Raw genomic sequence first — 72,089 nt, 5'->3', positions numbered from 1 at the left:
GAGTCCTGGGGTGGTCAGCACTGCCCTGGGTCCAAGCAGGCACTCCAGCACCTTGGGGAAGGAAGTTTGCTTTCTGCCACCCGCCTTTCCTGCAGATCCCCCGCCCTTTTGAGTCTGTGTGTGTGCAAAAGTTGCACCTCCTTAACTTACACGACACTGCAATACATCATCCTAACCATTTAAAAATCGCCATGTTTCTGGTTTCTTTTTTCCGTAGTCTGAATTTGGAAGCTCATAGAAGTAGAAGTGCCCGTGCCCTCAAAGAAACGCAGAGCGCCCCCTCCTGGCACCTTTCCCTGGAGGCACCCGCTGCTGCCTGCCCTGCATGGGTGGCTGCAGAGTGTGGCTTCCACACAGCCCAGGACCAGTGCTGCAAATCTCCCAACTGAGAAGAGAGTCATGCATAGAGTGCCCCATTCTGTGGAGAAGGCTGGGCAAGAGCATGAAGAACAATTGGCCTCATCTCTGAACCTCCAGACACTTCATAACTCTTTACCAACTTGTGTCCACATAACCTACACCCTAAAACTGCCAAGAGCTTAAGGGGCCCATAATTTGGTGGTATTCATGACAAAGGAACCCCACACACGTGAAAATCCTTATGACCTGCTTTCGTGAAGGTTCCTTCAGCATACAAAGCCCTGATGAGAACCTGAGGAAGCCAGACAGGTCCCCGAATGTCAGTCAGCTTCCTGTTACTGCAACAAATGCAGGAGACAATCCATATCAACTTCTTTGTAAGTATGGTAAAGAGACCCACGCTGGCGGCGAGTTGGATGCAATCATGGGCCTTCCATGACTCATCATCTCATCTCATCATCATCTCATCTCAGCAGATCGTCCTTTTCGTCCAGTACCCATTTGTTTTGTGAAAACCCTTTCTTAATAAAATGTAAGCCACAAGAGAACTGAGCTCAGCCCCGGTGGAGTCACCAGGGATTCCATCCAGTGAAGTCTGAATTACTTGTGCATAAACTGCTCTGTCATCAGGATGTGCTCTGTCCCCAGCTCTAGGGACCAGAACTGGATGCTGGAGACCCAAGTCCAGTGAACTGGGCCAGAAAAGGATCAGAAGGAGGCAAATGCTGAGGAGAGGGGACCTCAGGATGGGCAGGAGAGCTGGACATCTATTCTGCACTGAGGGAGTGACCCTGCAAACAGGTCATGCTACAGATCCCAGGCAGCAAGAGTAACCAATGTCTCCTCTCGAGGACCACCCCAGGAGATATGAGACCGGTAGCCTGGGAAGATGAATGGCACCTCCAGGCAGGCAGCTTTGTTCTACTGGCCTCCCTGTCCTCCCCAGAACCCCAGCCACCTCTCCAGGTGAGCCCCTCCCACCTGGGCTGGGCCTCCTGCCAGTGACCCCAACCCTCCCACCATACCAGAGACCTCTGGGCCTTGACTTCCACACTGAAAGTACCATGTCTGGGAGCCCCTGAGATCCAGGGGAACCAGGAGAGGTGGCCAGCTCCCCGCCTCCCCCATTCCATAACCCTTCCTCTGTAAGCCCAGGAGTCTGCCCAGGAGAACTTTCACTCTGTGCTTTTCCAGAATCCCCACTGTGAACACGTACTTGTTTTCTATGCCATTTTTTCAAGATGTCCTTAAAGCTAGTTAAAAATATGCTTCACAAGCTCAATTACCAACAAGGCAGGGGAGTCATGTAAGTGGTAGTGTCACTGAGGCCGACTGCAAAAGCTTTTCAAACTGTGCAGTTTCAACGTTCTCTGCTTGCATGGTGACTCCTGTGATCACCCCTCCCTCCCACGAGTTGACTTCATTTTATCTTCAGTGTGATGCATAGTGTGTGTTCAGCAACAGGGATGGACGCTGGGCTCAGTGCTGGGGAGAGACAGAGAGCAGGGTTCCCCTCCGCTGCTGGGAGAACACTGATCCTGCGGGGCAGGTGCCTGGAATGCCACACCTGCCTTCATTGCTGTAGAAATGTAGGTCTGGGGTGACCGGTTTCCTGATTCTTTGCAATAAGCTGAAATTTGGAAATGTTATATGAAGTCTGCTTGAAATGATAACGTGCAACTGAACATTTTTTAAAAACACAGCCTGGCCCAGCTCCATGGAGTAAAAACCAATATATGTCCATGGATCACATTTGACCCCCAGGCTACCAGTTTGAGCCACGTGGATTGAATTCTGCAATAGCTGCATTTTTCTTCTCTCTCTAATCCCTTAATTGTGGCATTGGCGTCAAGACATATTAAGTCCTGCAGACACCTGCTGGTTTTTAGAATGAGCCTCCGTCAGCCTTCAAGAAGCAAAGTTGCTGCCCTCAGCTATCTTGGGCTCTCCTGGCCACACTCCTGTCCCCAGGCAGTGCCCACAACCCTGAGACCACCTGCACCCCATCCTTCATCCCATCCAAAGCCACGAAGGAAGAGGAGGAGAAAGGAGCTAAGCGTCTGCAGGCCTGGGAGTCCCTCCCAGCCACATCCACACCCTAGCGCTCTCAGGAGCCCTGCCACAGTATGGGGTCACCACCCCTCCTGGGAGTGGCACCTCCAGAGGAACAAGAAGCCCTTGTTTCCAGGGCGATGGGCCAGGGGGAGGGTCTCGGCAAGCTGGAGCCACACCCTGCAGAGAAGGGATGGAGGTGCTACTCTTAATGTGGGGGGTGGGCGGCAGTCTTGCCTGCATGATATTTAATAATACTGGCTGAAAGCAGAAGTGGAGGGCACATAGAGAAGACCGTGCATGAACAGTCAACAGAATTTCCTGCTGGCATGGTCTCTGTCTGTGAAGGTTGCCCTGTCCTCTCTATCCCGTGGGAGTGTGCAGCAACAGTGATCCCCGTCTTCAGTTGCCCTGTGATAGCTGAACACCCGCAGATGTAAGAATAGCCATTCCAAACTCATGTCACCAGTGGCATCGTCAGAAAGGACTGGCTCAGCACGCGTGTTAGCTGGGATCTGTCTCAGGAGCAGCAGCCAGCGGGGGCATGGTAATAGCTGGCAAGTCAGCCACCTGGGGTCCAGAAAGCAGGGTCCCTCCCCTGGGGCATGAACCCCTGCCAGCAGAGACCACCCCCTTTAGCCAATGGGAGCTAGTTGATCCAGAGAAGATGGCACTGTCCTGTGACCAGCCTAGTGAAGGAGAGCCCTTCCTTCCTGTGGGGCTCCAGCCATGTGGGCAGCGTGGGGGCCATTGGGTCACGGCAGGCCTGCAGAAAGCCCTCTGGGAGGCAGGCCTCCCACTGCCAGGACTGCCTGGATGGATGCTGGTGGCCACCTTAGACTTTCCCTTACATTTAGGTTTCCTTCTTTGATCCCTGTTAATCACCAGCTTCTCTCTGTAGCAATTATTCCCTGAAATTCATTCCTGACAAATGAGCCCCTCTCCTGTGCTTTTAACATGTGATACAATCCCTGCCTGGGAACCAGCTCAGGCCTGCAGTACCTGCGGTGGGTGCGAAAGTCAGGACCTACTGAGAGCAGCCAATGTTTCCGCACCGAGAGGCTTCATTTTATGCCACAATGGCTGGAAAATTGAGTGGCGGATAAATTAAACATCAGACAAACAGCAGCATCCAGGTCGAGTGACCTCAATTCTACTCTCTGTTGTCTGCACTGAAACAGTTTTAGAGGAGTTAGGAAGGCCGTAGGATTTGCTTTAGTCAGGAGTAGGTCCCCAAACTGAGTTAGGCTGTATGTTGGATTATCTCTGGTCTGGCTGCAGGCTCCTGTGCACACACAGGCACCATGGCACACAGACAGAACACAGGGGCAGGCTGGCTGGAGAACAGCAGGGGCAGAGGGACTGGGTGGTGGGGGCTGCACCTTGCATCCTGGGGCCTGTGTGGGCAAAGAGGACAGAGCTGTGGGCTCGGCCCTCGGTGCACACAGGCTCCAGCTGCAGGGCTCAATTTCACACAGGTTCCTGGTGCACTTTCCGTTGTTGTGTTCGGGTCTGGGGGTGCCCAGGAACGTTCATTTTTACTAGTATTATACCACACGATTCCAATGAAGGCGGCTTAAGAAACACTAAAGAACAGAGAGTTCAGAATGCGAGTCCTGAAAGGGATCTTGGGAAGCTGATTTTAATTCTAAATATAGTTTTAAACCTTAGCAAGAAAGGGCAGAACGCTTGGAAACAAACACTGTATTATTGAAAGACTCAAACAAGAGCCACAGTGAGCTGGGTGGTCTGTGCTGTGTCAGATCATCTTCTCTGAAAGCACTGGGCTAGAGCAGAGAGCAGTCATGTCCAGGGCCACTGTGAGTGCTGGCTCTCAAGGCTGTGAGCACCAGGAGCCTCTGCTTCCATGTCCTTATCTGCAGGTAGGAATGCAGCTGGATTGTGAAGAGGAGACACCAGGCCTTCGAGCACTTTCCATACATGGGGTCTTCCTAGCACTCTGCCTTAAAGGCACATCCCCACAGCCACTGCTTCCTTGGGAAATCAAAGGGGAAGATGGAGTGGCTCTGTCCCACCCCAGTCTCTGCCTCCCTGGTACCTGCTGCTGTCCTGGTGGGAGCAGACCCTGCACCTTGGCCTTATCCCTGTGTGAGAAAGGCATGGGCCTTTCTTTGGACCCCAAGGCCTTAAGGGCAGTGGTCATGTGATCACAAAACCAGACCTGGTTGTGAAATGGAATCACAAAAGCACTGTGGTAAGAAACCAGTGCTGGGAAGGGTCAGTCCCGCTCCCCTCCCCCAGCCTCTCTCCAGGAAGCCTCTTAACCATGGTCCCTACCTTTTGGATTGTCAGTAGCTGCCCAGGAGTCTGACCCCTCCCTCTTGGAATGCACCACTCTGTGCCAGGCTGGAGGCTGGATGTCACAGACGCCTGTGAGAAGAGCCTTCTCTTCCTGTCTGTAAGTAAGCAAAGCTTCATGTCAGAGGCCCTGCACAGGCCTTCACTGGATAGATTAGGAATTTTTTTTAAATAGGAAAATGTCCCAGTGACAGGATGGGTCTGAGATGATGCCAGATACCATATAAAGGTGAGACCTGTGGTTCAGAGTTTGCAGTCTGTCCTCTGGGCCTGCTGGTGTAACTAGCCTGTGGAGTTCTCCTCCTCTCCAAGTGCTGTCACCACCGCTCGACCTGTTTCCCAGGACAGTCAGACACCATCTGCACTTGCACCAAACCATTTCCAGTTCAGATAGGGTCATTGCATGTATTCTTCATCATTACACAAGTAAAGCCTGTGTCTGAGGGAAAACATTTAGACATAAAGCCCAACTATAGGTAAAGCACCTAGAGAGCACTACTGTGTACATGTGTGTGTGTGTGTGTGTATGTGTGGTGCTGGGGATCAAACACACAGCCTGGCACAGGCTGGAAAAGTGCTCTACCATTGCTCAGCCCCAGAGAAGCCCTCTCCATGTTTAGGTAAGTACCTCTGAGATGCATAGATACAGAGGTGTCTAGGTGTACAATGATATTTGCAGCAGGTAAAAATAGATAAACAAGCACAGAGTAAATGACTACATAGCAATGTTTAACAAGGATGTAGTAGGTAAATCTAAATAGGTATATAGTAGAAAGTGCATTTTATTGAAAATAAAATTATGTATCTAGCAGGTGTATAATGTCTGCAGTAGTAGGGTATGAAGTGGTAATAATTCGGTACACATGCTTATTTTAAAATACTGCACAAAGGCAGTGAAAGTCTGGGAAGTGCAACCTTGGGGATCCAGGCTGCTTGCCCTCCTCCAGGACCAGATCTGCGTGATGACTTCCAATGGGGAAATGGCCAAAGGATCATTCAGGGCCCAGGATTCTCCATCCCCAGCATGGAAGGTTAACCTGTAGTGAGCTTTGAGCTGCTGACTCTGCAACAGGAAGTAGGAACCTGAGTGTTCTGGGTCCACTTTTTGTGCCTACAGTGAAAGGCCAGGCAGATGACTGACAGGTAAGACAGCCTGGCTCGCAGGACCCCTCAGGCTCACTGCCAGATGAGCCCACACACCTGCCCACTCAGGGTCCTGTTCTTGTAACCAACAAGATGGCATAAGAGCGTGCATCCTGCCAGGCGAGCACTTCATGTACTTGACCTGGTTGGCAGCTGGAGACCAGAATCCTTTGCATGGGTTTTGTTGTTGTTTTCTTCTGTTTTTTTTTTTTTTTTTTTTTTTTTTTTTTTTTTTTTTTGTTGTTGTTTTGTTTTGTTTTGTTTTGTTTTATTTTGGTTTTCTTGGTACTGGGAATTGAACCCAGGGACACTCAACCACTGAGCCACATCCCCAGCCCTTTTATGTATTTTTTTTTAAGAGACAAGGTCTTTTTAAATTGCTTAAGACCTTGCTAAGTTGCTAAGGCTGACTTTCAAGGCTGACGTTTTTGAGATCCTCCTGTTTCAGCCTCCTGAGTTGCTGGGATCACAGGCATATGCCACCGTGCCTGGTTCAGTGCAGTTTTAAGGCATTACAGGACAAGAAGGTGACCCCAGCCTCGTGTGCAGGTGGAAGGCTGAGCATACCTGCCGGTGGCCACTGGCCGCTGACCACTCAGTGCCCTCCTCGATTGGCTAATACAATGACGGTGCCTGCCCTGAGAGAGCAAGGTGGCTGCTGATATTGCTGGAATTCTTTGTCGGCACTTCAACCATAAAACAACTACGAATAATCTCTAGGTTTGTCTGGGCTGTACACTAGAAAGAGGAAAGGGAGCCCTCAGGGTCTTTGGTCACAGGTAGCCTTTGCCAGCCTGATGGTACCGAGGCCTCTGTGGGCCCAGGCTCAGGCTGTGATTCCAGCACCAGCTTCACCAACTGGGCACTGACGTTCTCCTGAACTACAGGAGCTGTCCTGTTGCTAATGCCCCCGCTGCGGGTGGCTCAGCCCACTCACTCCCTGACCTAGGAGGCACCTGGACCTCAAAGCTCATCTTGCTTTTGGAGAGTTGGTGCTCCTGCCCTGCTAGGACTCTGGGATCTGTTGCGAAGGGCCTTTGTCCACTGCGGTTCCAGGTTTCTTTGTCACCCTTGCTCAAGAAATCCAGCAGTGTCCCAGCTTCAGGCTCTTTCTGGTGCCCTCTTGGGATGGGGCGTGAGCTCCCTGGGTCACCCATCGCAGTCTGTGTCATCGGTGTTCCCTTTGCCTTTCCCACTGCCCCTGTGCCATCCTTGTCTTCCCCACAGGTCATTTCACTTGAAACTCTGTGCCTCCCATGTGGTGGTCCTCCCTTCTTTCCAAAGCTGGCATCAACTGGAGAGGCTGAGGAAGACAGCGCCTGACCCCAGGCAGGGGCTATTTATGCAGGACCTGCAGCCCCAGGTCCTGCTTGCTGCAGATGCTCCCTTGGGGATGCTGGCCTCTGAACTGGCAGAACTGGAGATGCTGCCAAGGGCCTGCCCTCTGGGGTGGAGACTCACAGGTGCACCTGTGGTCCAGGTGTGGGGCAGCCTGCTGACCCACACACTGCAGCCAGGGCACTCACAGTCACCTCCCTCAGCAACACACAAGGGGTTTCCACCACACTGGCAAACCTTGACTCCTTCTCAATAGAACAAAAGTGAAGATTATGAAATTATAATCCCTTGGGGTTTTCAATCATTTCCACTGTGATGGGTACAAGGGTTCATTTTGGGGGAACTGACACTCCATGTCTGCACCTCCCCACTGGAGGCTGAGTTTGCAGGTGCCGTTCACGACATGGAGTGAAATGCCCTGTCCCATGGTCTCTGCTGCATTCTGAACCCAAGGCAGCTGCATTTGGGTGGGATTCCAGAGTGCCATTCCCAGTCCTCTGTGGTACCGCCATCATTATTATCCCCCCTCCCCCTCCCTCCCAGTCTTTTCCCACTATTTTAAAACATTTCCCTTCGGGATGGTCTGCAAGGAAGTCCCTAGACAGGCCTCTCTGCCATATGGCACTCCTGAGCCTTCCTGCTTCCCTTCTTCCTCCCCAGAGGCTGGTTTTCCACTAGAAGGACTGCTGCACCTGTCACCACTGCTTCTTGGAGGCTGAAGGACTGCTGGGCCCTCACCTGCAGCACAATCCTGCTTTTCTTTATCAAATATTGGGAAAATAGTCTCAAAGGAAGGAGCAGAGAAAGAGAGACAGAGGAAGCCATCCCAGCAAAGTGTGGGAATAAATAATACACAGAGAAAATAAAGTCCAGGTCTCAGTAACTTCCTGCATCCCAGTGGTCCTGTGTTTTAGCATTCTCCAGAAACGGATTCACGCTGAGACAGAGGGACCTATGAGCGTCCTGTGGCTAAAGCATTAGAATCTTCATGCATTTCACTAAGGGAAGTAATGGGCCTTCAGACAAATTTGCCCCAGTTCAAGTTCCTACATGCCACACACACTTGCCAAGAGTGTGAATTCACACCAGAAGTGGCCGTGGGATGCGCCTACATCTGCTGGCCAGGGCTCAGCCTGGGGTAGATGTGCAGTGCTTCTGAACGAAGAAAGGACAGAGAGTGCGGCTTGTCACTGTGTCTTCCAAGGGGAACCTAACCCTTCTTGGTCTTGTCTTCCTCTCCTTCTTTTCAAAAAAGGTGATACAAAGAAAGAAGGAGGAGGGGGAAGCAAGGGAGAGAGAGGAGAGAGAGAGAGAGAGAGAGAGAGAGAGAGAGAGAGAGAGAGAGAGAGAGAGAGAGAGAGAGAGAGAGAGAGAGAGAGAGCTCTCTGCATGGAGAGCTGGAGAGCTGGAGAGCTGACCTCACAGTAACAACAACCCACAGAAAAGTCCCTCCAGGAGATGGACCAACTCAGGAACCTTGATGGGGACATGTGGCCCACCTGCAGACCCCTCTGGTGAATCTTGCCTAGGCTGGATTTGGGTCACTATATCACACAAATTGCTCAGCAAAATTCCAGCAGAGCTGGCATGGCCCCAAGGGTCTGCAGCTGCAGAGAGTGTCTTCAAAGAGAGCTCTAATTCACTGCTTTTCCCTGCACCCAAAATTGTAGTAAAGAGAAATGGATTCAGATTATTTCTAGTTTGCTCTGTTGGAGTGAGAATTCAGCTTCTTTTGGACAACTGTCCACGTTACTACTTGAGCAGCTGGAATTCAGGTCTGCAATGAAGATACTAATCACAGTGACAGATCAGAGAGTGAGGACTTTGACCAGGAGTTAGGAGGCACGCTTCACAGCTGAAACTGCAAACTCATTTGTCCCCCAACTAACAGTGCAGACCCTCACCTGAGACTAGTTGATGGTGCCTCAGGCACACCTGGACTTACTTGTGGCACCCGTTCCTTGGAGCTGAGCCTTGGTCTCTGAGCTGTGGACATGCAGCTTCCAGCAAATCATTAGCAGGGGTGAAATCTGACTTTCATTTCTCCACTTTTGAGTCCTTTCTCATCTCATATGTGATCCACTTCAGTCTCTCCAGCAATAGTGCTGAATCACAAGTTAACCAGATGACTCTGGACTACGTCTCTTGGCATTCCAGTCTACCTTCCATCTGGACATCGCTTTCAAAACAACACCCTCCTTGCACACAGCACCCTTGTCCAGGATCTGGTGAATAAGCACACTATTTACAAAGTATGTCATCAGAGAACCCGATTCAACTCATTAACTGTACACATGCTCACTCCTCACTCAGGCAGTTCACTGGCCATGGCCTTTCATTTGGGATCTGCCATTGACACTTCCAATAATAAAACTTAATTGAAATTTCATTTCTCCTCCACCAGATGCCAGCTGAACAGATGGTCTGTAATTATTGGGTCCACATATTTTATGCTGCTGGTTTCACACACAAGATCACATGACTGCTATCCAGCTCATTTAATGAATGCTGCTCATTTAAGACCTCGCTTTCACATTAAGAACCTTACTGTTTCATAGGGCTTTAAATCTGTCATTAAAACTAGTTGGTTAGAATTGAAACAATGATTACAACCCTACAGAAACTCGAATAATTAACAATTAAAATATGAGCTGTGTTCCCGAGGCGAGTGGGATTATTCATACAGAAACATCTAGGTTCATGTGTGTGTGTAGGAACCCAGGTAGGAGGGCAGAATGTGTGGTGCACATCACGTGTCCCTTGGCCGTCCAACCTACCTGAGCCTGCAGCCCTGTCTGCAGGTACATTGGGTTAATTTGTGTTCTGCATCCACATTCAGCACTTCTTTGATGGCACTACAATTCCATCTGTACTCTTCTTTACTCTAACCGTGAGCTTGCTGACATTGTATCCAGCACTCTGCACTCAGAACACCAAGAATTATCCCCATCCTAATACTGGGTGGGGCAGGGTCTGCAGAACAGAAGGGCAGCAGCACTGCACACAGGCAGTCCAGGTCAAGGAGTGTCCTCCCCCAGGCTGCTTGTTTGCAGCAGCCTTGGCACACTCGTCATCAGTTAACTGTGTTGGTGGAATATCTCAGAGCAACACAGCCGGTGGTGTGGTGGGCTCCATGCAGCCCGAGACCCCACTGGCTCCCCATGATCCTGACCTCCTCCACGGCCTCCCCACCTCCTCCCACACAGCCTCCATTATCCACTACTTGCAGGTCTTCTATCTTTTCCACTCAAAATCTCTTCTCAGAAAAGGCTCAGATGAACTCACTTTCATATGAAATGTCTTAAAGACTCAAAACAATTTCCCCGGGGAATTTGCAGAGTCCAAAGCCTTCTTAGACAAGAAGTTGTCCTTACACAGGGCCAGGCACAGGGTCCAGTACTGGAGTCCCTGAGGTCATCCCATCTCCTTGGTGACGCTGTTCCACTTCTGACCCTGCACTTCACCATTCAAAGAGGACCACCGTCGGGCTTTTGTGTGGGATGAGGAAAAACAAAACACTTGGAAAGACGGAGAGTGATGAGACCACAGAGAATTCTTGGAGGAAGCAGACACCAAGTGACCCAAAGGCAGAGGGGACCTGGGGACCTGTTTGAAGAGGCTGTTGGCCTCCCATGACAACTTGCTGCATGCCAGAACATTCCACTGAGGTTAGGGCAGTACTCACCTAGAGCAGGTGTGAGAGCTCTGATGACTCCCTTCTCATCCCTGGAAGCCTGCCACACTCTTCACCCCATCCCCAGGATGCAGCTCAAGCCATGGTGTTTGGTCCTGCTCAGTACACGTGTGCATGTGAAAAAGCCATCAAAGAATTATGACCCCATAAAAGCACCTCAAAAAGAACTGTTTCCCTTCATTAGTGTTTTTGTATCTTTTAGAATGTACTTTGGACCTTTAAAGGGTTTCAATCTCATTATTAAAATGATTATTATTATAATTGCACAGTTCAGAGTTTTGGGACATTGAACTAAATCAACACTAATCCAGTCACAGACCAATACAGTCAACAAATTCTAATAAAAGAAATCACATTTCCAGACTACAGAGCTGATAAAACTTGCACATATAATTGAAAGTTTGCCTGCTATTTCTATGTGACAGAGATACAGAATCTAACCCCAGGCAGAGTCCACTCTGGCTCCAGGAATCTGCTCTTCCAGTGGATTTATAAGCTGCATGGCAGGTGATTGGGACATGGGGTATTCAAACATGTGACCAGGACCAGCTCAGCTGCTTTTCCCCACACTTGTCCTGTGTCCACCCTAGCACTGAGCTTTGGGGCCAAGAGGGAGCAAGAAAAACCTCTGTTTTTAAGAATCTCAAAGCTGAGAAAACTGTGAAAACTCCTAATTTCAGAAGAGAGAGAGAATATCCTCTGTGTTTTTAACTGTGTACTTATAAAACTAGGGACTGGGACAGGATGAAATCCTAGGGTCAGTCCAACTCAGACACAGAAAAGCACATCACTGGGAGTGAGCTAGATGGGAACAGTCAAGCAAGAACAGCTCAAAGCTCTTTCTATCTCAAAGCAAAGAAACAGACCAAAACATGCCAAATATTTGTTCTCGGAAGTCTGCAAATTAATCAAAAACTTTCAATATTCTGAGGAGCATTTGGTCACGAAAAATGGTGGGACGTCTGTGGACCCTATAGCCTGTGAGTTGTAATGTGACCTTTCCTCAAAACCCTCCCCAGCTCCATGTGGTCTTGAAACCCTACAGATGCTCCTCAGGATACACCTGGGGCAATCCTTGATGTCAGCACAGATGGAGGGGTCCATGACACAAGTGGAGAAGTCCATGACACAGGTGAAGGGCTCCATGACACATGAGTGGTCCATGACACAGGTAGAGGGTGCTGCCAGTATTCTGCACCCCCCACACCATTTTACAACCTAGATCATCAGTCTGCAAACATCCTAGCCAGCCTGCAAACATTCTCACCAATCATTGGTCTGTTGTTATTAGCCCACAAAATTTGACTACTTAAGAATAGCTCCACCACCATTATCTCTCTCTCCCTCTCCCTCACTCTCACTCTTGCATGTGTCTCTTGCTCTCTGTCTCACTTTCTCTCTCTCTCTCTTTCTCTCTCTCCTCCTCACTCTTGCTTGCTCTCTTGCTCGCTTTTGCTCTCTCACTTTTTCTTTCTCTTCTCCTCACTCTCTCTCACTCTTGATCACTCTCTCTCTCTCTCTCACTCTGTGCACAGACACTCTGTGCTTAATAAAATCTCTTGCATGAGTTCTGGCATTTGGAGTGGTTTCTGGGTACTTTCAGAGGAGTCCAAACATGGGGAAGGGGTCCATGACATGGATGTGTGGGTTCATGACATAAGTGGAGTGTTCCATGACACAAGTGGATGGTCCATGATACAGGTGGAGGGGTTTATGACAGAGGTGAAGAGTCCATGACATAGGTGGAGGGGTCCATTACACAGGTCGAGGTGTCCATTACACAGGTGGAGGGTCCATGACACAGGTGGAGGGTCCATAACACAGGTGGAAGAGTCCATGACACAGGTGAAGAAGCCATGACATGGGTGGAGGGTCTGTGACATAGCTCATGGGGTCCATGAAAAGGGGGTGGGGCTCAAGACACAGTGGGTGGGGTCCATGAAACAGATGCAGGGTCCATGAAATAGGTGGAGGGTACCATGACACTTGTGGAGGTGTTGATGACACAGATGGAGGGGTCCATGACACAGGTGGCATTGTCTATAACATAGGCAGAGGGTCAATGACACAGGGTGAGGTTTCCATGAAAGAGGTGAATGGGTCCATGGACTAGGTGGATGGTTCCATGGCATAGGTAGCATGTTCCATGACACAGGTGGAGGGGTACATGACAGGGGTGGAGGGATCCATGACAAAAATGGAGAGGTGCATGACACAGGTGAAGGAGTCCATGAAAATGATGGGTAGTCCATGACATGGGAGGAGGAGGTGACAATGACACAGCTGGAAGTGTTTATGACACAGATGGAGGGGTCCATGACACAGATTGAGGGGTCAATGAACAAGTGGAGGAGTCCATGACACAAGTGGAGGAGCTCATGACAGTTGAACAGGTCCATGACACAGGGGGAGGTGTCATTGACAGGGGTAGAGTGTCAATGACACAGTTGGAGGGGTCCATGACATGAGTGGAGGGGTCCATGACACAGATGGAGGGGTGCATGACACAGGTGGAGGCTTCAGTGATACAGGGGAAGGGGTCCAGTGATATAGATTGAGGGGTCCATGACACAGGTGGAGGACCTATGACACAGGTGGAGGTGTCCATGACACAGGCTGAGGGATCCATGACACAGGTGGAGGGGTTCATGACAGGAGTGGAGGGGTCTATGACATGGGTGCAGTGTTCCAAGCAACAGGAGGAGGGTTCCATGACATGGGTTGATGGGTCCATAACACAGTTGGAGGTGTCCATCACATAAGTTGGAGGGGGTGATTTGACACAGGTGGAAGGTCCGTGACACACATGGGGAGTCTATGACACAGGTGGACATGCCCATGACAAGTGTGGAAGAGTTCATGACACAAGTGGTGGGGTGCATGACACAGAGAGTTGATGACACATGAATAGGGGTTCAAGACAGAGTTGGAGGGTATATGACACGGAAGGAGGTATCCATGACACAGGTGGAGATGTCCATGACACAGGGGAAAGGGTCCATGACATGGGTGGAGGGGTCCCTGACACCTGTGGAGGGGTCCATGACACAGGTGGAGTGATCCATGACACAGATGGAGGTGCAATGGCACAAGGAGAGGGTCCATGACACAAGTGAAGAAATCCATGACACAGGTGGAAGAGTCCAACATGGCTAGAGTATCATGAAACAGGTGAGGGTCAATAACACAGGTGGAGGGATCAAGGACACAGGTGGAGGGGTCCTGGACATGGGTGGTGGGGTCCATGACAGTGTGCAGGGATCCATGACACAGGCTGAGGTCCATGACATGGTAGATGGGTCCTTGACACAAATGGAGGGGTCCATAACACTGGTGGACAGGTGCACAACACGAGTGGAATGGTCCTTCATACATTTGGAGGGGTCCATGACACGGGCGGAGGGTCCATAACACTGGTAGAAGGGTCCACAACACAGGTGGAGGGGCCTGACACAGGTGGAGGTGTTCATGACACAGGTGGATGGGTCCATGACATGGGTGAAAGGGTCCATTACACAGGTGCAAGGTTTCTTGACATGGGTTGAGGGGTCCATGACAAAAATGAAGGTGTCCATGACACAAATGGAGGGTCGATGACACATGTGGAGGGGACCATGACACTGGTGGAGGGTCTATGACACAGGTGGAAGGGTCCATGTCACAGCTGGACAGTCCATGACAAGGGTGGATGGGTCCATGACACAGGTAGAGGTGCAATAGCACAGTGGTAGGGCCCATGACATACATTGAAGAGTCCATGACACAAGTGGAGGGGTCCATGACATGAGCAGAGGGTCCATGACACAGTTGGAAGGGTCCATGACACAGGTGGAGAAGTCCATGACACAGTTGGAGGGGTCCATGACACAAGTGGAGGGTCATGAAAAGGGTGAGGGGTCATGACACAGATGGAAGGGTCAATGACACAGGTAGAGGGATTCTTGACACAAGTAGAAGGTCCATGACCCAAATGGAGGGTTCCAAGACACAGGTGGATGGGTGCATGACATGGGTGGAGTGGTCCATTATACAGGTGGAGGGATTCATGACACAGTTGGAGGGTCCATGACACAGGTAGAGGGGTACATGACAGAGATGGAGATGTCCTTGATATGGATGGAGGGCCCAAAACACAGATTGAGGATTCCATGACACAAGTGAAGGGGTCCATGACCCAGGTGGAAGGATTCATGGCATGGGTGACGTGGACCATGCCAGAGATGAGGGGTCCATGACATGGGTAAAGAGATCCATGACATAGGTGGTGGTGTCCATGATATGGGTGGAGGGTCAATAACAGTTTAAGAATTCCATGAAACAAGTGAAGGGAACCATAACCTAGGTGGAGGGGTCCATGACACAAGTGGAGTGGTCTGTGACATGGGGAGAAGGGTCTATGACACAGATGGAGCGGTTGGTGACAAAGGTTGAGGGGTCCATGACACAAATGAAGGTGTCCATGATACAGGTGGAGGGTCCATGACACAGGTGGAGGAGTCCAGTGACACAGGTAGAAGGATCCAAGACATGGGTAGATCCAAGATATGGGTAAAGGGGTCCATGTCACAGGTAGAGGAACAATGACACAGCTGGAGGGATCATGACACAGGAGGAGGGTCCAAAACATAGGTTAAGGGGTCCATGACACAGGTGGAGGGGTCCATGACATAGGTGGAGAGGTTTATGACACAGATACCGGGGTCCATGACACTGTGGAGGGATCCATGACACAGGTGGAGGTTGTCCATGATGCTCATGGAGGGGTCCATGACATGGGTGAATGGGTCTGTGACATGGTTGGAGGGTCCATGATAGGTGGAGTGGCAATGATGTGGGTTAAGGGTCCATGACACAGGTCAAGGTTTCAAAGACACAGGTGAAGGAGTTCATGACCTAAGTAGGGGGTTCTATGGTATGGGTGGTGTGGTTTATGACACAGGGGGAGTGGTCAATGGCACAGGTGGAGGTGTCCAGTTATACAGGTGGAGGGGTCCATGACACCCACAAAAGGCAGGGCCTTTACCTCAATGTCAGCACAGGTGGAGGGGGTCCATGACATGGGTGGAAGGGCCCATGACACAGGTGGAGAGTTCCATGAAATAGGTGGAGGGGTTCATGACACAGTTGGAGGGTCCATGACACAGGTGTATGGTCCAGTGACACAGGTGGAGGGGTCCATCACAAAAGTGGAGGGGTCCATAACAAAGGGGGAGGGGTCCATTACATGTGTGGAGGCATCAATTACAAAGTTGGAGATTCCATGACTCAGATGGAGGGTCCATTACAAGGGTGGAGTGTTCCATGACTTGGGTGGAGCAGCCCATGACATGAGTGGAGAGACCATGACACGGGTGGTGGGTACAAAATGTCTGGAGGGGTATAGAGATAGGTGGAAGTGTCCATGAAATGGGTGGAGGGCCCATGAAACAGGTAGAGAGTCCATGACACAGGTGGAGGGATTCATTACACAGGTGGAGGGGTTTATGACACAGGGGGTGCTGTCCACGACACAGGTGGAGTGTCAACAACATGGGGGGAACGTGTCCATGACATAGGTCAAAAGGTCTAGACACAGGTTGAGGGGTTTATGATACTGGTGGAGGGGTACATGACATGGGTGGAGGGGTCCAAGACACAGGTAGAGGAGTCCAGTAAAGCAGATAGAGGGGTCCATGACATGGGTGGCAGGGTCCATGACACAGGTGGAGGCATGAATGACACAGGTGGAGGGTCCATAACATGAGTGGAGGTTAATGACATAAGAGGGTGGTGCATGACACAGATGGAGGGGTCCCTGACACAAGTGGAGGGTCCATGACTCAGGTGGAGGGTACGTGACATGGGTAGAGGAGTCCATGATGCATGTGGAGGGGTTCATTTCATGGGTGGTGGGGTCCATGACACAGGTTTAGGGCTCATGACACAGGTGGAAGGGTTCATGAGAGAAGTGAATTGATTGATGCCACAGGTTGAGGGATCCATGACACAAATTGAAAGGTCCATGGCATGGGTAGAGGGGTCCATGACATGGATGAAGGCATCCATGACTGGGTGGAGGGGTCCATGATATGAGTGGAGGAATTCATGAAACAGGTGAAGGGTTCATGACCTAGGTAGAGGGGTCCATGACACATGGATGTGTCCATGACACAGGTGGAGATCCCTGACAAAGGTGGAGGGTTCATGACACAGGTGAAGGGATCCATAACATGGGTGGAGTGTCCATGACATGGGTGGAGGGGTCTGGGACACAGGTGTAGAGTCCATGACACAGGTGGAAGGGTCCATGACACAGGTGTAGGAGTCCAGTGACACAGAGGGGTCTGTGATACAGGTGTAGCAGTCCATGACACTGGATTAGGGGAGTGACAGAGATAGAAGGTCCATGACATGGGTGGTGGGGTCCATGACACAGGAGGAGGCATGAATGACATGGGTGGAAGGTCCATGACACACACGGAGGTTCCATGACACAAGTGGGTGAAGCATGACACAGGTGGAGAGGTCCATGACACAGAGGAAGAGTCTGTTGACAGATGTGGAGGGTCCATGACAAGGGTAGAGGGGTCCATGACATGGTAGATGGGTAAAGTGACAATGGTAAATGGGTTCATGACACAGAAGGTCCAGTGATGGAGGTGGAGGGGTTCATGACATGGTGGAGGGGTCCATAATGCACATTTAGGGTTCAAGACAAGGGTCCATAACAGATGTGGATGGGTTGATGACAAAGGTGGAGGGGTCCATGACCTGGGTGGAGAGGTCCATGACCTGGGTAGAGAGGTCCATGACACAAATGGAAGGGTCAATGGCACAGGTGGAGGGGTCCATGACACAGGTGTAGGAGTCAATGACAGGTGGAGTGTCTGTGACACTGGTGGAGGGTCCATTACATGGGTAGTGGGGTCCATGACAGGTGGAGGGGTTCAAGACATGGGTGGAGGAGTCCATGACACAGGTGGAGGATCCAGCGACAGTGGTGGAGGGGGTCCATGTCAGGTGAAGGGGTCCATGATATAAGTGAAGAGGTCAATGACAAAGGTGGAGGGTTCAATGACACAGGTGGAAGGGGTTATGACAGTTTAGAGGTCCATTACATGGGTGTAGGGGTCCTTGAAATGGGTGAAGTGGTCCATGACATGGGTGGAGGGGTCCATGACACATATGAAGGCATCCATGAATTGGTAGAGGGGTCCACGAAATGGGTAGAGGGGTCCAGTGACAAGTGGAGGGGTTCGAGACTTGGGGGGAGGGGTCCATGACATGGATGAAGGCATCCATGACTGGGTGGAGGGGCCCAGACACAAGTGGACTGTCCATGACACAGGTAGAGGTGTCCATGACATGGGTGGAGGGGTCCATGACATGGGTGGAGGGTCTAGTGACACAGGTGAATGGGTCCAATCAGGTGTGGAGGGTTCCATGACACAGGTGGAGAGGATAACGACACTGATGGAGGGATCCATGAACCAGTGGTGGGGTCCTTGACACGGGTAAATGGTCCAGTGACACAGGTTGAGGGGTCCATGACCCAGGTGGTGGGGTCCAAGACATTGATAGATGGGTCCATGGCACAGGTACAAGGGTCCATGACACAGGTGCATGGGTCAGTGACAGAGTTTAGTGTCCATGACATGAATGAAGGTGTTCATGACTGGGTGGAGAGTCAATGACATGAAGGTCCTGTGACACAGGTGGACATGTCCATTTCATGGGTAGAGGGTTCCATGATATAGTTGGAGGGGTCCATAACACAAGTGGAGGGTTCCATGAGAGTAGAGTGTTCAGTAACAAAGGTGGAGGGGTTCTGAACACAGATGGATGGTTTGTGACACAAGTTGAGGTGTCTCTGACACACATGGAAGGGTTCATGACATGGGTAGAGGGGTCCATGACATTGGTGGAGGTGTCCAAACATGGGTGGAAGAGCCACGACACAGGGGAAGGGTCCATGACACGGGTGGAGGGTCCAGTGTTAGCTGGACAGGTCCAAACAGCAGTGGAGGGTTTCATGGACGATCCAAAGGTGGACCGTCCATGAAACATGTGGTAGGGTCCATGACATGGGAAAAGGGTCCAGTGACACAGGTGTAGGGGTCCATGACAGGTGGAGTCTATGACAGAGGTAGAAGAGTCCATGACACAGGTCGAGGGGTCTATGATGGGTGGAGTGGTACAGTGACATGGGTAGAGTGTTCCATGACACAGAGGGGTCTGTGACATGGGTAGAGGGGTCCATGACACCAGTGAAGTATCCACGACAGGTGGAGGGATCCATGTCACATGCAGATGAGTCCATGACACAGGTTGAGTGTTCATGACACAGATAAAAGGGTCCATGACAAGGGAGGAGGTTCCATGACATGGGTGGATAGGTCTGTAACACAGGTGGAGAGTCCATGACACATGTGAATGTGTCCATGATACAGGTGAACCAGTCCATGACAAAGTAGAGGTTCCATGACATGCATGGAGAGGTCCATGCCACACGTGGAGAGTCCAGACAAATGTGAAACTTCCATAACATAGGTGAAGGCATCCATAACACATGAAACAGGTTGAGGGTTCATGACACAGGTGGAGTGGTCCATAACACTGGTGGAAAAGTCAATTGACACAGATAGAGGGTCCATGATACAGGAGGAAGGCCCAGTGACAGGTGAATGGGTCCTTGACATGGGCGAAGTAGTCCATGACACCGGTGGAGTGTCCACAACACAGGTGAAGGGGTCAGTGACAGTAGTGGAGGTGTCCAGACACTGGTGGAGGGTTCATAACAGGGTAGAAGTTTCAGTGAAACAGATGGATGGGTACATGACACAAGTAGACGGGTCCATGAGATGGGTGGAGGGTTCCATGATACAGGTGGAGGGGTCCAAATCACGGGTGTATTGTTTATGACACAGGTGGAGGGGTCCATGACATGGGTGTTGAGATCCATGACATTGGTGTAGGTGTCCAGACACTGGTGGAAAGTCTATGACACAGTTTGAAGGTTCAGTGACACAGGTGGATGGGTCTATGACAGGTAGATGAGTCCATAACATGGGTGGAGGGTTCCATGACACAGGATGAGAGGCCATGACACAGGTGAAAGGGACGCTGACACCGGTGGAGGGTTCCATGATGGGGGAGGGGTCCATGAGACAATTGGAAGGTCCAATGACATGGGTAGAGGAGTCCATGGCATGGATGGTGGGGACCATGACACAGGTGGAGAGGTTCATGACATAGGTGGAGGGGTACATGACATGGTTAGAGGGTCCATGACACAGTTGGAGGGGTCCATGACAAGAATAGAGTGGTCCATGACACAGGTGAAATGTCTGGTGACATAGGTGGAGGTTTCCATGAAACAGGTAGAAGGTGTCATGATACAAGTAGAGAGGTCAATGACACAGGTAGATGGTCCAGTGACACAGGTTAGGGTTCCATGACAGGTGGAGGGATGCATGACACATGTGGAGTGTCCATGACACAGGTGGAGGGATCCATGACATATGTGGAGTGTCCATGACACAGGTGGAGGGCTCCATGACAAAGGTGGATGTGTCCAGACATGAGTGAAGGGTCCTTGACACAGGTGGATGTGTCCAGGCAAGGGTGAAGGGTCTATGACATGGGCAAAAGGTCCAGTAACATGAATCCCAACACCCAGATCAATGACACAAGTGGAGGTGTCCATGAATGGGCGGAGTGTTCCATGACACAGGTGGAAGTGTCCAGACACAGGTGGAGGGTCCATGACAAAAGTGGAGGTGTCCATGACCTGAGTGGAATGGGCCAGGACACAGGTGGAGGGTCCATGACACAGGTGGAGGGGTGCAAGACCTGTGCACCCCTCAGGGATGGAGGGACCATGGCACAGTTGGAGGGTCCAGTGACAGAGATAGAGGGGTCCATGTATAAAAGGAGGGATCCGTGACATAGGTAAAGAGTTTCATGACAAGTTTGGAGGGTCCATAACACAGGTGGAGGAGTCAATGACAAGGGTTGATGGGTCCATGACATGAGTTGAGGGTCCATGGCTTGGGTGGAGGGGTCCATGACATGGGGAGAGAGGTCCATGACATGAGTTCAGCATCAATGACACATGTGGAGGGGCCCATGACACAGATGGAAGGGAACAGGGCACAGGTGAAGAGTCCAAGACACAGTTGAAGATTTCCATGACACAGGTGGAGGGTCCATGACATAGGTGGAGGAGTCCAGTGACAAAGGTGGAGGGGTCCAAAACTTGGGTATAGTGGTCCATGACATGGGTGGAGGGGTCCATGATAAAAATGAAGGCATCCATGATTGGGCGGAGGGGTCCATGATGTGATTGGATGGGTCCATAAAACTGGTAAAGGATTTCATGACACGTGTGGATGGTCGATGACACAGGTTGAGGGGTCCATGATAGGTGGAGGGGTGCATGACACAGGTGGAGGCATTCATGACATGGCTAGAAGGGTCAAAGATACAGGTGGAGGGGTCCATGACAACCACACAGGTAGGGCCCCCACCTCGATGTCAGCACAGGTAAAAGGGTCCATGAAACAGGCTGAGAATTCCATGACACAGGTGGAGGGGTCCATGACACAGGTGGATGGTCCAGTGACACAGGTGGAGGGATTCATGACACAGTGGGAAGGGTCTATGGCACAGTTGGAGGGTTCAGTGTCAGAGGTGGAGAGGTCCATGAAAAAGAAGGAAGGGTACATGACATAGGTAAAGGGTTTCATGACAAGGTTGGAGGGTCCATCACACCAGTGAAGGGGTCAATGACCTGGGTGGAGTGATTCATGACACAGGTGGAGGGTTCAGTGACATATGCAGAGGGGCCCATGACAAAATGGAGGGGTGCATGACATAATTGGAGAAGTCCATGACATGTGTGTAGGGTCCATGACATGGGTGGAGGGTTTGATGAATGGCAGGAGGTGTCCAAGATATGGGTGGAGGGGTCCATGAGACATTTAGAGGGGTCCATGACATGGGTAGAGGCATCCATGACACAGGTGGAGGGATCCATGATACAGGTGGAGAGTTTCATGACACCAGTGGAGGGGTCCATGACACAGGTGAGGGGTTCATGACATGGCTAGAGGGGTCCATGACACAAATTCAATGTCCACAACATGTGTGGAGGGGTCCATGACATGGATGGAGACATTCTTGACACAGGTGGACAGTCCAAGACACAGGTGGAGTTTTCCATGACACGGGTGGAGTTTTCCATGACACAGGTGGAGGGTTCAGTGACATGGGTGTTGTTGTCCATGACATGGCTGGTGGGGTACATGACAAGGGTGGAGGGTCCATACATAGATGGACAGGTCTGTGACACATGTAGAGTGGTCCATGACAGAGGTGGAGGGTTCATGATATATGTGGAGAGACCATGAGAGGTGAAGGGGCCCAAGACAGAGGTGGAGTTGTCCAGCGACACAGATGGAGGGGATAATGACACAGTGGAAGGGGTACATCACAGATGGAGGAGTCCATGACAAGGATGGAGGAATCCATGACACAATTGACACAGATGGAGGGCATAATGACTTGGGTGGAGAAGACCGTGATACAGGTGGAGGGATCCAGGGCATAGATGGAGGTGTTCATGATACAGGTGGATGGATCCAGTGACACAGATGGAGGGTACATGACAAGGGTGGTGGGGTACATGACACAGGTGGAGACATGCATGACAGGGGTGGAGGGTCCATGACATGGGTGGAAGGTTCATGACACAGGTGGAAGTGTCCATAACACGTGTGGAGGGGTCCATGACACAGGTGCAAGGGTCCATAATATGGGTGCAGGGGTCTATGACACAGCTGGAAGATTCCATGATCAAGGTGGATGGCTCCATGACACATGTGGAGGGGTCCTTGAAACAGGTGGAATGGTCCAGTGACACCAGTGGAGGGTCCATTACAGAGCTGATTGGTCCATGACACAGGTGGAGGGTGAATAACATGGGTGGAGGGGTCCATGACATTCATGTTGTGGTCCACTTATACAGGTAGAGGGTCCATGACATGGGGGAAGAGTCCTTGACACAGGTGGAGGTGTCCATGACACAGGTGGAGGGGTCCATGACAAGCATTAGGGATCCATGACACAATTGGAGGATCCAGTGTCAGGTGAAGGAATCCATGACTTCAGTGGAAGGGACCATACATGGTTGGGGACATTCATGACACAAATGGAAGTGTCCATGAAAGGTGGATGGGTCCATTGACACAGATGGAGAGTCCCTAACATGGGTGGTGGGGACCATGACACAGGTGGAGGCATGCTTAACACTCGTGGAGGGTCCATGATTCAAGTGGAGGGTCCATAACACATGTGGAGGGTTCATGACACAGGTGAAGGAGTCCATGACAGGGGTGGAGTGTTCCATGACATGGGTGAAGGGTTCAATGGCACAGCTGGAGTGTCTATGATATAGGTGGAGTGGTCTACAATAGGGGTGGAGGTTTTCATGACATGGGTGGAGGTTTCCAGACAAGGTTAGAGGGTCCATGACAGGGTCTTTGACACAGGTGGAAGGATCCATGACACAAGTGGAGGTATCTATGACATGGGTGGAATGGTCCATGAAAGGGTGGAGGCGTCCATAACAAGGGTTGAGTGTCCAGGACACAGGTGGAGGGGTACAGAACATGGGTGGAAGTGTCCAGACATGGGTGGAGGGTCACTGATACAGGTAGAGTGTCCATGAAACAGGTGGAGGGGTCCATGACACAGGTGGAGTGGTACAGTGACACAAGTAGAGGGGTCCATGACATGGGTAGAGAGGTTCATGACACAGGTGCAGGGTCCATGACATAGGTGAAGCATCAATGACACATATGGATAGGTCCATGACACAGGGGGAGGGTTCATGACATAGGCGGAGAGTCCATGACTCAGGTGGAGGGGTCCATGACACAGGTGGAGGTTCCATGACACAGGTGAAAGGTCCAGTGACAGAGGTGGAGGGGTCTATGATAGAGGGAAATGGTTTCATGACAAGTTTAGAGGGTCCATGACACAGGTGGAGGGGTCAATGACACAGGTGGAGTGTCCACGGCATAGGTGGACGGGTCCATGAAATGAGTGGAAGGGTCCATGATGTGGGTAGATGATCCAGTGACACAGGTGGAGGGGTACCTGACAGAGGTGGAGGGTTCATGGCACAAGTGGAAGCATTTATGACACAGGTGGAGGGGTCCATGACCCAGGTGGAGAGGTCCATGATAAATGTGGATGAGTCCATGACATGTGTGGAAGTGTCCAGACATGGGTGAAGGGTCCATGACACAGATGGAGTGTCCATGACACAAGTGGAGGGCTCAGTGACTTAGGGGGAAGGTTCCATGAAAAAAGTAGGGGGTGCCAGGACACAGGTGGAGAGTTCCATGACACAGGTGGATGGTCCAGTGACATATGTAGAGTTTCCATGACACAGGTGGAGGGAGGGCTCCATGACAAAGGTGATGTCGTCCAGACATTGGTGGAGGGTCCACGACATAGCAAAGCTGTCCAGACATGGGTGGAAGGTCCTGTGACAGAAGTGGACGAGTTGATGACACAGGTGGAAGTGTCCATAAACAGGTGGAATGTTCCATGACAGAGGTGGAGGTGTCCATGACACGAGTGGAGGGGTCCACGACAAATATGGAGGGTCCATGACATGGGTGGAAATGTCCAGACATGAGTAGAGGGTTCATGGTTGGGGTGGAGGGGTTCATGACATGGGTAGAGGGTACAGTGACACAGGTGGAGGGGTACCTGACAGAGATGGAGGGTCCATGACCCAGATGGAGATGTCCATGACACATGTGGAGGATCCATGTCAGGTGGAGGTGTCCATTACACTGACAGAGGGGTTCATAACACTAGTGGAGGTTTTTATGACACGGGTGTAGGGGTCCATTACACATATGGAGTGTCCATGATGCAGGTGGAGAGCTCCATGACAAAGGTGGAGGTGTCCAGACATGGGTGGAGGGTCCATGACAAGAATGGAGGTGTCCAGACACAGGTGAAGGGTCTACGACATGGCTAGAAGTGACATAAGTGAACAGGTTGATAACAAAGGTTTGGGTCCCTGACACAAGTGGAGGGCTACATGACAAAGGTGGAGGGATCCATGACTTGGGTGGAGGGGACCATGACATGGGTAGAGGGATCCAGGGTACAGATGGAGGCGTCCATGATACAGATGAATGGGTCCAGTGACACAGAGGGTACATGACACGGGTGATGGGGTCCATGACACAGGTGTAGGCATGCATGACAGGGGAGGAGGGTCCATGACATGGGTAGAGGCATTCATGACACGGGTGGAGGAGTCCATGACATTGGTGGAGTGGTCCAGTGACACAGGTGGAGGGTCCATGACACAGATAGTTGGTCCATGACAAGGTGGAGGGTTCATGACATGGGTAGAGGAGTCCATGACACAGGTGGAGGGGTCCATGCCTTGGGTGGAGGCATCCAGATATGAGGGGAGGGTCCTTGACACAGGTGGAGGGGTGAATGACATGAGTGGAAGGATGTATGACACAGGTTAAGGGGTCTATGACATGGGTAGAGGGGTCCTTGACAGAAGTGGAGAGTCCATGACATGTGTGAACAGGTCCATTACACAGGTGGAAGGGTCCATGACATGGGTGGAGGTGTCCATACATGGGTGGAGTGTCCATGACACAGGAGTAATCGGTCTATGACACGAGTGAAGTAGTACATGATGAGGAGGGTGGTCCCTGAAATGGGTGGAGGCATCCTTGACACAAGTAGTGGGTTCCATTACACGTGTTAAGGGGTCCATGACAAGGTGAAGTGTCCATGACAAGGGTGGAGGGGCCATGACACAAGTAGAAGACCAGTGACACAGGTGAACGGGTCCATAACGTGGGTGGAGGTGACCACAAGACAGGTGGAGGGGTTGACGACACATGTGCTATGGTCGATGACATGAGGGGATGGGTCAGTGACATGGGTGGAGGGTCCAGTGACACAGGTGGATAGGCCTATGACAAAGGTGAAGTGTCCATGACACAGGTGGAGGGGTTCATGACAAGGGTGGAAGGGTCCATGACACAGATGGAGCATCCATGACACAGGTGGAGGATTCATGTCACAGGCGGTAGTGTCCATTACACTGATGGAGGGGGTCCATGACACTGGTGGTTTTCATGACATGGGTGGAAGGGTACAGTGATATAAGTAGAGGGGTCCATGACACAGTATAGAGGTCCATGACACAGTGGAGGGGTTCATGACAGAGGTGCAGTGTCATGGCCATAGGTGCAGGGTTCATGACACAGGTGAAGGGGTCCATGGCATAGGTGGAGAGTACTTGACAAAGGTGGAAAGGTCCATGACACAGGTGGAGGTATTCAGTGACCAGGTGGAGGGTCCATGACACACATGGAGTGTCCATGACACAGGGTGAGGGGTGCATGATACAGGTGGAGGGTTCCTTGACACAGGTGGAGGGGTGCATGACATAGGTGAATGGTCCAGTGACACAGGTGGAGGGCTCCATGACAAAGGTGGAGGTGTCCAGATATGGGTGGAGGGCTCATGACATGAGTGGAGGTACCCAGACACGGGTGGAATGTCCATGACGTGAGTGGAGGTATCCAGATACGGGCGAAGGGTCTGTGACATGGGTAGAAGGTTCAGTGACAGAAGTGAATGGGTTGAAGACACAGGTGGAGGCGTCCAGACATGAGTAGGGGGTTCATGACTCAGGTGGAGAGATCCATGACACAGGTGGAGGGGTCAGTGTCACAAGCGGAGTGGGCCATGATATGGGTGGAGGGTCCACGACACAGATGGAAGGGACCCTGACCTGGGTGGAGGAGCCATAACACAGGTTGAGGTGTCTGTGACACAGGTGGAGGGGGTCCATGTCCTGGGTGGAGGGGTCCATGACATAGCTGGAGTGTCCATGACACAAATGTAGGGAATCATGACATGTGTAGAGGGGTCCATGACATGGCTAGACACAGTGACACAGGTAGAGGGGTACTTGACACAGGTGGAGATGTCCATAATGGTGGAGGTGTCCAGAAATGGGTGAAGTTTACAAAACACGGGAGCATGATCCAGTGACACAGGTGGATGGGTGTATGTCACAGGTGAAGGGGTCCATGACATGGGTGGAGTAGTCCATGACAGGGGGGGCAGGTCCACGAAATGGGTGGTGGATTCATGACACTGGTGGACAAGTCCATCACATGGGGGGAGGGTACCATGACATGGGTGGAGGGGTACATGACACAGGTGAAGGGGTCCATGACACGAGTGGAAGTGTCCAGACATGCGTACAGTGACCATGACAGGGTTAGAAGGTCTAGGGACATGGATAGATGGATCCATGACACAGGTGGACTGTTCATGACATAGGTGGAGGGGTCCATGAAAAGTGTGTAGGGGTCCATGACATGAGTAGAGGATCGAGTGACACAGGTGGAGGGTCCATGACACAAGTGGAGGGGTCCATTGCACAGGTGTAGGGGTCTATGACCTGGGTGGAAAGGTCCATGATACATGTGGATGCGTCAATGGCATGTGTGGAGGTGTCCAGACATGGATGCAGGGTCCATGACACTGGTGGAGTGTGCACAACACAAATGGAGGGGTTCATGTCATGGGTGGATGTGTCCATGACACTGATGGAGGGATTCTTGACCCAGGTGGTAGGGTCCATGACACAGGTAAAGGGTCCAGTGACACAGGCGGAGGGGTCCATGACACAAATGGACAGGTCCATGACACAGGCAGAGGGGTTCATGACACAATTGGAGGGTCCAGTGACACAGGTGGAGGGGTTCATGACAAGATGGAGACCATGACAAGGGTAGAAGGGTCCATGACAAAGGTGGTGTTGTCCATCACACAATTGGGAGGTCCAGTGATACAGGTGGAGGGTTCATGACACAGCTAGGTTAGGGTTAGGATTAAGGTCAGGGTTACATGCAGGGCTCCACGACACATTGGAGGGATCCATGACACAGGTGGAAGTTACATGACACAGATAGAGGGGTCCGTTACACTGGTGGAGGGGTCTAGGACATGAATGGAAGGGTCCATGACATGGGTGGAGGGGTCCATCACATGGAGTGGTCCATGACACAGGTGGAGGGGTCCATGACACAGGTGGAGGGGCAATGACATGGGTGGATGGGTCCATGACACAGGTGGAGGGTCTATGACATAAGTGGAGGTGTCCATGACATGGGCAGAGGGTACATGACTGACACAGGTGGAGGGGTCCATGACACAGGTGGAGGAGTCCATGTAACAGGGGATGGGTCCATGAAACAGGTGGATGGTTCCCTAGGTGGAATGGTCCATGACACAGGCAGAGTGTTTATGACACAGGTGGAGGGGTCCATGACACAGGTAGAAGGGTCCATGACCAATGTGGAGGAAACCATGACAGATTAGGGGTCCATTACAAAGTTAGATGGGTCCATGACACATGTGCAGGGATCTATGACATGGTTGGAGGGTTCTATGACAGGGGTGGTGGGATACAAACACAAGTGGTGGGGTCCATGACATGGGTGGTGTGGTCCATGACATGGGTGGATGGGTCCATGAAATGGGTGGAAGTGTCCAGATGTGTGGAATGTCCATGATACAGGTGAAGGGGTCCTTGACACACTTGGAGTGTACAGTGACACAGGTGGAGGTGTTCATGACACAGGTGGGGGTTCTATGACACAAGTGGAGGGGTCCATAACATGGGTGGAGGGTATATGACAAAGGTGGAAGGGTCTGTGACATAAGTGCATGAGTCCATGACACAGGTGGAAGGGTCCATGACATGGGTGCAGACATCCTGGAAATGGTTGGAGAATATCCTGACATAGATAGAGAGTCCCTGACACAGGTGAAGGGATTGATGACACAGGTGGAGGTGTCCATGACACAGGATGAGGGTCCATGACAGCTGGTTGGTATATGACATGGATGGAATATACCATGTCACAGTTCACAGTGGAGTGGTCCATGACACAGGTGGAGGTGTCAATTGCTCAGGTACAGGGTCCATGACAGGGCTGGAGGGGTCCATAACATGGTAGGGTGGTCCATGTCACATGGAGTGGTCAATGATACTGGTGGAGGGTCCATACAACAGGTGGAGGGATCCATGACAGGGTGAAGGGATTTATGATACAGGTGAAGGGGTCCATGACACAGGTGGAGGGGGAAATCACATGGATGAATGAGTCCATGACACAGGTGGAGGCATTCATGACATGGGTGGAGGAGTACATGACAAAGGTGGAAGGGTTCATGACACCTGTGCAGGGGTCTATGACATGACTGGAGTGTTCTATGACAGGGATGGAGGGGTTCATGACACAGAGAGAGGGGTCTGTGATATGGTGGAGTGGTCCATGTCAGGCGTGGAGGGTTCCATTACATGGGTGAAGGGGTCCATGACAGGTGTTAATGGGCCCATTACACAGGTGGAGGGGTCCATGACAGTAGTGGTCCATCGACAGGTGGAGAGATCCATGACATGGGTGAAGCTATCCAGACACGGGTGGAGGGTCCAGTGACATAGATGGACTGGTCTATGACACGAGTAGAGGGGTACAAGGCATGGGTGGAGTGATCCATGACACAGGTAAAAGGAAGCATGACATTAGTGGAGGTGTCCAGACACAAGTGGAGGGTCCATGACAGAGGTGGAGGGGTCCATGACCAAGGTGGAGGGGTCAATGACATGGGTGGATGGGTCCATGACACGGGTGCAGAGGTCACAGTCACAGCTAGAGAATTCCCTGACAGAGGTGAAGAGTCCCTGACACAGGTGGAAGACTCCATGACACAGGTGGAGGGGTCCATGACCAAGGTGGAGAGGTCCATGACATGGGTGGATGGGTCCATGACATGGGTGCACAGGTCCTGGACACAGCAGGAGAATTCCCTGACAGAGGTAGAAAGTCCCTGACACAGGTGGAAGAATCCATGACACAAGGTGGAGGGGTCCAGTGACACAGGTGGAGGGGTCCATGATACTGGTAGAGGGCTTTAGTGACACAGGTTGAGTGTCCATGACACAGTTGGTTGGTCCATGACACAGGTGGAGAGGTCCATGTCCCAAATGGAGTGGACATGAACAGGTGGAGGGGTCTATGACAAGGGTGAGCCAGTCCAGTGACACAGGTGGGGGGATCCATGACACAGGTAGAGGGGTCAATGACTTGGGTGGAGGGGTCAATGACTCGGGTAGAGGAGTCCATGACATGGGTGAAGGGGTGCATGAGATAGGTGGAGGGGTCCATGACAGGGGTGGAGGGTTTCTTGACACAGGAGGAGGGGTCCATGACAAGGGTGGAGGAATTCATGACACAGGTGGAGTGGTCCATGACACAGTTGGATGGACCAGTGATATAGTTGGACGGTCCAGTGATATAGTTGGACAGGTCCAGTGATACAGGTGGAGGTGTCACTGACACGGGTTGAGGTCCATGACAGGTGGAAGGGTCCATGACACAAGTTGAGGGGTCACGAAACAGGTGAAGGGGTCCAAGACATATGTGGAGGGATCCATGACACAAGTGGAGGGATCCATGACATGGGTCATGGGTCCATGATGCAGGTGGATGGGTCTAGACACAGGTAGAGAGTCCATGAAACAGGTAGAGGGGTCCATGACAGGTGGAGGGTCAATGACATGGGGGGAATGTGTCCATGACACAGGTCAAGTGTCCATGACATAGGTCAATAGGTCCAGGACACAGGTTGAGGGGTTTATGAGACCGGAGAAGGGGTCCATGACACAGGTGGAGGGATCCATTACGTGGATGGAAGGGTCAATGACAGGGGTGAATGGATCCATGACACAGGTGGAGGGTTCATGACAATGATGGAGGGGTCCGTGACACACATGGAGAGTCCATAACATAGGTCAAGGGGTCCATGACACAGGGGGAGGGTCCATGACATGGTGGAGGGGTCCATGACACTGGTGAAGGAATACAGTGACAGAAATGGAGGGTCTATGACATGTGTGGAGAGGACCATGACATGGGTGGTACTGTCCACACATGACTAAAGGGGTCCATGACATGGGTGGATGGGTCCATGACATGGATGCAGAGGACCTGGACACAGCTGGAGAATTCCCTGATAGAGGTGGAGAGTCCTTGACACAGGTGGAGGGGTCCATGACACTGATGGAGGCATCTAGTGACATCTAGTGACACAGGTGGAGAGTCCATGACATGAGTGGAGGGTCCATGACAAGAGTGGAGGGCTGCATGACACAGGTGGAGGGGTCCATGTCCCAAATGGAGTGAACCATGATACAGGTGGAGGGTTCATGATACAGGTGGAGGGGACCATGACAAGGCTAGGCCAGTCCAGTGACACAGGTGGAGGGATCCATGACACAGGTGGAGGGGTCAATGACTCAGAGGAGTCCATGACATGGGTGGAGGGATGCATGACACAGGTAGATGGGGCCATCACATGGGTGGAGCTGTCCAGACCCAGGTGGACTGTCCACAATACAGGTGGAGCATCCATGACACAGGTAAGGGGTTCATGACACATGTGGAGGGGTGCATATCATGGTTGGAGAGTCCATGACTCAGGTGGTGAGGGGCAGTGACAGAGGTGGATCAGTCCATGAAGCTGGTGGAGGTTCCATGACAGGTGTAGGGGTCCCTGACACAGTTGAAGGGTCCATGACACTGTCGGAGGGTCCAGTGACACAGGTGGAGTTGTCCATGTCCCAGGTGAATTGGACCATGATGAAGATGGAGGTCCATGACACAAGTGGAGTGGTCCATTACAAGGGCGGAGGGATTCATGACAAAGGTGGAGGGGTCCATGACATAGGTAGAGGGATCAATGACACAATTGGAAGGGTCTATGACATGGGTGGAGGGTATATGACACAGGTGGTAGGGTCCATGACACAGGTGGAGGATCCATGATATAGGTGGAGGGGGTCCATGACAGTAGGAGGTTCCAGTGACACAGTTGGAGGGGTTCATGACATGGGTGGAAGGGTCCATGACACTGATGATGGTGTCCATGACCCTAGAGATGGGGTCCTTGACTGGGTTAAAGGATCCAGTGACACAGATGAAGGGGTCCATATCCCAGGGGGAGGGTTTGTGACACAGGAGGATGGTCCATGACATGGATGGAGGAACCATGACTTGGGGGGAAGTGTCCATGGCACAGGTGGAGGGGTCCCTGGCACAGGTGGAAGGGTCCATATCACAAGTGGAGGGGGCCAAGATATAGGGAGAGGGTCCATGACACATGTGGAGGAGTCCATGACACAGGTGGAGGGATTCATGACAAAGGTGTTGAGTCCATGACATAGTTGGAGGGTCCATTGACACAGGTGAAGGGGTCAATGACACAGGTGGAGTGCTCCATGCCTCAGGTAGAGGGGTCCACAACATGGGAGGAGAGGTACATTTCACAAGTGGAGTGGTCCATGATTCAGGTGGAATTGTCCATGACACAGGTGGAGGGGTACATGACAGGGGTGGAGGGTTTCATGACATGGGTGGGGTGGTCCATGAAATGGGTGGAGGTGTCCAGACCCAGGTGGAATGTCTGTGATATAGATGGAGGGTCCATGACACACTTGGAATGTACAGTGACATAGGTAGAGGGGTCTATGACACAGGTAGGGGGTCCATGATGCATGTGGAGGGGTGCATATCATGGTTTGGAGGGTCCATGACACAGGTGGGGCCAATGACACAGGTGGATGGGTCCATGAGACTGTTTGAGGGTCCATGACACAGGTGGAGGGGTCTATGACACAGGATGGGGAGTCCATGACATGAGTGGAGGTGTCCAGACATGTGTGACAGGTCCATGGCATGGGTAGAAGATCCAGTGACACAGGTGGAGGGTCCATGACACAGGTGGAGGGGTACATGACAAAGGTGGAAGGTTCCATGACACATGTGCAGGGGTCTATTACATTGCTGGAAGATTCCATGACAGGGGTGGAGGGGTCCAGACACATGTGGAGGATCCTGTAACACAGGTGGAGGGGTTCATGACTTGGGTGGTTGGGTCCAAGATACAAGTGGAAGTGTCTACGACATGGGTGCAGAGGCTCAAGACATGACTGGAGAGTTCCCTGACAAAGGTGGAGATTCCCTGACACAGGTTGAGGGATTCATGACACAGGTGGAGGGGTCCATGATATCGTTGGAGGGCTTTAGTGACACAGTTTGAGTGTCCATGACACAGCTGGTTGGTGCACAGTTGGAGGGGCCATGACATGAGTGGAGTGGTCCATGATACAGATGGAGGGAGCAATGACATGGATGGATAGGTCCATGACATGAGGGTCCATGACAGGTAGATGGGTGTATGACAAGGGTGGAGGGGTTCATGACACTGATGGACGTGTCCAGACATGGGTGGAGGATCCATGGCATGGGTAGAAGGTCCAGTGACACAGTTGGATGGGTCCAGTGACACAGGAGGAGGTGTCCATGTCTCAAGTGGAGTGGTCCAAAATACAGGTGGAGGGTCCATGACACAGGTGGAGGGGTCCATGTCACAGTTGGAGGGTCTAGTGACATCAGTGGAGGGGTTCATGACAGGGGTGGAGGAGGGAATGACACGGGTGGATGGGTCCATGATATGGGTAGATGGTTCCATGACATGTGTAGAGGATCCATGATACTGATAGAGGGGTCCATGGCACGGGATAAGAGGTCCATGTCACAAATGGAGTGGTCCATTATACTGGTGGAGGGGTCCATGACACAGGTGGAGGGGTCCACAACACAGGTGGAGGGATTCATGATACAAGTGCAGGGATCTATGACAGAGTTGGAGGGTCCATTGACACAGGTGGAGGTGTCCATGTTCCAGATGGAGTGGTCCATGACACAAGTGGAGGGGCCCATGACACGGGTGGAAGGGTCCATGACACAGATAGTGGGGTCCATGACCCAGTTGGAGGATCCAGTGACACTAGTGGAGGATCCATGACACAGACAGAGAGGTCCATGACAAAGATGGAGAGGTCCATGACATAGGTGGAGGGTCCATGACACAAGTGGAGGAGTTATGACACTTATGTAAGGTAGAGACCAAACTTGATGTCAGCACAGCTGCAGGATCCATGACACAGGTGGATGGGCCCATGTCACGGGTGGAGGGGTCCATGGCACATGTCAAGGGATCTATGGCATGGATGGATGGTCCAGTTTCACAGGTGTAGGGGTCCATGACAACTGCACTTCTTCTCAGCATGCCTCTTCATGTGACAGTGATCACCATCTTCAGTCTCCACCTGGGTGTGAGTTTTCTGAGCTGGTAAAGTAAATGCCACCATCCGTTAGAGACTATACTGAGCATGTGCTGCCCCTCACTTCCTGGGAAGCTCTGCATGGGGCTTTTTACTGGGCAGATCTCTGCCCTGCCTCTGAGGGTCTGGTTTTCATGATCTTGTCCTTTGTCTGACTCCTTGGTGTCTCTGCTGACCACATGGTTTGAAGGCTGAACTGCTTTCCGGACCTTCCCACTCCTCATGTGTTAGTTGATATTATATCTTTGAAGATGGCTCTACTTTTTAACACCCTGCTTTCTGGCACATTTGTTAACCCCATCAGACCAAGGCGAGCTTAGCTGTCTCCATTGTACACCTCCAGCAAGCCCAGAGCATGGGACATGCGAGGCTGGCTCAGCACATACAATTCATCAAGGTAATGAAGGGCGGCAGACTGTGGCTACCTAACTGGAGACAGGACGAGAAGAGACAACCTACACACCTTTTATTGAGGAAAATGCTCAATGTCCTAGAAACAGTAGCTGGCTTCCTGACAGAGGCCCCTGTGGAAGCCTGCTGACCTTGCACTGGTGGTGAGACAGAGCACCCCCGCCCAAGGTCACCAAGGTCATCAAGCAGACCAGGGCTCCTGGTCTTGCCATTTTAGTCAGCACTGTGTGGGGGATCTGACCCAGGGAAAGTAGGCAAGAGAATAAGATCAAAGAGTGTGAGTGAGAAGAGGCTGGCAGTACCTGTGCACAGTGTTCTGGTTAATAACATGTAACTAATCCTAAGGAACTCCTGAAAACCTAAGCCATATGAAGTAATAAATGAGTTATGCAGATACAGGATCTATATACAAGAATCAGCTCTATTTCTATACACCAGCAATGAACAATCCAAAAATAAAATTAAGTGAGCTATTCCATTTATAATAGCCGAAAAAAATATAATAAATTTTAAGATAAATTTGTTAAATGAAGCATGACACTTACACACTGAAATTTTCAATACATACCTGAAAGAAATTAAAGACATATAAGTGCAAAGATACACCATGTTAATGCACTGGAAGGGTTAATACTGTTAAGTTGGCACCAGTCTCCAATTCATCTATGGATTCAAAGCACTTTCTAAAAAGATACCAGCTGAATTCCTTGTAGAAATTGATTAAGATGATTTTACATTTCATATGGAAATACAGGGGAATAGTAGTAAAGCTGTCTTGAAAAATCACAAAGCTGGAGAACTCAGAATCCCTGATATCAAACTCTACAGAGCTGTATGCCCAAGAAAACACCTAATGACATTAGGGTAGACATGTGGATCCACTGGGTAGAACTGGGCATCAAGAAAAAATAATCCAGTCAATTGATTAGTGGAAAGGGAGCAAAGAAAGGACAGTCTTTTCAACAAATAGTGCTGGGACAACTAGACGTCCATGTGCACAAGAATGAAGATAGACCACTTCCTTACACCACACACACACACACACACACACACACAAAATATAAGAACTGCAGCTGTAAAACTTTTGCTATCAAACCTTTCAAACAAAATATAGGATTAAATCTTCATGATGTTGGTTTGAACAGCAGTTTCCCATATACTGTCATATATAGAAGTTATAAAAGAAAAAATGCAAATATAGAAGCCATAAAAGGAAAAAAAAAGATACATCCTATTCATTAAGGTTAAAAACCTTTGTGTTTCAAAGAATATCATCAAGAAAGTAAAAGGTTACCCAAAGAATGAAGGAAAATATTTGCAAATTATATATTTGACAAGGGATTTATATTCAGCATGAGTAAAGAACACTTAGGATTTAAAAATAATAAAAAAAAAAACAATTTTTAAATGGGCAAAAGAGTGCATAGACATTTCTCCAAAGAAGATATTCCGATGGTCAACAAGCACATGAACGGCTTCTCAACATCATTAGTCACTAAAGCGATGCAATCAAAATTACAACTCTAGTCTCAATTCCTGTTGCTGAGGTTGGCTTGAACTTGTAGCCCTCCTGCTTCAGCCTCCCAAGTCACTGGGATTATAGGTGTGCACTACTGCACCTGCTAAGGACTATCGTTAACTATTTCAAAACTGCAGCAGAGAGTCCTTGGTGGCTAACTGCTGCCCAACAGCACTGGCGCACCTGCAAGTGTGCAAGTGTGGCTGCGGGTTCTCACATTAGGAGCAGCAAGGACCTCAGTGTGAGCTTTACTACTGGAGATGAAACTCAAGGAAAGTGACTGCCTTCTAAGAAGGTATACACTCAAAGCCCTCATACAGGAAAGACATTGGAGGAAGGTCATTTTGCACTGAGTTTCTCAAAATGGGCTTTCAAACTGTAAGCAGGCTGTAAGGTCACACTGACCTTTGCTCCAGATGGATTTCCTGACATTATAGCCAGGTGCCTCTGATAAAGAAGAAAGACCATGGCACTGAGAGACAGGAACCTCCTGAATGCTGGGGCCTTACAGGTCCTAGAGGGTACTGAGGGCAAAAGGCAGATGCATCGACCCATGAGGGAAGCCCTCGCACACTCCACATCACCTCCCAAAGCTATATAAAGAGGATTTCCTTCTAAACTGAGATATTTTCCTGTGGTTAATTTCCAACATTTCCAAAAGGTGTGCGTGCCTTCCAGACTCCCCCTGAGGGAGGCATTCGAGCTGTCCTCAGAGATGTGAGCAGACCTCATGGCCAGGGTTGCTGTGGTCCCTGCCCTTGCAATAAGACTTTGCTGTCCGGTCTCTCCTTACCTGAGGCTGACTTGCGTTTTATTTGACAGCTCACCCAGAGCTTTGATGAATTCACTCTCCATTTTAGGAAAGGTGGAGCCTTGCCAGTGTGGAGTCTTTGAGTCTGAAGACAGACCCACTTGTCCCACTCCTCAACTGCCTTCTTAATTGTCCATCTCCCAGGGGATGGCAAACTGGGTGACTACTGTAGCTCTCACAGGATGTGCGGGGTCCCCACTCCACATGGGCAGCACAAAGGAGTGATTACTAGAAACATAAAGGCAAGAGACCATATCTAGAGATAGATGCATTTTTTAAAAACTTGCAATTTACCCACACTGCCAAAGAAATTAACATAGATAAAAAAAAATGTGACCCGGTTATTTGATCATCTCTGTCCGCACTCCTTTCTATAATGGTGCTGGGGATCAAACTCATGTAAAGTGAGCATCTACCACTGACTGAGCTACATCCCCAGCCACCATGTATCTTCCTCTGATTGCCCTTTCAATAAGAAGAGTCTCATATTCAAAATTGGATATTTGTATTATCAGTATCCAGGTTTTGTTTTTATTCTGAAGGACTCTTTACTGAGCACAACATATGTTTACAAAATAAGTCTTTTAAAGCCCTGGGTTCAATTACCAGTACCATGAAAATAAATAGATAAATTCTTAAAAGTCCTTCAAACCCAGGACCTTAGCACTAAAAATATTAGGAAAAAAATTTTAAGGAAACTTTGTAGACATCAAATAGGAAATAATAGGAAATTTTGATTGCAGGAAAAGCTTCCCCCCATAGTTCAGTATACTGTTACCAGAAGCTGGAAATAAAGCAAATTAAATAATAAGTGCACGTCAATGGAAGTCACTTCATTCAGCAACTCCAGCATTCAAAGCATGTATAGGAAGACATTCTACGGGTTGAGTCCATGGATCAACTGTAGGGAGCCTAGGAATAATGAATTTGAAAACCAGCTCTTGGATCAGCCTGAGTAAAAACTGGTGGGACAAAAAAGGATACTTTTACTGACGCAAGAGACAGATGGAGAAATAAATGTCATGGACTACCAGTCACATTGCAAAAAGTCTGAATACTTTGAAAACTATGAATGTGATAAAAAAAGCTGGACAGTCTAGCTCTGACATACTATCTAGAGAACACCTAGGAGCTGCTCTTTCCTCCTCTCTGCACCATTTGCAAGGTGAGCCCATCCATCCTGCCCCCAGCTGGGGATTCTCTCCCCAGTCTTGGGTCAGCTAGCCCAGGAGCTGCTGGGTCAAATAGCAGACAGGTGGGAGGCATCACTGCTCACCAGGGTCAAGAGGCTGGAGCCTTCTGCTCATTCTCAGGGAACTGGCCTCTCCCTAGGAACCAGGATGGGCATCCCTGCTGAGTGCTGGTGCACGTGGGCAGAGCCAGCTGAGGCAGAGGCACCCAGCCACCTGTAGGGAGCCTGCCAGCAACCCAGCTGCCCAGCTGGCGCCTGTCATCTCAAGCAGGAACCTGTGCCTTCCCCTTTTCAGCAATAAAAACTGATAGTTTGACAATAAAAAAAAAAAGTTCCATTCATTAGTTATGAAAGAAATTCCAGAAGTGAGACAGGACCATTGCCACCTACAGGTGGGCACAGTAGTCAAGGATGCTCCTCCACAGGTGTCTAACTCCATGAAGAACCCAAGTGTGGGCTTTGGAAGGCTGTTGGGTGAGCAGCACTGCAGTTCAACCTACAAGCTGCTCCACTCCCCTCCTTGGACTGTATCCCTAGAATGATAGAGCTGAGCGTGGTGGTGCACACCTTCAATCCCAGAGCTTGGGAGGCTGAGGCAGGAGGATCATGAGTTCAAAGCCAGCCTAAGCAACTTAGTGAGGCCCTAAGCAACTCAGTGAGACCCTGTCTCTAAAAAAAAAAAAAAAAAGAAATACAAAATAGGGCTGGGGATGTGGCTCAGTGGTCCAGTACTCCTGAGAGCAATCCCTATACTCCCCCCCCACCACAAAAAAAAGGAATGATAGAAATGTCAGGATTATTCGTCACATTTTAATATGTGCTCACATTAGGGGATTGATACTGGGTTGGTGTCCTTCACCTAGTGGTTTCCATCTACACAGCAGTCATTTAAGCACAATATTTGTGGCATTTAAATTTTCTTTGTACTGGAGATTGAACCCAGGGGTGCTCAGCCACTGAGCCACACCCACAGCCCTTTTTACTTTTGGAGGCAGGGTCTCGCTAAGTTGCTTAGGGCCTGGCCAAATTGCTGAGGCTGTCCTTAAATTTGCTATCCTGCTTCAGTCACATTTAAATTCTGAGAAATGTATTATATCTTTTAAATAGTTTTAAATTCCTTAATTAGGTACAGCATTAAGCTAAATTGATCTGTTTGGTTGCAAATATAGCTGTTGACAAAAACAAAGAAATGTTTTCTTCAGAATGAATAAATGAATTCTAACTTTAAATCAGCACAAACTTCAGAGATTCACTTGTTTTTCAGAGGTGCGGAGGTTCTCCTGTCATGTCCGGTGTGGATGAGATAAAGGGTTTCTGTAGGAGTATGGTGCCAGCTGTTGATTAATCACTAAGAAGCTTATCTAATTAAAGAAACATGAGAGTCAATAATCTTTTCAAATGGGAAGGGGTGTGATGGATTGGACCATGCCAAGATCTGGTCTCAAAACAAGATGGAGAAGCCCACCTTCCCTTTGTTTATAGTCACACAGGTAAAAGGGGACCAGGAGGGGCTTCTTCTGTGAGGAACAGGATGAGGTGGAGTGAGGGAAGTCATTTGCTTAGAGAATTTGCATTTCCTCAGGGGTGAGCCAACTCTGTACAGGGTCACCTAACCCAGGCTGTCTGAATCCATCTCTCATGACTGCCAGTTCCAGCGAGTCAGACCTCTCTGTATCCCATGGCTCAGTCAAGTCTGATTCTGCTAAACATGGATGGCTTCCCACACAGAAGGTCAAAGAGAAAGTCTTCCAGACAGCAGGAATGGCCTGGAAATAGTTATAATTAATACATTTAGGAACCTTCATTAGGGCAGGGGTTTGTGTTCTTACTCATTTCCATCAAGGGAGTCTTCTAGCTCTTTCATGGGGCTCAACACAAAGGCCAAAATGGTGGAAATCAGTGCTTACTATATTCAAGATTTTGTTTCCATTGAGAGACTCCCCCTAATCCAAAACAGTATTTATATTTTAAAAGTGAATTTCTCACTAATGTAATGTACCAGTCCAAGAACTAACCCTTTTTGGATTGTGTGGCCCAGACCCAACTGTGGCCAGGACCCAGTGTTCCTATTCTTCTCTCCAAGTTGGCCCCTCTTCAGGCAGACCCTCGGATCTGTGAGGCAGGAGGGCTTACCCAGGGCAGCCACCTGGCAGCTCCTCATGTGGAAGCATGGGCTGAGTGCGTTCACTGGGAGAGGAGGAGGTGTTTCAAATGAGAAGTGGGACTAGGCACATCTAGTCGCAGAGCTCAAGAAGCAAGGAGTGAGAGTCTTCCCCAGAGGAAAATCAGGCAACTTGTTTTTCCAAAGACAATGGATTTATGGTAGCAAGATTCAAAGATGCTACTACAGCCCGCTAGAAAATTATTTAGACCATGAAAAGAAGCTTAAAACACAAAAGTTATCACACAGTGGTAAGGAATAAACCAGATACCTGAAAAATAATTGCAACCAAGGACTCAGAATGCTAAGTGGCTGGGTGGCTGTGGACACAAACGGATCTCAATCAGAAAACACTGCTGCCTGAGGCGGCATGAACCGGACCTCAGCCCTTCACTTAATGGTTCTCATCAGAGCAGGGTGACTTAAAACATTCCTGCTCAGTCTGAGCTGTTTGGAATTATGGAGTTAAACCACATCTTTGAGGGATTAGTCTTCAGACCTCAGACCAAAGATCTGAGGCTTTGAGATAATTTTCCTGGGATTGTAATAGTCATTTGATTAGTGTTTGAAATGTTCTTCCATTGGGTTTTCATGCCGATCTTTCCTTTTTCTTCTTTTGTTCTTGAGCATATATAAAGGAAAACATTGTTGTAATTATTCCCAAGTGCTGCAATTTTAATCTCCCCTGTGTAATTGAAACTTCTTCTGCAGTGAGTGGTGTTTTTAGATTTGCAACAGATGAACAGTTGTCATCCACTGGGGTGCGGATGGATACACGTGTACATATGTAAAATCCTCTCCTCAGTTTTGCTGCTACTTCTTGTGAACCTTTTAAGTACTAGTGTTTGTTTCTCCACCACTTGAATATTTAAGCCTCTGTGTATTGAACAAATGTTTACTGAATGTCAGCAACTGTGTTCACAGCAAGCACTGTGTTACAGCTGAATCTACAGTGGTGGGCAAGTTGGTCCTTGCCATCAGAGACTTAAAGACTAGTGAAAAAGACAAAATATGAGCAAGGAAGGACTGTAAACAAGCATAAAAATTACTGATATGCATAATTACATGTTGCATATGCTGTAGGAGACTATAGGAGTTGACTAGGTGCAATGCAGAAGACAGCAGGTAGGGAAGTTGGAATGAGAAACCAAATTTGACATTACTGTCCTAAGGCCTCTCCAAAGAGGTGACAAGGAGGAGCATGGAAAATCCTGAGGTGTAAAAGCAACAGCAGTCAGGTGGCTTGCCTGCAGCAGGGCAGAGGGAGCAGAGGTCCAAGCACACAGACCTATGGGCCTGCAGAGAGGAATTCGGATTTTACTCTGAAAGTCCTAATGAGTTTTAAGCAGAGAAAGAATGTGGCCTGATTTCTGTTTTTAAGAGATCACGTAGCTATGCAGTGAGTGGATTGGATGAGCCAAGACCAGTAAAGGGCCAGCAGGGGAGGAGAAAGGCAGTTCAACTCTGACTGCAGGAAGTGGCATCGATGGGGTGATGGGATATGGAGCAGGCAGGGGAGGGTGCTGCCAGTCCTTTGCCTAAGCAGCCTACTGATGCTGGTGCTGAGCTGGGAAGGGGCGCAGTCAGGCCCTTGACAAGATGGTGCACTGCAGCAGGCTCACAAGGAGCTCTGTAGAGGGTGGGCAGAGTCAGGAAGACCAAATCAGAATGGTGCAGGGCCACAGGATCAGCACCCAGGGCACCAAGGTAGAGGGGCTGGTCAGTCCCACAGCTGAGGGCTGCTCCAGTGACCACAGCCATAAAGGACTGTCCCACAAGAGCCATGACTGTCTCGGTAGGACTGTCACATGATCTACCCAAGGCTGGCCACAGGAGGGGCTCAGGTACTCAGGCCCACTGCCCTCTCTTGCCCTCCACCCTCCTGCCAGTGCCTCCACCGACAAACCCCAGGCAGAAGCCAGAATCCACAGTTGGCTACTGATGCCACCCACAGGGGTCACCCCAAGCACAGTGAAGGCAGCCACAGTGTAGATGGCTGGGGTGCAAAGGGAGAGCCTTCAGCTCAGGAAGCCCAGAGCATGCTGCTCTGTGGATGGGAATCAAGCCACAGCGTGCACTGCCACCGTCAGACACTTGTGGCAGACAACTGACACTTCAGGTAGAGAAATCTGCACCTTGAGAGAGGATCGTGTTGGGGAGCAAAGATGCCTCAGTTGCTTTTGAAGCAGTGGGGTGAGCTGAGCGAGGCTGTGGGAAGCATCATGGAGTAGGAGCAAGAGCTGGAGGGCAGTGTTAGGATGCAGAGCAGAGATAGGGAGCCTGGAGGACAGTTCTGGAGAAAACCAGAAGAGAGCAAAGCTGAGGACATCTGAGGAGAAGAAGCGGAGAACCATTGAGGGCCACAGAGAAGTCAGACGAGGAGTGTGGACTGTCCACTAGCTCCAGGGCCACACAATCCCAGCACCTTAGCTTTTCAAACTCATATTTAAAAAGCTTTAAACAGTATATGTTTTACAACAGCTATAGAGGACTCTAAACCTTTAAAACTAGCAAACAACCATCTGCTTGGCAGTTTTCATCACATAAAATCATATCCACAATCAATCTGGGCAACAAGTTCTACCACAAAGACCCACAGGATGGCAAGGCTGGGGAGGTGACCATCTTGAGGGCTCCACCCTCAGGAATGAGAGGTGTCCTATGGAAGGGCTTGTGAGGGAGTCACCTTTCTTGCCCTGTTTCTTCTGCCATGAGGACACATTTCTCCTCTTTGGTGTGTTATGGGGCACAACTTAAGCACAGACCCATCACCACTGAGAAGGTCAAATTTGAGAGCCTTTTTTAGACAGCTTGCTCTCACACAACACCCCAAAAATGGTTATTGGGAGAATAGCCTCAACCATAGGGTTTCAGTGGTTTTTATACCGTAAGTCGTTACATCAAATGTAAGTGTCTGTTGCTATGATTCAAAATTACAAGCTAACATCATGAGACCTGAAATCATCAGCAGAGAGGGAAGTTTAGGTACAAACTAAAGAATGGTTACTAACATCCATACAATCACTGTTGATGTCACCGTTAACATGGTGCATTGCTTAGGAAACATAGGAACCAAAAAAGAAAGATGTTTTATCATATAAGAACTGTCATTTTGTCATTTTGTATTGCTAAGTAACTGATGATGGGTACAAAGGTGGAGTGTTCCCATGGGAGAAGCTAAGCAACTGTTGATGCGTACAGAGCAGGGTGTTTCCATGGGGGAAGGATTTCCTATATAACATGAAGTCTCAGAGCAAAATAGAGTCTGTGTAGTCATTGCCCATGTAACCTGGCCTGTAACATTTCCATGGAGTCAAATCTCCATGGATTGTCACATTCCCCACTGGTTTTATGTACATAATCAAATCATTGATTCATTATTAGTGTAGAGGTGATTGTAGTGGGTGTGTAACACCATTAGTTTAACAGATTGGATTCTATCTCTAACATATTTAAACAGTTTATCATGCATGGCCCAATTAAAAGTCCCATCATAATTAGGATGAGGGGTTCTGCCATCGTGGTTATTAAAGTAGTTAACCAGGGGGACCAAGAGAACAGATTTTGGGTACTAATTTCTATTTTGGCTTTTCCTCCCTTTTCTTGAGTCTTTTCCTAATCAAAGATAAACTATCACGAATGACACCTGAGTGGTTAGTACACAAACAACAGGTCTCCCCTAAGGCCAAACATAATCCTTTTTATTTTAAAAACAGCATATTTAACCCTCTTCTGTTTTGTAAAACTACCTTAGCAAGTGAATCAAGGGAATTTTTAAAAGTGACTTATAGAGTTTTTTAAATTTACTTAAGTTTATATCTATTTGTCTATTTCTGGTGTTGAAATTTTGGTCTCCTGTAGTGAATGCAGTGGTCCCTATGGCAGCGGTGCCAGCTCTACCTAATCCCATTAGGGGGGGAACTAAGACAGGGGCCGCTCATTTAGATGGTTGTATTAGCCCCAGATAATCCCTTTCTCCCTCTCCATAATCGTGAACAGTAACCCAGAATTCATCCCATTTGGTAATCTCGAAAAGTTGAAGGGACAAGCATGGAGTTACTCCTGACATACAAGCAAACCGTGTTCCCTCAGGGCCTACAGATGGTTGTCATATGGGCCTGAGGAAGTCCCAAGTACCATAGTAGAGGTGTAAGAATCCTTGATTTATCTTTTAAATTAACGGGTTGTAGTGGCCATGTATATATATTAATTTGATGGACAAAGTACGTTATTTTAGTAGCCCAGGCCTTATAACATAGTCTAAGCAAGAAGAAAAACATGATTAACATTTTTCAGTCTTACCTTTACAGGGTGGTTGGGGTCTCTAAGGGCTGTCCATTTTTCTGTTGTCTTGACTCAGATGTGATGACTCCATGTTGAGTAAGGTCCCCTCCATTTCAGGTGAGTATTAATCCTTCTTTGTGGAACCTTTTGACATAGACATAGTCTTCTGACTGGAATGGGTGTTGGAAATCAGTGGTCTCTTGCGGATGGTTCTCATAAGTTGAACCTGTTGGAGAGACTTAATGACAGATTGGAGTAGGAGCAGGTTATCTTGCTATGGGTGGAGGAAGGGCTCTGGAAGCATTAACATTTTCATCTCTCAGAGGGTTTTTTGCCTCCAAATTTTGGGACCCAAACTGGCCTTTATTTTTGTGATTCAACCTAATTACCTATCTATACTGACTGTCTTTAAAAAATTTTTTATTACCCCTTTCATTTTAGGGACTTCTTACTGCTGTAAGGAAAAAGGGCAAATGACCTTCTTGTTGCTTAGAGTTGAGAGGGGGCCACATAAGGTACTGCAAGCAGTCTGAACTCCCTTTTCTGAATTTGCGTCTATCTAGGGGTAAAATTCTGATTCTATGAAAGAAACAAGAAAACATGAGCACAAAATAAATAGCATCTGGAACATGTCAATGAATAGCATGAAGATGACAGAAATCAATAATTTCTTACCAGGAGGTGGAAGGGCTGAGATGCTGTCCCCGTAACAAGGCCTAACAAAGCCTAACAAGGCTGGAGAGGATAAGACGTTAATTGTAAATCTTTAACATTGTTGGCGTTATCAGAAATGTAAACACAACATGTAGTTAAGTTACCTAATGTCACCTGATTTTGTGTAAATATCTCAAGTCACATTAAATAACTATTTTTGTGTTTTTAAAATGTCCATGACATTTTAAAATGTCATAACAGTTTGGGTTTTAACTGTTTTTTGCTAGGTGTTTAAGATCAAGTTGGTCAATTGACTTGTTTCTATCTGTTGTTAAGGGTCAGCTGAGTTCCCATAGGGGTCACTCATGGGGAATTTTGAGAGCACGTTCCTTAGCTCCTTTTGCTAGGTAGGGTCCCTTGATGAGGTGGCTTTCTTTGGAAGCATAAGGCATGTCTCCCCTTTTCCAAGACCCTCCTCTGCAGCAGGTGCACTGATTGGCTTTTCATCCTCTAGTGGTCTCAACCATCTCTCTGATCGGCAGTCCATGTGGACCAGAGTTATAAGCTCCTTAGAGATGTTCTTCTGTTCCCTGGATTCAGACTGACTGAGGGCAAGAGACAAATTTTTTTTTTTTTGGCCTCCTTTATCTTAATTTTAGTTTTTAAGTCTTGGGGTTAAATATCCAGCAAACCAGTCTTACCAGTCTTAAAGTAAGAGGCTTTAACTTTAATGTTTATAATTTCTTAGTTATTTTTACCCCTTTTATTTATTACCTATCTATAGATGATGGCCTAATATACTTTTGTTAAGGCACTAACAGGTAGCAGTTAAAGTATATATTATATCCCCTGTTTGAGATCACAGTAATTTTACAACAACAACAACAGAAAAACAATCTTTTCATTATAACTTTAAATGAACTGAATTCGGGCTTATTTTGGAGTCACTCTAACATGTAGTAAGGTGGGAGGCAGAGCCTTATCTTAGGTAAGGTGAGGCTCTTCACAATTCTTAGGTAAAGTGGTCTAGTTCTGAAATTGATCTTTGTCTTCTTTTTTAAATGTCATTTTACAAAGTTTATATATATTGCTTCCTATGTCTACATGAATGTTTGTTAACACAATATATTACATCTAAAACATAAATTAAAGAAAGCTGAAAGAGCTTTTAATTTTTCTTTTGTGTAGTAACGTGGCAAAATATTTTTATGTTTCACAACATTAACCTGTAAACAAATCAGTCTCTCATTAACTTTTAGAAATATACTTACATTTTTATCCCAATGTAGAAGGTAACATAAGGTTCAGGTCCAGTTACAGAACATTAAATGATAAATCCCCAATAAAATTTGCTATTCTTATAAGTTAAAAATAACCATTACAACTTTAGGTTGGAGAACACCAGCGTGATAAAATGTTCTTTCAAACCTTCATTTTAAAGACTTGTATACCTGGGAAGATATAACACATTTAATATATAAAGAAGACTAATACAATCATAATTACATTGATGTTTTTATATTAACCAAGTTTAGTTTTTTTTTTTAGACTTTGTAATATAGTACAATACTGTAAAATAACAGTTGCTGTTTAACCAGTTGTATAAACTCCTGACTTTTAAGACTAGTTGTTCTAGAGAATAAAACTTAACAGACATGATGTTAAAATTAATATTTCAAGAATTACTTGTCATTTTAGCATATAGACTGAACTATGGTTTATATCAGTGCATTAATATTTGACCTTAGGGAAAAACCTTGAATAGTTTTAAATGTTGTGTTACTTATATGTACACATAAAGCTTTTAAAATTTACCCTTAATTTACACTTTTTAAAATCACTTAATTAGACCCTCTTGTTATTTACTTAGGTGTATTAGAGCTTTATTTATCACATACTTTTTTTAAAATCTAGAAACATGTTTTTACTAAATATATTTTTATGTCTAGAATCTTTTAATCTGTTGATCCCCTCTTTTTAAAAAAATTCATACTCTGAAACAACTCTTGTAAATTTCCAAATTTAGATAAATTACTCCATTTTAACAAGATGAAATACTTTGTTATTTATAGAATTTATTTAAAATGTAGATGAAACTTTTGGACCCTTTATATAGAATTATACCTGTCGAGACTTTTAGTAACCTTGTTTTTCATGATGACAAAGTAAGTTTCAACCTTTTTTATTTATTAATTTATAAAAACACCAATGTTTTAAGTATGTTACCCTATGGAATTTAAGGAGCTAAGAGTACTTGATGTTATATTTAACAGTTAGCATTTTAACTCTGTAAATCAATCAGATGTCTCTAACAAATATATCCATGATCAATCCCATGTAAGTCAAATCTAATTTAGTTTTTTTTTTTTTTAAACCAGATACCAGATACCAGAGAAATGTATTGGGCAGCATCAGTCATTTCTTCCCCATTGAAGAAAAATCTAGAAACAATGGATATTAGACATTTTATAAAATTAATATTTTTATCATTTTGACCACCTAGAAACAAAACTGTTAGTAACTTGAAAGCCATACTTTCATACACCCAATTTAAAAACCTTTTAAATCATGTGAACCAGAAGCATTTGGATCCATTTTTTAAAATTTATGAGCTCATATGTCAATTTTGGTACTAACATATGTATTTGTGACAATACACTGGTGTACATATACATAAAATAAACAGATGGACAGAGGCCTTGTGGCTTATTTTTTAAAATCATTGGATTTTAAAAATCTGACACAGGCCTCTGAATGAAACAGAGCATTAGATAGACTTTAAAGTTGGATAGAATAGGTCTGATCAAAAAATTAACCTAGGTGCAACAGATCAAAATGATGAACTTAAAAAATAGAATTTTAAAGGTCTTTTTAGGCCACCATTCTGATGTGGTTCAGCTCATCAGAGATGAAAAGAATTCAAAGAATATAGACAAAGGTTATGCCCCATCCCTCCCTGAAGTAGTTTCCCAAAAAGACAGCAAGGGAGCTGCTTCCATTGTTCTCCTTGGGAGAGCCCCCTCAGGTCGGGGTCTTGTTCTAAACTGTTTTTTTCTGGTCCTCTTGTATAGCAGCCATCAAAATGTTAGCATGGCATTTTGGTGGACCAGCTTCAACAGTTGGGAGTTCCTGTTGGCAGAGTTTACATTTCAATGCAAGTTTTGGTGAACCAGGTTAAAAACCGTTTTAACCATATTTTTAAAAAAAAAAATTGAATATAAGACATTTGATCAGGATGTCCAGGCAGCCCAAAGACAATTTGGTGGTCCCCTAAAGGGGCCATCTGACAGTGAAAGTTGGCAATTCTCTTGCATAGCATTTAGAGACAGAATAGATGTCATACCAGGTCCTGGTGTCAGTGGCCCTTCTCTGGAATTCCTGGAAATTGGTCAATATGCATTGAAGGGGGTACATGACAAACATGAGGGAGACCAACAAATGTCCACACTCAAGGGCAGCAAAAAAACAGAAAAAGACAAACAAAGAACAGGTAAGATACCAAAGAGAATGACAAGCGGCCACTCCTGATTTCTGACCTGAGGGCCTGGGCAACATCTTCCCACAGTCCCAGACTCAGGAAGCAATGCTGTGTCCAGCCTTCCTCAGAGTCTCCAGATACAGATCTGCAAGAAACAGACTTACCAGGCCCCCAGGGGCACAGAAACAGGTGACAGAGAACTTAGTTCAGTCCTGGGGCGGGGCTCCACAGACCATGCAGCCTGGGGCTGAGGAATGTCTCTCAGAGACCTTCCCCTAGCAGCAACATTGTGGCCTCTCTCCCCTCCACAGGAGTGTTTCAGGTCAGTGGTGAGCAGTGGTTACCCACTAGGCAGCAAGTATCTCGCTGGGCCCTTCAAAGTTGTGGGGCTCATCTTACAGACTGATCACCACTGAGAAGTCCAAATTTGAGAGACTTTATTAGCCAGCCAGCTGATTGTCTCACACAATGCCCCAAAAATGGCAATTGGGAGAACAGCCCTGACCATAGGGTTGCAGGGATTTTTATACCAAAAATCATTACATCAATTATAAGTGTCTGTTGCTATGATTCAAATTACAAGCTAACATTATGAAATCAGCAAAGGGGAAAGTAGGTCAAAATGACCCTTACCTAGGTACAAACTAAAGAGTGGTTACTAACATCCACACAATCACTGTAACATCACTGTTAACATGGTGCATTGTTTACGAAAACTAGGAATCACAAAGAACAGTTTTTTTATCATATAAGAATTGTCATTTTTTATTGCTAAGAAACTGTTGATGGGTACAGAGGGGGGGTGTTCCCATGGGAGAAACATTTCCTAAATAACCTGGGAGTCTCAGAGCAAAATGGAGTCTGTTCAGTCATTGTCCATATAGCCTGGCCTATAACTTTCCCATGGAGTCAAATCTGTCAGCCCGATACAGGAGGATAAGGGCACTAAGGTGCTAACTTGGAGGTGGATGAGGTCCTTAACAGATGCTGAGCCTGTTGGCTTCTCCAGCAGCCTCCAGGTCAGTGAGAAACAAATTTCTCTTCCTTACGTTTCCCAGTTTGTGGCATTTTGGTTAACAATAGCACAAATTAACTGAGAAAATATATTTTATGGGAAGTACTATGGTAGGCTCCTTGTGGTGACTGGGGGAAGGAAACAAGTAAGACATGCTCCACATACACACTTGCAGAGGCGGCCGGAGCAGGTAAGGCTGATTGAATCATGTTAGGGTAGTGCTGCCAGCTTTTCTCCCATGGGAATGAACATAAAGAGCCACAGAAACCTCTTCAGGAAAAAAAAATTCTTAAACTCTTCCTACAAACTACAAAAGTCACTTTTGGTTGTGTAAATATAAGAATCATATTCATCAACCTTAAGAATTTGAAATCATGGCACAGTGGCACATGCCTGTAAGCCCAGAGCCTTGGGAGGCTGAGGCAGGAGGATCACAAGTTTAAGGCCAGCCTCAGCAACTTAGACCCTAAGCACACATTCCCAGTCCTTTTTTGTATTTTATTTAGAGACAGGGTCTCACTGAGTTGCTTGGTGCCTCCCTGTTGCTAACGCAGGCTTTGAACTCACCATCTTCCTGCCTTAGCCTCCCAAGCCACTGGGATTATAGGCATGCACCACTGCCTCCAGCTTAAAATTGGGATTTTATCTATTTATACACTACTGCTGTCCACCCTGCTTGTGGAAGTTATATAAGTATTGAAGGAACATGAATTTTCTGGGTCAGTTCTCTGTGGATGTGAGATAGGCAATGAGTATGGAAATAGCCTCCATTTCCTCATCTAAGTTCGCTGGACTCTTGTTAAGACAAAACGAGGTTATGAAAGGCCTTGTGAGCTGGGACGTGCTCACCCAGGTAAGAGGGCATTAGTGCCAAAGTACTGACAACAAAGATGACATCAAGTGACTTTTTTAGTACCTCTCATTTTCATTAAAGAGCAAGGCCATAATTTGAGTAAGAAGCTCTCACACTCATCCTTAGAGGTGATCAGGAAGGCAGGAGAGCAGTCCCAAGAAATCAGACATGCAGAAAAGCAGCTGAAATGGAAGGTTTCACCTGGAAACTTGAGGCTGCCAACAAGCAGCACATGTCCACACTCAGGACATTCTCAGATTAGAAAGATCTTTCGCCTCAGGCTAATAAATGCTGCCCCAAAGTACCTGCAAACATTTTCACAGATTCTGAATACGCAAGCAACCATTTCCAGAACAATGCAACCGCAGGCTCCTCTACATCTACAGCAACCCATTGTTTCATCATCCTGGGTCCAGAAATCAGTCCCAATTCCGAGGTTTTAGCAGACAGCTGAAGGAGAAATCTCTGGGTAGAAAGGAAGGGCTTCTAAGAGTCCCTGCATTTTTTTTCTTAGTATATGGACATGCAGACTCTGGGGGCTTGTGGCTCTTCCTCTAGGATTTCAAATCAATTATGAGCCATGAACAAATCCATTCCCCATTGCTTTTATAGAATCAGATCCTTCAAAAAGAGCTGAATTAAAACCAAGGTGACAATGGAATATTACTCAGCCATAAAGAATGATAAAATTATGGCATTTGCAGGCAAATGGATGAAATTGGAGAATATCATGCTAAGTGAGATAAGCCAATCTCAAAAAGCCAAAGGACGAATGATATCGCTAATAAGTGGAGGATGACACATAATGGGGGGGAGGGAAGGGTTAGTGTTAGGGTTAGAGTTAGGGTTAGGGAAGGGGGCAAGTATGGAGGAAGGAAGTACTGTATAGAGGGTAAAGAGGGGTGGGAGGGGTGGGGGGAAGGGAAAAAATAACAGAATGAATCAAACAACATTACTCTATGTAAATTTATGATTACACAAATGGTATGCCTTTACGCCATGTACAAACAGAGAAACAATATGTATCCCATTTGTTTACAATAAAAAAAAAAAAAAAAACACCAAGGTGAAGACAAAAAGGAAATGAAACACACACATTCTTTCAAACAGTCATGACCAACTCCTGACTCAGGGGCCACTCCATTCCATGCTATCTCCCAACATCAATCTTTGGCTGTTGTCTTACTATCACTCAGGAACTGGGAACTTGTCTAATCTGCCCTGTACTATTCTGGGACAAACACAGTCTCTCCTCTAAAACTCAGAGTCCTGATGCCAAGTGTTCTTCTACTCAATATCTGATTCAAAGCCAAGTTCCATCATCTCCACCTCATTCTGTAAGCTTTGTACTGCTCTATTATGATGGACTGGGACATCTCCTGCCCCATGGGCCTCACTGGCATCCCAGAGGCACTTAAAGGAAGCGTTCTTGTGAACCTGTCACGGACCGACATGATACACAAAAACGACGAAGCCTACAGACAGGGTCCTTACCTAGGTTTGCAGGGAAACGTTTGGTGCTCCCTGTGCTGGTACAGTCTCCTTGTATTTTAGAAAATTTGGTCTTCACTCATGCTCTGGCTCAGAGCTCCCTTTCCTCCTGAGTGGAAGGCAGTTATTGTGTCCCCACAGTGCTGACACCCTGCACAAAGCCATACCCAACTTAACTTAGCACTTGGAGAAGCCTCCTGCTGCTGCTGGCTTGGTGGCTGTGCTCTCTGACCCACGGAGTCTTCTTCAGGCAGTGCTCTCCTGGCTATGCCAAAGGGTGGATTTCTAGCCCCATTTTTCATCAACTTAGTCCCATCTGCTTTGATCGTCCAGAAGTTCCTCCAACTGTCTTGTCCACCACTGGTATTTTCTGTGAACTTTAGGTTGTTATTTTTACACCTCTCTTTTCAGCAGGATTTTGGGAGGGAAGGACCATAATCTTTCCTTAGTACATATTTTAAAGCAAAAGCTCTTATCTGAATTTTCTAACCTTTTCTAAATGGCTATATCTTATTAGTGTAATAAACCTAGGAACTGTTTGGAAAATAAGAAAATGCATGAAGGGTCAGCACTCCAACCTCAAGATATCCATCCTGAAGTCAGTGTCTGCTTGGCACGACCGATTCCTGAAGAAAGTCAGGAAGAATATCTTGGTCTTGACCACGTCAGATTTTTTCTTTTTTTTTTTTTTTTGTATTTAGGTTAAAAATGAGAAAAATCCTGCAAATCTTGGTTCATGTACTGTCATTCTGTACAACTCTCCACGTATTTTATCCAAGTTAGAACAAGTAAGGATCTGAAACTCACCTATTGGACTGGATGACTGGAGATAAAGAGTTAGAAATCTCACCAAGCCACCAATAAGTCTGGCTGATGATTAGCCATGGCTATAACTACAGATGAAGGAAGACTCAAAATAATTAAAAGCCCAATTCCTACCTTTGGGAATTTACTCTGGTGCTGGGAACCTTAGTGAGCAAAGTAAAATGGATTACTCAACTATTACTGTGTAGCAGAACCTATTATTCAAATCAAGGTAAAATTCTCCATCTCCCATGAATCGCATGCTGGTGTCCATTAATCTTTTATGCATGCTGGTCCCCCACACAGAACACCCTCTTCTCTTCTTACCATCTCTCTAAATCTTACCTACTATTATAATCATTCAGGAGATAATACCATATAATTGATTACTTATAAAAAAAGGAAAATTAGGACCTTCACATATTCAAAGTCAAAAAATTAGAGCTCAGAAGAAAATATATGCAAATATCTGAACACAGAATAAAGTCAAAGTATAAAATCAATGGAAGAAATTATAAATTATCACTAGACTTGAAAACAAGTTTTCACACATTAAAAATAACCACTGAATCTCAACTGACAAGCAATGCACTGAACTCCTATTCAAGAAACCACACAGGAAGACAACTTTTTTTTTTTTAAACTCCCCTCTCCAGATGCTTCAGAGAACACCTAAAGATTGTTCACATGCAGCAGCAAAACACAAATATTAGTCAAACATATCTTAATAAGGGTTTTCACAGGTTTCTTTCAGGGTTTCTGCTTTTTATTACTACTAAAATTTTTTTTTCTATAACTTTTCATAAGGTATTTTAAATGCTAGTAATCATTTATTTTGTTCAACAAATATTTTCACTGCATCCCAATGACATGGCAAGGACTGTGCTGGGTGCTAAAAATAGACAGGGTCCTTCTCATCACAACACTTCAGACTAGTGGAAGACAAACATTAATCAAGCAATCATGCAGATTGTGGTTAAATGAAGATATAGAACACTATTAAAAGGGACTCCATCTATTGTGGATCCCAGGATGTGTACCTCTCTGATATTGTGTGTGTGTGTGTGTGTGTGTGTGTGTGTGTGTATACACACATACATTGTACACACACACACATGCTGTAAGCTCTTTTAAGAGCAGGAACTGTATATTAATTTTTTTTATCTTTCTGCATCTCACAAAATATCTTATATATTTGTTAAATAACCGAATCCCATTAAAATTTGCAGCTATCCTTATTAACCTTCTTTTAATGAAGTCAGCTTTAGAATGTTTCATATTTTAAAAGTTTAGAAACTTTTATTTTTAAATAACTCATAAAGAAATCTTACTAAGTTATGAGGTGATCTCATGATCAATATTATCAGCTTTAAGGTAGAATACTAGTTAAGCATAAAGAGTGACTTTTACTTTTCTTATAAAAACTATTCACATAATTTATGCACTAAAATAATGTAATTAAAAATTTTAACAGTACACATAAATTTTTTAAAGCACATTTTTACACTGTATATCCCAGAGGTGTTTATTAGTAACTCACAGATATCTTTGTATTGCTTTGAAATTCTCAGTGAACCAATGTCATCCTCTTCTTCAAAGTGATCTGATGTACTGCCATCCAGAACGTTGAGTTCCAGTTCTGACAAATTAGAGGGTAGGTAAGAACTCACGTGAGATGTCCACAGTGACGGGCTTTTTTTTCTGACCATTTGCAACCAGTTTCTGCTTTAAGTTTCATAGAGAAGTCTTGACCTCTTTTTTTACCCTTAGAGATATGCCTACTTTTTGTTCTCTCTGGCTTTCTTTTTCCTCAGTCCCGTGGGATGAGGATTAATTACTGGTGGAGTTACTAGATGCCTTCTCCATGATTTTGTCCTGAGTTTTTGAAAGATACCTTCTCTTTTGTGAGAGTACTGGTGATCCAGCCGAAAAGGGTAGGCGAAGAACAGAACTCTTTTCTCTGCTACTTTTCCTTGAGGATGGCGTTGCTTCACTAGAGCTACTGTTACATGAAATTCCTGCCCCTGGACTGCTATCATGAGTTTGCAAACTCTTGCTGGTCTCCTCAGTGGTGTAGAAGTCTTCTGAATAGCAAGGGCTGGTGAAACCATCTGAATACTTCAGTTCTGAGATGCTTTCATGGCAACTATTTTCACTCATTTCAGCAGGAACATCATAATCTGTGGTTCTGACCTGCCACAATCATCTCTTTCTTTATTTCCAATTCTGTCAGCAACAGCATGCTGTTAGAAAACACATGGACTTTGGACTCTGGTTTCCAGTTTATCTTCTGAAATATTTGTAGGAGTCAATCTTCTTGGAATAATGGACTCTGCAGAACTCATAATTCTTCCCAATGAACCACTACTGGTTGTTTTCACCACAATCAGTTGACTTTTTTCTTTAATTGTGTTGGGCTCATCAAAGACTTCACTAATTTGCCTTGAGGTATCACTATTTTCAGCAGAAGATGCATCTGAATCTAAATACTTATCTCTAGGCAGCTGATGTGGCTTCTGACTTTGTTCTGCAAAGCTTAATACTTTAACTTTAGAAGATGGAATTCTCAGTTTTGTACTTGTACCCAACGTTTGTGCTTGCATTTATTTTTCTGTACTATTCTCTTTTCATGAACTACTAATATGTCAGGATTTGTCTGCTTTAAAAGGAGTTTGAGTGTATTTGTTAGGCCACAAAGTAGACGACCCCTAGTCATCCTTTTTTGACAGTTGCCACTGTTCTCAAAATATTTACCTTTCTTAAGGTTTCAACTTGGTTCTTTCTACACTGAAGGCTCACTGACTTTTGATGGTCCCCCACTGAAAACTTACCCTTAGATTCAGACTGACTCGTGGATTTGACACAAGATTCTGGTACCTTCTTATCCTCGGTTCTATACAACCAGGCTAAGTGGGGATGCACATGAGTTGGGCTCCCCATGGGTTGGTTGTATAACAAGGACAGCTCAATTAACAAAGCATTCAGCAAAGGAAGCTGCCTTATTGTATTGACTGTATTTTGCTCAGTTTGAGGGCATGTAGATTCATTAAGGGCTCCTACATCCTGACTCCCTGGTGGACTCAAAAGCACCGCAGGAGTCCCCTGCGTTGCAGAATCTGTACCGTTTGGAGGGCTCAGATGTGTTGGAGGGTTTACATGTACTTTTTCCGGCAAGGCATCACCCAGTTCCTCAGGTCCGTCCCTTTAGGGCTCAATGGTGATTTTGGCGCCTGCAGGAGGCGTCCTTTCTTGGGTCAAGTGAGAGTAATACAGAGGAGGAGGGCAAAAGGTGTTGGTTTCCAGGTTCAGCTCGGCGTCTTCCTCCCTGGATGGTGCTGACACTGGTGTCCGCAGCCTCCGCAGGGCCAGGTTTGCTGTTCTCCGCGGAGCCCGCACAGGCAGGGCTGGGGACTCCTTCCTGCGCCGCGGCGGGGTCGAGGGCAGCGGGGGCCGCGTCCTGGGGACCGAGGGCGGCAGGGGCCTAGCCGGCGGGGTCACGGGCGCGGCCGTCCAGCTCCGTCAGGCGGCAGAACAGCGCCAGATCCCCAATGCGCCGTCCCGCCGGGTCCAGCAGGACGAAAGTGCCCCAGCTGCCGGGCCGGCGGGCGGCGGGCGGCGGGCACCGGGACTTCGCAGGCGCCCAGCAGGCGCGGCGCCGCGGCGCGGGCGGCACAGGGCGGTGCAGGGCGGCAGGGCGCAGGCGGAACACGCAGGCCTTGCCGAGCCCGAAGCCCCGGGCGCCGCCGGGCAGCACGGTGGGCCTGGCGGGCGCGCGAACCAGAAGTGGCGGGAAATCCAGCAGCCATAAGGCAACGGCTGGGCCGGGCGGCGGCTCGGCTTCCAGGCGCACCTACTCCATCAGCAGCTCCAGCAAGAAGATCCGCTCAACCGCCATCCCGGTTGCCAGGCAGCGCCGCAGCCGGAAGTGGCGGGCGCGCGCTCTCGCGAGAGGCGAGGGGGTGACCGGAAGTCTCCTAAAACTGGGTCTGCCTGCTGCCAGGCCCCGAGGCAGAAGGCCCAGCGCGTGGGGTCCGGGTCGCTGGGTGGACGCAGAGACCCAGGGCAGAGCAGGTTTATAATGGCAGGTCCCATGTAACCTGGGGTGGGGCCTGACGCTGAAGTGAGCAGGGCCCTCCGTGACCCCGCAGGACCGACGGCACGCGGCCCCGTGTGGACAGCCGCCGTCGGGGAGCCCCTTCCCACCAGGCCCCACCGCCTGCCCTGCCCGCGCCGCTGCAGCTGGCATCCCGGGTCCGTGTGGGACAGCCACCTGGGTCAGACCTCATGCCCACCCTGAGGTCCGACCAGTGACCTGCGAGGTGTGTTCAGCCAGAACCAGAACTCCAGGATCCTGTGAGGTCTGTTCAGCCAGCATCCCTCACCCTCCAGGATCCTGCGAGGTCTGTTCGGCCAGCATCTCTTACCCTCCAGGGGTGCAAACTCACCACCGTGAGGCAGTCGGGACTGGAAGGGCTTGCCGCCAGGAGCTGAGGAAAGAACCTGTGAGGACCTACTTAGGAGGAAATGGAGTTCAATCTCCTTATTTAGGAATACAGACAATCCCCAACTTGGAATTTGTCTTGTTTTGTTTTGATCTTACAATAGTGGGAAAGTTTGCCCATACAACCATTGTTTTATAAAGCATTGAATCCATTACATAAGGTATTCGGTGCTTGATTATAAACTGGGCTTTGCCTTAGGGGATTTTGCCCTACCGCGGTCAGCTGTTCTGAGCACGTCTGCACCAGGCTCGGTAAGCCACAGTGCCGCAGGTTAGGGGTGACATTTTCAGCCTACAGTGAGTACCTCAGGAGGTAACTTCATGGTGAGTTGAGGACTGCCTGTTCTCTTGACACTAGTGCTTCCATTCCCCATGTAAAAGTATATAACAAGAAGGTGAGGATGTAATAAATAGCTAAATTAAGACAATTCTAAGAGGAACTTTTTTAAAAGATGGAAACAATGTGCAGTTTTAATTTCAGAAACATGAAACAGCAAGGTCAGAGCCCTCAACCGTAGTTTAAAACCCATCAGATGCTGGCTTGCTGTGACAAGCTGGGAACCTCACCTCTGAAAATTCCTGGAGAAACAGGCTACAGCAGCTCCCCTGTGCTCCATGGATTCCCAGAGGCTTGCATTTCAAGGCTCCAGACCACATCAGATATCTCTGGTCTTCATTCAGGACCCCAGATAAAAGCCTGCCCAGAAAGACGTCCCTTACCCCAAGACTTGATTGGAGGCTTCTGGAATCTAAGCCACATGTCCCCTTTTCTACCTGAGTTGCACCCTCACACACCTAAACATGGCAAAAACCAGAACCATAATAATATCTCCTTATATTCTGTTGTTGGTAAAGATGAGATGACTTTGTCCTCAGTTAATATGTCAGATCTTTTCATTCCAAGTATTTTCCTCCTTTCTGTTTCTCAGTTTCTGGCAAGGAGGAAGTAATAGTTTTCCCATGTGCTGTCATTAAACTAATTTAACATCCCATAACTCTGCCAGAGTTACCATCAGAGCATGATTGCTACTTTCAATATGCATAACAAATAGCTTTTGAATTCTAACCAAGGCTCAGCATTATAGTTTAAATGAGCCTGTAGAAATTGTTACTGGAAATTCATTCACTAAAGAAGGGCAAGAAAAGGCTGCCAAGTGGGCAGGAAGGCAGGAGCTGAGGTGGGGGTGGAGAGTAAACAAGAGCTCCACTACTGACTGGAGGGAAAGAGTGGCCTACACCCTACTGATTAATCTGCCAGAAAGGAGGGGGAGAGTGAAATTGTGCAGCACCTCAAGGGATTGGAAAGCATGGGTTCATTGATAAGCCAAATGGTATGCATGATTGAAAGGAGGAGCCGTGGAAACTAAGACTCACTGGCAAGAAGTATAGCATGGTGGAATCAGCACAGGCTTCAAGTTGAACAGTCCTGGGTTAAAATACCAGCTTACTCACTGTTCATAACTGTAATTCCAGCCCAGGTTCACAAACTCTGGGAGCATCCTCTCAGATTGTCTCATACTTCCTCAGGGCATGCTGAAAGATGGTTGGGCCCCCTTCCAGAGGTCTGTTCACTCTATCTAAGATCACTGTTACCAAGGGAGCCTGTTCTGTTGTTTGAGCATGACCACCCACTTCCTGGCATATTGTCAATGACTAGGTTACTGCTTAACAGCTCTCTAGCAAGCAGGATGGTATTGCAATCCTGCCAGCAAACATCAGAAAAGTGTATACATTCACATAGTCATAGCTCCTTTCACACCTTCAAGGGGAAGTGGAAGAAATGAAGTGGTGATTGTTAGCTAAGAAGCACCACTATCAACATGTGCCATGTCCAGAGATGCCAGTGGAGCAGCAGCAGCAGTGACAGCCTGCCCCAGGGACTCCAAAGGTTGCAGAAAGCCCCCTGAGAGGTTTACTAGAAGTTGCCCTATGGGGCTGAGCCTGCCTGCCATGTTGCCTCAGCCTTTGCTCTGCTCCAGGGAAGACTGGTACCTTAGACTGTCTAGACTGAAATTAATAGTTCTTCCTCTTAACAGAATTAGGTCTAAGTTGGATTTATTTTAAATTACTACTAATATTATTTATCCTCCAAAAGATAGCTATTGTTTTTTTTTTTTTTCATAACTTCCAATGTCAGAAATAAACCAAAAGCCTTGATAAACTTATTAAGCAGACTGAAACTTCAGGAGAGTCTGACCACAACCTTTCATGGCACCCCATGGGGGTCTCTGGTACAATCATAATGAAACAAACAAACTGACTTGAAGAGGTTAAATACAAATTCAACATGGCAATGAATGGAATGGTAACACTGCATTAAAATTCAGTTCAGTTTCTTGAAAACACAGGTTGTGTCCATCCCACTAGACAAACATCCTTTGGCTTACTTGCCCATGCCCGAGGAAAATGTTAACATATAGGAAACTGACAATATCCAAATCAAAAATGTATTTTGTGGCACAAAGGAACAATAACACAAGGAAGCAAAGAGACCAACACAGGAGGTAGTATGTTTTGTAAGAAGAGTGACCCTACTTAAACAGATAGTTAAGGGCATGGCAAGGGCTCAAAGAGAGGAGGGCTGCTCCAAATTTAGCCTTAACAAGAGACACAACCCCCAAATGTGATGTGTGCACCCTGTTCAAGCCCTTAAGCCATCTGAACAAATGACCAGCTTGCAACAGTGACGCAGTTTGACTAGAGACTGATATTAGATGATATGAAGGTTTGTTAAAGGTTGAGCATGTCAACATTCTGAAGGTTCTTTAAGAAAACATGCTTGCACCTAAGAGATGCAAACTGAAGTGGGGGAAGGAAGCGGCTGAGCCAGGAGCTGGCTTTATAATGTCTCAGGATAGAAGGGATAACAGGGAAGGCAGACATGGCCAGGGCTTGATGATTCCTGAATCTGTGAGGGGATGGGGACTGTGTTGTTCTCTTCTATACTTGTGTGTGTGTGTGTGTGTGTGAATCTTTTCATAAAAGGTCATTGCATTCTCTTTCAGAGGTGTCAGATCAGCCATAAAAGACTGAACGTCCAGCATGTTGGAGTGCTGACTGTGCACCAATCCGTATCTCTGAGCAGCTGACTAGTGTGTAATGATGCCACCAAGGGAAAAGCTGTTTCCCTGCTGCAGCTGTGAGCTGCTGGTCTACCCAGAGTCCAGTTGTGACAGCCGTCCCAGGTCGCCACTTACAATAAAGGGCATCTGTAAGTGGGCCATCTGTAAATGACATCCCTCGTATTAACAGGTCTTACAGGCCAAGCACATCTGGTGGTCCTTCTGCCCTGGCCTCAGTCCTCCGTGCCCGGCACTGGAAGAAGAGGGCCATTCTGCACACATTTTACAGCAAGAAGAGACCCCTCTCTCCTTGCTTTCACACACACATAGTGCCTTTTGATTTACTTCCTAAACTCTCCACCGACTACATTAGGGTGAAGACCACAAGTTACATTTAAAATAATAATAGCATGGTCCTCCCCAGCAATCCACAACCTCTAGACCAGATCCCATACACCTCCCTGGCTTCCTTTCTACCACCTACTGATCCCAGTTTATGCACTGCAGTTCCCTGGTGGGGCTGCTGTTCCAGTTTGCATCCCTCCCAGCGTGTCTGCCCTCTGTTTCTTCACAGAGCTCAGACCTCCTCTATTTAATGTCTGACTCAAATGCTGTGTCCTTTTTGAAATTCTTTCCTGGTAGTTATCTTTCTTTCCCTGTTGTGCTTAATCTATTTTTCTGTCTTGTATGAATCTTGCACATGAGTTACTGCCCCTAGTTCTAAGTTCCTTGATCATGTCATTTTATTCTTGCATGTCTTCAGCAAGGAGCACAGTGCCTTCTTTCTGTACATGGTGTTTGTATGTAACAAACTAATAAATGAAGAATAGAACCTCTTATGGTACTTGCTTTTTTAAAGCTCAAGAGTTTGGAAAATATCCTGAGCTAAAACTTAACAAATATTTTAAAGGAAACAGCAGTGCCTGTGGTGTTCTTTGTACGGAATTGTGCTTCATAGAAACCCAGGCAAACCTGCTGGAGAAGGTGCATCTTTTTGGAGAAACCTGCTGCGCTCAGTTGGCCTTACGTTTCACAGTTATGGTAGACTGAATGCGAGGCCTAGTTGGGAGATTCAAGTAAACAGGATTAAGGGTTCTTCTCCCTGTGCCAATTTCTGGATTTCTGATGTGTAGGACTTCCCTGCAGGTTTCCTCTTTGTTCAGGCACTGGATGAGACGTTCTCTGAAGACTTTCAGTGCGGTAGGAGAAAAGGGACCCCTGATGCAGCCCCAGCTGAGGCTGTACTGACACCAGGCAGTCAGAAGGTCTGCTTCTTTTAAGTGATTATTCTCAGTAGATGCAGCCTCTGAAGGGAGCCAGGATCCAGCCCAGCTAAAAATAGACTCCACAGCCACTCCTTCAGTTTGCTTTCTGAAATGTGGGTCTTTTGCTATGCTGCCCTTCTGCATAGCCTGGCCTACTGGGACAGCACTGTAGCCATAGATAGAGACCCAGCACACATGGGCTGCTCCTCCTACTTCCCAGGTGTAAGCTCGGGGGCAGGGCTAGTGGCCAAATAAAATTAGACAGTAAGTGGCCAAATCAAGCTTTATTGGAATTTGGCTCTCAGGCTAAATTTCCAGTCCCCCGGGATACAGGTGAGGGTAGGGAGCCTGAGAAATTACACATGGCTCTGGCTGCCCAGGGTCTTTATAGGCCAGAATGGGCAGGGGTCCTGCTGAGTGGTAGGTGAACATAAGGGTCAGTGTAGTTTTTCTGCCCATTTGATTGGTCGCTGTTTTGGCACACTGCCCTCTGCCTCAGTTGCTTCACTCTCCCTCATATAGTCACTCAAATTCCGACCTAACACCAGGTCCCAGGAGAATGGACATGGTCCCACCTCCCATCCTTTAGAAGGGTTCCCAGCAAAGTACCAGATAGTACCAAGAATAGAGAGGGTATGGAGGATCTGGGCCCCTAGGGGGCTGCAGAAGGGTGCAGCAGACATGGACAGGAGGTGGTGACGTGGTGCTGTCATGCCCTGCACTGTGCTCCCAGGTTCACAAAGGTAGCATGAACCTCGACATGGCTGTGCCTGGACATGCCCCTAAGGAGGTACTTATCGTAACACAGGAGGACCCACGAGCCTCCCCCACTGTGCTCTGCCGGTTTGCTTTTGCTTTTTCTGTATCTCCTTAACTGCTTTCATAACTCATTTGTTCTACCAACTGCTTACAATTCTTTTTAGTTAACTCATAACTAATTTGGGGGTGTTTGTGTAAATGATGATTATTCCTCTGAAATAGCAATTAAAATACACCTTAGCAAAGTATTTACAATGCTTCTTCCACAAGGAGAAACAAATATTGTATTTCTTTTTCTAGAAGGACTGGATGAAATGTCCCTAGACTCACCCTGAAATTTCACTGTTCCTGAGTGTTTTTCTTTGTTCTTTTGATTTCCTGATTTTCCCTGTAGAAAACTGGATAGCCTGTTTTGGGTGTTTTGTTTCCAGTAGCATATCTGTCCTTAGGAAAATGTTGACTGTGTCTTTGATTCTAATTTAGACTTCTAATGACATTTGATTCCAGATGATATCTGACTGACTTCTAAAACCTCATTACAAATCACTAAATCAATGAATTTGTACTAAGCTGGAAGAGTTAGAGGTAATTTGGAATTTTTGTCTTTCTTAATTTTATTAATTCAACTAATGAATACAATGCTGGGTGCTTGATTGAATAAAAGAAATGACATGTGGCCTGTTCTACTGGCTGCTTCTTTGAAACCCGTAAGTACCTTTACCATGAAATTTCTTTATCAAGTAATTTACCATGTATCCAAGAACTGAAGTATCTGAGACTTCCCACTAAACAGTGCTATTAGGTTTTCATATTTAAATGATAGTCAATGCAAAAAATATTTAAATTGGCACTTGCTGGGACTTGAACTAAAAGAAGTATTTAGCATACTGAAAAGCCACTCTGGGAAATTTAAATATGAAAAGTGAACATATTTGCAAAAGTAGAAAGTTGCAGACGCCCAGGGGGAACTTCAGAGCTTATAACTGAATTGTTCCCCTAAGTTCCTGGTTCTTTTGCACCATCTTCTGATACTCAGAAGGTGGTTTCTGATCTGGGCAACAAGTTTTGTGCAACTATGTAGTTTGGCATTTCTCTAATTGAAATGAGGTCAGGATCCATAATTTCATGCAAGTACTACCATTAATAACATTTCCAGGATCATGGTCTTTTAAAAAGCCAAATATAATCCCATCCTGTTTTTCCACACACTAGGGAAAAGAATAATAGATTTCAGTTGCAAGAATGTCTGCTGCTCCCCTCCCTGCTTCCCAGTCCTCTTCCCCTGGAATATTACTTTCCAAGGGCTATAGATTACAGTCCTTAGAGGGGAGAGTTGGTCCCCTTGCCAGAAGCTTCAGGTGCAACAACAGGTTTCCTGTCTGGAATGACCAGAGATCCAAAGCAGACAGGACTTTTTAGCTTCCTTATAGAATGTTTTCTTTCTCCCTCTAAGTAAAACTGCAGGTAGTAGTTCATCATGCAGCCTAGGACAGAAAATTCCCCAAAGACAGGAGATTGTTTGGCAGAGTGCTGCTTAGGAGTCCAGGATGTTATTCCCCCTGACCCCTGGGGCCTAGTGCTCAGGAGCCCCCTCTGCACATAACAATGCTCTGGACCCTCTTGCTCCACAGAGATGATGTGAAGGCCAGTCCCCTGAAGGCTGGGAGAGGGTCACAGTCTCTGAGAAAGTGGGGTGAGGAAAGCAGCAGTGGCTGATGATCGGTGATCCTGCAGGGGCAAGGCCGTAGGCTGAGGACATGGCACCAAGTCAGGGGATGCTCTTAAATGTTAATTTGGTGAATTAAAGAGGGAGAAAAAAAATTTAAAAATCCAACAAATCGACTTCAGTTTTCAAGATTCAGAAGGATCACAGTTATTGTTTTCTAAACATGTGCTTGCACAAAATCTAGTAAACACCATTTCCAAACTGCTGTGTACTTTCTGGTGGAGCTACTGGTGGCAACTCATCTTTTCCTAAGTCCAGTTGTGGTGCCCAGTGAGCATATTAGCTTTTATTTATCCATCCCAGGTTCTGTTGTCTTCCAGGAAGGCCTTGGACCTCAGAACTGATGGATCAGAGTAGATCCTGGGCAACTGGCAGTGGGGAGTCAAGACCCTCATGGAATGAGTGCCTGGGTGGCCCATTCCCCATATGTCATGGTCAGTATCAGGGAGTCAAAGCAAAGGGAGACAAAGTTGAGACCCAGTTAGGCAATTGGTTGAGCTGCAGATCCAACCAAAGTTCTCCTCTCCAGTTTTTAGCAACTAGACCCCACACCAACCAGCACATTTGGGTCTGTGCCTGAGGGAGTTAGCACCCTAAACCAGGAGCTTCACCTTATTTTCCACCCTGGCACTTGCAGCTACCAAATATCCCGTGGCTAGAGTAGGTCAGTGTGGCTTTTGTGGCCAGCAGTGGGCATGAATACTAACAAGAGCATATCAGAGGGTCCTTGCAGGCCTCCCGAAGAGTCCACTCCCACTCCAGGGGCTCTTGGTCTAGAGGACTACCACTAAATCACATGAGCCAGGAGGGAAGGAATGCTAGTGCCTGGAGAAGAAAACAGTGACTCTCAGATGAAAGGGAGATGCCAGCAACTCGGAATTGACCGACATATGCATCCCTTATACAGGAAGAGTAGCGGGGCCTGAAGTCACCTAAATTTAATGCTATATGTCAGCAAAATATATAAAACATGAAACTTGTTATATAATCACAAAGCTAAAATATTTACTAGTTAAATCAAAAAGAGCCTCCACAAAACAAGTCCGTAGCACCAGTCTCACATGTGGCTGATGCCGCCTGAAGGGTCTGCCCATCACCATTAGTGCTGAGTGAATGGCACCGCCACTGCGAAGCTGCTGATCTGAAGTTGGCTTGCCACCACTGCCCAGAGAGCTCTTAGCCTGCCACCATTTCTTTCTAGTCAGTCCTGCAAAGCTTTAATTAGGCTCTATGCTGCCATGCCATCCGGAAGCCACTAGGCCCGAGGGTATCCCTTCTTAGGCACATGTGTGTGCCACTCCTCTTTGCCCTTGTGAAGGACATCAGTTCATTCTTTTCTTGTTGACATCGCTCTGTCTTTCAGATGATGGTCCTTCCCGACATTCTGTGGGATGATGAGCAGCCAGACAGTGTCCTCACGCTGGCTGGACATGGCACTTCACAGTTCACATTCCCTCCAGCCAGGCAGATGGCAAGTGACCCAGGTGGGTCCAGTGGAGTCCCTCCTGTGGTGCTGTTCTTTGGATCTGGAGTGTCCTTCAAAGGCCCAGTGTTAAAGGCTAATTCTCAGGTATGGCCCTTTTGGGAGGTGGTGGGACCTTCAGGATCTGGAGTCTAGTGGTCAGTCTTGGGATCAATGGTGGCAGGATGGTGTGAAGAGCACAGTGTGTTCCCAGCCCTCTCCTCTTGGTCTCTCTTTTGCTTCCTGGTCCTGGGGTGAGAGCTGTTGCTGTACCATGCATCCAGTCATGATGTACTGCCTCAACACAGCTGAAAGCAAGAGAAAGCAAATCCAGAAATAACTTCCACAAGAGGGGAAGCATTTGGGGCACAGAAAATGGCTTGTGGAAAAAGCCATTATAGCAGCACTTCCCACCACCAGAGAAAGAAAGAACTTGCCCTGCCAGAGAAGAGACGTCCAGTGCACCTCATGGCCTGAGATAGCATCACCAGTGGCACCAGGACAAGTGATTGCCAGCTGAGTTTCTGCAGCCTGGAAAGTGTGTCCTCAGTGCTACCTGAGAGGGTGGTCATATGCTGCATTTCTATGACCAGGGAAAGTATATGCTCATGTGGCCACACTTCATTCCTGCAAAAGCACCCCAATACCCAGCATGCTCCCAACACCAGGAGATAGGACATAGGGATCCCTAGCAACAGAAAATTCCAAGAAGTTGCCTGAATCAGAGAAACTGAAATAAACACAGAAAATTTTGCCTGGACCATTCATGATCTGGATCCCAAGGGAGAAATCTCCCATTGTTGCTGGCAGCTACATGGGAGGATTTGCATACCAGGGCAGATACCAGGTATTTCGTAGTTAAAGCCGTGAAGGTGAAATCTGTCTCAAACACCCACCAAACAGTTCCAAAGTTCCATCCAGACTGAAGTCCAATTACTGAAATCTCCAGTTTATAACTCTGCAATACACCAGCCACAGAAACACAATTTGCCAATACCCAAATTGTGCTACCACAGTGTATCCCAGGAGCCTGGAAGCTGAGATCTACCACAACCAGTTTTTTCTCCTGGATATCCACATACAGGATCTCCAAATAAACCTGTTCATAAGAAAAGTTCTCCAAGAAACATTATAATCAAAATGACTAGCATAGAGATAAGAAAAGAATATTAAAAGATGCAAAAGAGAAACAACAGGTCACATTTATAGGCAAATCAACAAGTCTCACTTCTGATTTCTCAACTCAGACCCTACAAGCAAGAAAGTCCTGGAATGAGATTTTATAAGTTCTTAAAACAATTTCCAACCAAGATTCTTATATGCAGCAAAGCTCTCTACCATATTCAGTGGGGAAATAAAACTTTTTATGACAAGAATAAACTAAAAGTATTTATGATAACAAGTTCAGCACTATAAAGAAAACTGAAAGATAAACTGAACAGAGAGGAACCAAAAAACAAATCCCAAAACTCCCAAATAAATAACAAACAATACATGACTAATCATGTAAATGAGAATCAAGACAGAATTAAACATACTAAAAAATCAAAATGGCAGTAAACCACAATACATACTCATAATAATGCTGAATATGAATGGTTTCAAATCCTCTACTGAAAGACATAGATTAACAGAATTAATCAAAAACAAAGATTCAAATATATCCTACTTGAAAAAGACTCATCTCATAAGCAAAGGCATTCTCAGGAAAATGGTAAAAGTATTGAAAAAATATTCCATGCAAATAGAATCTGTTAACAGTGGGTGTAGCTACTCTCATGTTTGACAAAACTGATTTGAAGCAAAAATTAATCAAAAGAGACACAGACCATAAATGTCAATGCACCCAATTATCCTAAAACAAAAAAATACTCCTTGGCATTAAATCTCAGATATACCCCAATAAATAATATGGGGTGACTTCAAAGTAAACCATATTCTAGGTCACAATGTAATCTGAGCAAATATGAAAAATTTAAAAAATAAGAATTAATATAATCCGGGGTATCCTACCATCCCATAATAAAACTAATCAGAAATCAAGAGCCAGAAAAATAATGGAAAACAAACACACATGGAAATTAAACAACACTCTTTTTTAAAATATATTATGTATATAGTCTTTTTTTCCTTTTTTTTATTAAAAATCATAAATTTACAAAGGGCAATGATGTTTGATTCATTCTGTTATTTTTTCCCTTCCCCCCACCCCTCCCACCCCTCTTTTCCCTCTATACAGTCATTCCTACCTCCATTCCTACCACCCTCCTTATCCCTAACCCTAACCTAACCCTAAACCTAACCCTAACCCTAACGCTAACCCCTCCTACCCCCCATTATATGTCCTCATCCGCTTAACAGTGAGATCATTTGTCCTTTAGCTTTTTGAGATTGGCTTATCTCACTTAGCATGATATCCTCCAGTTTCATCCATTTGCCTGCAAATATCATAATTTTATCATTCTTCATGGCAGGGTAATATGCCATTGTATATATATGCCACCGTTTCTTTATCCATTCACCAACTGAAGGGCATCTAGGTTGGTTACACAATCTGGCTATGGTGAATTGAGCAGCTATGAACATTGATGTGGCTGTATCTCTGTAGTATGTTGATTTTAAGTCCTTTGGGTATAGGCCAAGGAGTGGGATAGCTGGGTCAAATGGTGGTTCCATTCTAAGCTTTCTGAGGAATCTCCACACTGCTTTCCAGAGTGGCTGCACTAATTTGCAACCCCACCAGCAATGTATGAGTGTACCTTTTTCCCCACATCCTCTCCAACACCTATTGTTGCTTGTGTTCTTGATAATCGCCATTCTAATTGGGGTGAGATGAAATCTTAGGGTAGTTTTGATTTGCATTTCTTTTATTACTAGAGATGTTGAAATATTTTTTTCATAAATCTGTTGATTGCTTGTACATCTTCTTCTGTGAAGTGCCTGTTCATTTCCTTATCCCATTTGTTGATTGGATTATTTGTATTCTTGTTGTCGAGTTTTTTGAGTTCTTTATACATTCTGGAAATTAGTGCTCTACCTGAAGTATGAGTGGCAAAGATATTCTCTCACTCTGTTGACTCTCTCTTCACATTACTGATAGTTTTCCTTGCTGAGAAAAGGTTTTTAGTTTGAATCTATCCCAGTTGTTGATTCTTGCTTTTATTTCTTGGGCTATGGGAGTCCTGTTAAGGAAGTCTCATCCTAAGCCAACAAGTTGAAGGTTTGGACCTACATTTTCTTCAATAAGATGCAGGGTCTCTGGTCTGATTCTGAGGTCCTTGATCCATTTTGAGTTTAGTTTTGTGCAGGGTGAGAGATAGGGGTTTAATTTCATTCTGTTGCATATGGTTTTCCACTTTTCCCCAGCACCATTTGTTGAAGAGGCTATCTTTTCTCCATTGCATATTTTTGGCACCTTGGTCTACTATGAGAAAATTGTATTTATTTGGGTTTCTGTCCATATCCTCTATTCTGTACCACTGATCTACCTGTCTATTTTGGTGCCAATATCATGCCGTTTTTGTTACTATTGCTTTGTAATAGAGTTGAAGATCTGGTATTGCTATACCCCCTGCTTCACTCTTTCTACTGAGGATTGCTTTAGCTATTCTGGGTTTCTTATTCTTCCAGCTGAATTTCATAATTGCTTGCTCTATTTCTGTAAGGTACATCATTGGGATTTTAATTGGAATTGCATTGAATCTGTATAGCACTTTTGGTAGTATGGCCATTTTGACAATGTTAATTCTGCCTATCCAAGAACATGGGAGAGATCTTTCCATCTTCTAAGGTTTTCTTTAATTTCTTTCTTTAGTGTTCTGTAGTTCTCATTGTAGAGGTCTTTCACTTCTTCTGTGAGATTGATTCCCAAGTATTTTATTCTTTTCGATGCTATTGTGAATGGGGTAGTTTTCCTAATTTCTCTTTCTGAATATTCATCACTTATGAATAAAAATGCAATGGATTTATGAGCATTGATCTTGTAACCTGCTACTTTACTGAATTCATTTATGAGTTATAAGAGTTTTCTGGTGGAATTTCCAGGTTCCTCTAAATATATAATCATGTCATCAGCGAACAGGGATAGTTTGAGTTCTTCTTTTCCAATTCGTATCCCTTTAATTTCTTTGGTTTGTCTAATTGCTCTGGCTAGAGTCTCAAGAATGATGTTGAATAGAAGTGGTGAAAGAGGGCATCCCTGCCTTGTTCCAGTTTTGAGGGGGAATGCTTTCAGTTTTTCACCATTTAGAATGATATTAGCCATGGGCTTAGCGTAGATGGCCTTTACAATGTTAAGGAATGTTCCCACTATCCCTATTTTTTCTAGTGTTTTGAGCATGAAGGGGTGCTGTATTTTATCAAATGCTTTTTCTGCATCGATTGAAATAATCATGTGATTCTTAACTTTAAGTTTGTTGATATGGTGAATGACATTTATTGATTTCCAGATGTTGAAACAACTTTGCATCCCTGGGATGAAACCCACTTGATCGTGGTGCACTATCTTTTTCATATGCTTTTGTGTGTGATTTGCTAAAACTTTGTTGAGAATTTTTGTGTCAATGTTCATTAAGGATATTGGTCTGAAATTTTCTTTCCTCGATGTTTCTCTGTCTGGTTTGGGTGTTGTACCCAGTGGCTTGAGACCGCACAAAGACCACGAGAGACCACAATCAATGCAAGCAACAAAGAATCATTTACTAGCAAGCTGGAGCCTGGTCCTCTGCGCACTCGGTAACCAGTGACGCTAAGAGGCCCTGAGCCCTTGTTCATCAGGCTTTTATAATGAAAGGAAAACAGTTTTACAGTGCTCTTTTTAATTGGTTAACATTTGAACAGCTAAACATTAGTCTTCCTCTGGTTGGGTACTGCCAATCTATTTGATTCTCATTGGGTCCCACCAGAACTGAACAGTCCTAGAGGAAGAAGGGAGGAGGGAAGGGGTGAACTACACAGGAGATGAGTAGGGGTTAGGCCCCCCTGTCCTTGATAGGTAAGGTTTCTAGGCAGCTGCACATTTCTCAGACAAATATCTCTTAACAACCTCGATAAGCATGGGGGCCCTGCAGTCCTGTTTGCTCTGCATTGGCTCTTGAGGGTGCAGTCACAACTGCCTGCATCCTGGTGATTAAGACAGTTAGCTGCACAGATATCACCCTGTTCTCCACATAGGTATCGGGTGATATTGGCTTCATAGAATGAGTTTGGGAGGGTTCCCTCCTCTTCTATTTTATGGAATACTTTGAGAAGTATTGGAATGAGCTCTTCTTTAAAGCTTTTGTAGAACTCAGCTGAGAACCCATCTGGTCCCGGACGTTTCTTTGTTGGTAGGCTTTTGATGACCTCTTCTACTTCATTGCTTGAAATTGATTTATTTAACTTTTGTATGTCCTCCTCATTCAGATTAGGTAATTCATATATCTCTAGAAACGTGTTGATGTCTTCCAGGTTTTCTGTTTTGTTGGAGTATAGATTTTCAAAATAGCTTCTAATTATGTTTTGTATTTCACTCGTGTCTGTTGTGACATTTCCTTGTTCATTCCAAATTTTAGTAACTTTAGTTTTCTCCTTCTTTCTCTTTGTTAGTATGGCTAAGGGTATATCAAGTTTTTTTTTTTTTTTTTTTTTTTCAAAGAACCAACTCTTTGTTTTGTTAATTTTTCCAATTGTTTCTTTTGTTTCAATTTCGTTGATTTTGGCTCTGATTTTAACTATTTCCTGTCTTCTACTACTTTTGGGGTTGGTCTGCTCTTCTTTTTCTAGGGCTTTGAGCTGTAGTGTTAAGTCGTTTATTTGTTGATTTCTACTTCTTTTGTTGAATGGGCCCCATGAAATAAATCTTCCTTTAAGTACTGCTTTCATAGTGTCCCAGAGATTTTGATGTGGTGTATTTTTGTTCTCATTTAATTCTAGGAATATTTTTATTTCCATCATGATGTCTTCTGTTATCTATTCATCATATAATAGTGTATGATTTAATCTCCAAGTATTGGAGAAGTTTCTGTTTTTTATTCTGTCATTTATTTCTAATTTCAATCCATTATGATCTGATAGAGTACAAGGTAGTATCTCTATCTTCTTGTATTTGCTAACTGTAGCTTTGTGGCATAAAACATGTTCTATTTTAGAGAAGGATCCATGTGCTGCTGAGAAGAAAGTGTATTCTTTTTTTGTTGGATGGTATATTCTATATAAGTCGGTTAAGTCTAAATTGTTGATTGTGTTATTGAGATCTATGGTTTCTCTATTCAATTTTTATTTGGACGATCTATCCAGCAGTGAGAGATGTGTGTTAAAATCACCTAGTATTATTTTGTTGTGGTCTATTTGATTTCTGGAATTGAGAAGGATTTGTTTGATGTACATGGATGAGCCAATATTCGGGGCATAGATACTTATGATTGTTATGTCTTCCCTTAAATATTCCCTT

The 72,089-nt window shown here is 46.8% G+C and overlaps 1 pseudogene across 1 annotated transcript; it reads right to left on the bottom strand.

The window, feature by feature from the left end:
• Positions 1 to 44,528: 44,528 nt before the first annotated feature.
• Positions 44,529 to 56,779, bottom strand: LOC306642401 (microtubule-associated protein 10-like; annotated as a pseudogene). Its single transcript, XR_013766833.1, has 2 exons — positions 54,425 to 56,779; positions 44,529 to 44,815 (listed from the first exon to the last, which is right to left on the bottom strand). The product of XR_013766833.1 is annotated as a microtubule-associated protein 10-like (transcript).
• Between the last annotated feature and the right edge of the window lie 15,310 nt (positions 56,780 to 72,089).

This window comes from Sciurus vulgaris, assembly GCF_902686455.1.
Source record: "Sciurus vulgaris genome assembly, chromosome: 12".
NCBI lineage: Eukaryota > Metazoa > Chordata > Mammalia > Rodentia > Sciuridae > Sciurus > Sciurus vulgaris.
Note: the sequence above shows the minus strand (reverse complement) of the source record. Positions and strands in the feature narration are given on the sequence as shown.